This window comes from Pseudophryne corroboree, chromosome 3, assembly GCF_028390025.1.
Source record: "Pseudophryne corroboree isolate aPseCor3 chromosome 3, aPseCor3.hap2, whole genome shotgun sequence".
NCBI classification, from domain to species: domain Eukaryota; kingdom Metazoa; phylum Chordata; class Amphibia; order Anura; family Myobatrachidae; genus Pseudophryne; species Pseudophryne corroboree.
The window spans coordinates 160,699,886-160,771,974 of record NC_086446.1 but is presented as its reverse complement, the minus strand read 5'-3'; the positions used below and the strand labels follow the sequence as shown (position 1 = coordinate 160,771,974).

Below are 72,089 nucleotides of genomic sequence, written 5' to 3'. Positions count from 1 at the left end.
AACTGGGTATAGTTATCACAAGTTGTACGGTGTGATTGGTGTGGATTCCAAATCCTTTCCTTGTAGTGTCAGCTCTTCCGGGCACAGTTTCCCTAACTGAGGTCTGGAGGAGGGGCATAGAGGGAGGAGCCAGTGCACACCAGATAGTACCTAATCTTTCTTTTAGAGTGCCCAGTCTCCTGCGGAGCCCGTCTATTCCCCATGGTCCTTACGGAGTACCCAGCATCCACTACGGACTACGAGAAATAGAATTACCGGTGAGTAAATTCTTATTTTACCCTGCACAGAAACAAAATAACACACCCAAATCTAATGGGCCCTACACACTGGTAGATCTCACTGCACGATATGAACATTCTCGTTCATTAATGAACGAGAAACTTCACTCCCCCTGTCAACTCCCTACCGCCGCCGTGTCACCCGTCGGCCGTATCCGCCTTCGGGCAGCTCGGTGGCGGATCGCCTAGTGTGTAGGGCCCATAACTCTCTCTGCACATTATATCTGCCCCACCTGCAGTGCACATGGTTTTGCCCAACTGCTAACACATTTGCTGCTGCGATCAACTCTGAATTACCTCCTATATGTGGTAAGTGGTAAAACCCCAGAAAACTGAATTTCTAGAGGTTTGACTGCATTTTTAACTTTGGAATATCCCATCCTAAATCTTTTGTGCCACTCAAACACACATGCACATGACATACAATGTACCCCGCAAACCTAATTTAGCATAAGGAAAGATTCGGAGGGTGTTTTGTTCAATTCAACTAAAAATTTTAACATGGTGCTCAAATTTTGAACTGAACAGTTTTTACGACGCACAGGAAAAACAACTTCTAATTGTGTGTGACAGCAAACTAACTGTGCGAGTGGGGTGAAACTTGCACAACCGTTTTGGGATAGGTCCAAGGAGTAATGTTCCCCCACTCCCTTTTATCTTGTGCAGTATGGTTAATTTTTTACAGGGATAGTCTTGTTATTTAATAGCCAAGCCAAGAGGTTAGGAAAGTTCATTTCAGTTACTGACTGAGTCAACAGAAAAAGTTCTCCACACCTCAGCTAGCAGGACAAAACTTAGAAGGGAATTCAAATGTAGAATTACATTGCTCTGCCGTATATAAAATATGCTGGTCACTGAGGTAACATAGTAACATAGTAACATAGTTTATGAGGTTGAAAAAAGACCATTAGTCCATTGAGTTCAATCTATTAGTAATCTCCTACTCTGTATTATTTTCATGACTAGTTTTAACTGTTTGATAAAGTCGGCCGTTGTGTTGTATTCCCTCATTTTATTATAACTATAGTACATGATCTATCTTCCATAACCCTGTATATCCTTATCCATTAGGAATTTATCTAGGCCATTCTTAAAAGTATTGACCGAGTCTGCCATTACTACTTTCTCAGGCAAGGAATTCCAAACTCGTATTGTCCTTAATGTGAAAAAACCTTTCCGCCTCTGTGTGCGGAATCTCCTCTCCTCTAACCTAAGTGGGTGTCCACGTGTCTTCTGTGTTGATCTTACCAAAAACAGATCCCCCGCAAGCTTTGTGTATTGTCCCCTTAAATATTTATAAATGTTGATCATGTCTCTTCTTAGCCTTGCAAGTCTTTCCTGGTATTCCAGCGTCTCCATCCGCTTAATTAGTTTGGTCTCTGAACCTTTTCTAGTTCCAGTATATCCTTTTTGTAGTAAGGTGCCCAAAATTGTGCGCAGTATTCCATATGGGGCCTCACTAGGGCTTTATATAATGGGAGTATAACACTCTCATCCCTTGCATCAATACCCCTTATTATACGTACTAGTACCCTGTTAGCATTTTTTGCTGCAATCCTACATTGGGTGCTGCTGCTAAGTTTGTTATCTATGTGAACACCTAAGTCTTTTCCAGTACAGAGTCCCCTAACACCACCCCATTTAGTATGTAGGTGTTATTTTTGTTCTTGCTACCAAGGTGTATTACCTTGCACTTGTTTGTATTGAAACTCATTTTCCATTTTGCTGCCCATGACTCCAGTTTGAATAAATCGTTCTGGAGAGACTCAGCATCTCCCTCTGAATTTATAACCTTACATAGTTTGGTATCGTCTGCAAAAATTTACACCATCCTCTCTAGACCTTCTGCTAGATCGTTAATGAAAATGTTAAAGCGGTCCGAGAACAGACACTTGTGGCACTCCACTTAGAACTTCAGTCCAATTTGAAAAAGTTCCATTTACCACAAAGCGCTGCTCTCTATTATCTAACTAATTTCTAACCCAAGTGCATATTGTGCTCCCTAGCCCCACTTTTTGTAACTTATAGAAAAGTCTCATGTGTGGTACTGTGTCAAAAGCCTTAGCAAAGTCTAAAAAGATTACATCCACCCAGTGACCTGCGGTGAGGTCAGAGGCTGGGGAGGCACAAATGGTGGAGGCTCTCAGTTCCAGGAACCTGTCTCACCACCTACACAATTTAACTCTTATGTCCCTGCACTACATCCATGCAAACACAGGGAGAACATACATACAGTAACAGCCAGGTCACAGCCATCACCCTAGTGTTGTGAGTAAACTGGTGCAGTGAGATGCCCCCCCCCCCCCCCCCCCCCTTGCCTCCTCACCTGCAGAAACACAGCTGGCCTGGTGCAGCAGGTTACACAGGGCAATACAATCATCAGTGATATTGTCAGCAGCACCTGGGGAGGGAGAGAACTCAATACAGATGTCACACACACATAGTAACATAGTAACATAGTAACATAGTATCTGAGGTTGAAAAAAGACAATTGTCCATCGAGTTCAACCTATTTGTGGTCTCCTATGCATGATGATTTGACAAAAATCTCTGACTGATGCTGCTGTCAGCCGTTGCATTTTATCCCTATTTATAGTAACTATAATGCATGACTATGCACCATACCCCTGGATATCCTTATCCATTAGGAATTTATCTAACCCATTCTTAAAGGTGTTGACAGATTCCGCCATTACAACTCCCTCGGGCAGGGAATTCCAAACACATATTGTCCTTACCGTGAAAAAGCCTTTACGCCGTATTGTGCGGAATCTCCTCTCCTCTAACCTGAGCGAGTGTCCACGAGTCCTCTGTGTTGATCTAACCAAAAACAGGTCCCGCGCAAGCTCTGTGTATTGTCCCCTTATATATTTGTAGATGTTGATCATATCCCCTCTTAGTCTCTGCTTTTCCAATGTAAACATGCCTAGTCTTTCAAGCCTTTCCTTGTATTCCATCGTCTCCATGCCCTTAATTAGTTTGGTCGCCCTCCTCTGTACCTTTTCAAGCTCCAGGATATCCTTTTTGTAGTACGGTGCCCAGAATTGTACACAGTATTCAAGGTGTGGCCTCACTAGTGATTTATATAACGGGAGTATAATACTCTCGTCCCTAGCATCAATACCCCGTTTTATGCATGCTAATATCTTATTAGCCTTCTTTGCTGCAGTCCTACTTTGGGTACTACTGCTTAGCTTGCTATCTATGAGAACACCTAAGTCCTTTTCCAGTACAGAATCCCCTAATTTTACCCCATTTAGTAGGTAGGTGTAATTTTTGTTCTTGTTACCACAGTGCATTACCTTACACTTGTCTGTGTTGGAGCGCATTCTCCATTTGGCTGCCCATGCTTCTAATTTAACTAAGTCATTCTGAAGAGACTCGGCATCCTCCTCTGTATTTATAGCCTTACACAATTTGGTATCATCTGCAAAAATTGACACCATGCTCTCTAGACCTTCTGTTAGGTCGTTAATGAAAATATTGAACAATAGCGGTCCTAATACTGAGCCTTGCGGCACACCACTTAGCACTTCAGTCCAAGTTGAAAAAGATCCATTAACCACAACGCGCTGCTCCCTGTTATCTAACCAGTTTTTGACCCAAGTGCATATTGTGCTTCCTAGCCCTGATTCTTGTAGCTTGTAGATAAGTCTCATGTGTGGTACAGTATCGAACGCTTTGGCAAAGTCTAAAAAGATTACATCCACGTCTTTACCCTGATCTAGGTTTGCGCTTACTGTTTCATAAAAGCCAAGTAAGTTGGTTTGACAGGATCTGTCCTTCATAAACCCATGTTGATTCCTTTTAATGACCTTATTGACTTCAAGGAACTTCTGAGTACTATCTCTTAGAATACCTTCCAATACTTTCCCCACTATAGATGTAAGACTAACTGGTCTATAATTACCTGGTTCAGCTTTACTTCCCTTTTTGAATATAGGCACTACTTCCGCTATACGCCAGTCTTTGGGAACCATACCTGATATAACTGAATCCTTAAAGATCAAAGATAGCGGTTTTGCCAGTTCAGAGTGAATTTTTAGCTAGCAGGAATTTTAGTACCTCCCATTTCTCCGTAGTATTTTTTCCTAAAAACAAACCTTCCCATTCAATATCCCTGAAAAATACCCTCATCTTTTCAAAATTTGCTTTGCTAAAGTTTAGAGTCCTAGTTGAGCCAGTATAGGGCTGTTTATGGAAACTGATATTGAATGTGACCATATTGTGGTCGCTGTTTCCTATGGGTTCCCCTACTATAATACCTGATACCAAATCCCCATTGTTTGTTAATACCAGGTCTAAGATTGCACATACACACACACACACACACACACACACATACACACACACACACACACACACACACACACACACACACAGTCCTGTCCCCACAATCACTACAAATTACAAACACACACTGTCCTGTCCCCACACTCACTACAGATTACACACACACACACACACACACACACACACACACACAGTCCTGTCCCCACACTCACTACAGAATACACACACACACTCCTGTCCCCACACTCACTACAGATTACACACACACACTCCTGTCCCCACACTCACTACAGATTACACACACACACACACACACACACACACACACACACACACACACATATACACACACATACACATATACACACACACACTCCTGTCCCCACACTCACTACAGATTACACACACACACACACACACACACACACACACATATACACACACATACACATATACACACACACAGTCCTGTCCCCACACTCACTACAGATCACACACACACACAATCACACACACAGTCCTGTCCCCACACTCACTACAGATTACACACACACACTCCTGTCCCCACACTCACTACAGATTACACACACACACACAGTCCTGTCCCCACACTCACTACAGATCACACACACACGATCACACACACACACGATCACACACACACACACACACACACACACACACACACACACGCACACACACACACAGTCCTGTCCCCACACTCACTACAGATTACAAACACACACAGTCCTGTTCCCACACTCACTACAAATGCTACACACACACACACACAGTCCAGGTTCTGTCAGCTACTCACCCCAGTCACTGTGCACAGGTGGCTGCTGCTGGCACTGCGTGTCTCCATTTTCCTCCTACCCTGCCATGCTGCTCAGCTGCGGTGTCTGTCTTCCTTCACTTCCTGGATTGATTACATGACCAATACAAGCTGTCAATTAGAGCTCACACACCTGTGCGGCATGCCTCACATTTCTCTGTTCTATGCGGTCTGATTGGCCGCTGTGTAGCCCCGCCCATCTGTACAGGCAGTCTACAACAGTGTGAGAGATGAGGCTGAGCTGCAGTTGCCTCATCTCTGTCTCTTCCTGCAATTGAAGGAGCCCTGCAACTAAAGATGATTGTATAAATACAAAGAAGATGCTTATACTGTAAGTTATAAATATCTTTTGTGTTCTTCCAATCATTTTTATAGTGAGAACTCTGAGCATGACAGGTGAGGCACTGCCTCCCCTGCCTCCCCTGACTGCACGTCCCTGCATCCACCTCCTTACCCTGATCAAGGTTCGCACTAACTTTTTCTTGAAAGCCTAGTAAGTTTGTTTGACATGAGCTATCCTTCACAAATCCATGTTGGTTCCTAATAATAATCTTTCTCTGACGTCCTAGTGGATGCTGGGAACTCCGTAAGGACCATGGGGAATAGCGGCTCCGCAGGAGACTGGGCACAAAAAGAAAGCTTTAGGACTACCTGGTGTGTACTGGCTCCTCCCCCTATGACCCTCCTCCAAGCCTCAGTTAGATTTTTGTGCCCGACCGAGCAGGGTGCAATCTAGGGGGCTCTCCTGAGCTTGTTAGAAAAAAGTTAGTTTTAGGTTTTTTATTTTCAGTGAGACCTGCTGGCAACAGGCTCACTGCATCGAGGGACTAAGGGGAGAAGAAGCGAACCTGCCTGCTTGCAGCCAGCTTGGGCTTCTTAGGCTACTGGACACCATTAGCTCCAGAGGGATCGAACACAGGCCCAGCCTCGGAGTCCGGTCCCAGAGCCGCGCCGCCGGCCCCCTTACAGAGCCAGAAGCAAGAAGAGTCCGGAAAATCGGCGGCAGAAGACATCAGTCTTCATCAAGGTAGCGCACAGCACTGCAGCTGTGCGCCATTGCTCCTCATGCACACCTCACACTGCGGTCACTGATGGGTGCAGGGCGCTGGGGGGGGGGGCGCCCTGAGCAGCAATATTAACACCTTGGCTGGCAAAAATACATCACATATAGCCCCCAGGGCTATATGGATGTACATTAACCCCTGCCAGATTTTAAAAAAAAGCGGGAGAAAAGTCAGCCGAAAAGGGGGCGGAGCTATCTCTCTCAGCACACTGGCGCCATTTTCCCTCACAGCTCCGCTGGAAGGATGTCTCCCTGACTCTCCCCTGCAGTCCTGCACTACAGAAAAGGGTAACAAAGAGAGGGGGGGCACTAATTAGGCGCAGTATTACAGATAACAGCAGCTATAAGGGGAAACACTCTATATAGTGATATCCCTGTGTATATATAGCGCTCTGGTGTGTGCTGGCATACTCTCCCTCTGTCTCCCCAAAGGGCTAGTGGGGTCCTGTCCTCTATCAGAGCATTCCTGGTGTGTGTGCTGTGTGTCGGTACGGCTGTGTCGACATGTATGAAGAGGAAAATGATGTGGAGGCGGAGCAATTGCCTGTAGTGGAGATGTCACCCCCTAGGGGGTCGACACCTGAGTGGATGGGCTTATGGAAGGAATTACGTGAAAGTGTCAACTCTTTACATAAGAAGTTTGATGACATGGGACAGCCGGCTTCTCAGCTTGTGCCTGTCCAGGCGTCTCAAAGGCCATCAGGGGCTCTAAAACGCCCGCTACCTCAGATGGCAGATACAGATGTCGACACGGATACTGACTCCAGTGTCGACGACGAGGAGACAAATGTAACTTCCAGTAGGGCCACACGTTACATGATTGAGGCAATGGAAAATGTTTTATACATTTCTGATAATACCACAGGTACCACTAAAAAGGGTATTATGGCCCTCATTCCGAGTTGATCGGTCGCAAGGCGAATTTAGCAGAGTTACACACGCTAAGCTGCCGCCTACTGGGAGTGAATCTTAGCTTCTTAAAATTGCGACCGATGTATTCGCAATAATGCGATTACTAACTACTTAGCAGTTTCAGAGTAGCTCCAGACTTACTCTGCCTGTGCGATCATTTCAGTGCTTGTCGTTCCTGGTTGACGTCACAAACACACCCAGCGTTCGCCCAGGCACTCCCACCGTTTCTCCGGCCACTCCTGCGTTTTTTCCGGAAACGGTAGCGTTTTCAGCCACACGCCCCTGAAACGCCGTGTTTCCGCCCAGTAACACCCATTTCCTGTCAATCACATTACGTTCGCCGGAGCGAAGAAAAAGCCGTGAGTAAAAATACTTTCTTCATAGTAAAGTTACTTGGCGCAGTCGCAGTGCCAACATTGCGCATGCGTACTAAGCGGATTTTCACTGCGATGCGATGAAAAATACCGAGCGAACAACTCGGAATGAGGGCCTATGTTTGGTGAGAAAAAACTACCTGTAGTTTTTCCTGCATCTGAGGAATTAAATGAAGTGTGTGATTAAGCGTGGGTTTCTCCTGATAAAAAACAAAAAACAAATAATTCCTAGGAAGTTATTGGCAATGTACCCTTTCCCGCCAGAGGATAGGGCGCGTTGGGAAACTCCCCCTAGGGTAGATAAAGCGCTCACACGCTTGTCCAAACAGGTGGCACTACCGTCTCCGGATACGGCCGCCCTTAAGGATCCTGCTGACAGAAAGCAGGAGACTATCCTGAAGTGTATATATATAACACACTGGTGTTATACTGCGACCAGCAATCGCCTCAGCCTGGATGTGCAGTGCTGGGGTGGCTTGGTCAGACTCCCTGACAGACAATATTGATACCCTGGATAGGGACAGTATATTACTGTAGAGTATTTAAAAGATGCATTTTTATACATGCGTGATGCACAGAGGGATATTTGCCGACTGGCATCACGAGTAAGTGCTATGTCCATTTCCGCCAGAAGGGGGTTATGGACTCGGCAGTGGTCAGGTGATGCCGATTCTAAAAGGCATATGGAAGTATTGCCTTATAAAGGGGAGGAGTTATTTGGGGTCGGTCTGTTGGACCTGTTTTCCACGGCAACTGCTGGGAAATCCACGTTTTTACCCCAGGTCGCCTCTCAGCAAAAGAAGACATTGTATTATCATGCGCAGTCCTTTCGGCCCCATAAGGGCAAGCGGGCAAAAGGCTCCTCTTTTCTGCCCCGTGGCAGAGGGAGAGGAAAAAGGCTGCAGCACACAGCCAGTTCCCAGGAACAGAAGTCCTCCCCCGCTTCCGCAAAGTCCTCAGCATGACGCTGGGGCTCTACAGGCGGACTCAGGTACGGTGGGGGCCCGTCTCAAGAATTTCAGCGCACAGTGGGCTCGCTCACAAGTAGATCCCTGGATCCTTCAGGTAGTATCTCAGGGGTACAAATTGGAATTCGAGACGTCTCCCCCTCGCCGTTTCCTAAAGTCTGCCTTACCGACGACTCCTTCCGACAGGGAGGCGGTATTAGAAGCTATCCACAAGCTGTATTCCCAGCAGGTGATAATCAAGGTACCCCTCCTGCAACAAGGAAAGGGGTATTATTCCACAATGTTTGTGGTACCGAAGCCGGACGGCTCGGTGAGACCCATTTTAAATCTAAAGTCATTGAACACTTACATAAAGAAGTTCAAATTCAAGATGGAGTCACTCAGAGCGGTTATCTCGAGCCTGGAGGAAGGGGAATTATATGGTGTCTCTGGACATCAAGGATGCTTACCTGCATGTCCCAATTTACCCTTCTCACCAAGGGTACCTCAGGTTTGTGGTACAGAACTGCCACTATCAGTTCCAAACGCTGCCGTTTGGATTGTCCACAGCACCGCGGGTCTTTACCAAGGTAATGGCCGAAATGATGATACTCCTTCGAAGGAAGGGAGTTTTAATTATCCCGTACTTGGACAATCTCCTGATAAGGGTGAGATCCAGGGAACAGTTGGTAGTCGGGGTAGCACTATCTCAAGAAGTGTTACGACAGCACGGTTGGATTCTCAATATTCCAAAATCGCAGCTGATCCCGACGACACGTCTTCTGTTCCTAGGGATGATTCTGGACACAGTCCAGAAAAAGGTATTTCTCCCGGAGGAGAAAGCCAGGGAGTTATCCGATCTAGTCAGAAACCTCCTAAAACCAGGTCAAGTATCGGTGCATCAATGCACAAGGTTCCTGGGAAAAATGGTGGCTTCTTACGAAGCAATTCCATTTGGCAGATTCCACGCAAGAACTTTCCAGTGGGACCTGCTGGACAAATGGTCCGGATCGCATCTTCAGATGCATCAGAGGATAACCCTGTCACCAAGGACAAGGGTGTCTCTCCTGTGGTGGTTGCAGAGTGCCCATCTTTTAGAGGGCCGCAGATTCGGCATTCAGGACTGGGTCCTGGTGACCACGGATGCCAGCCTTCGAGGCTGGGGAGCAGTCACAAAGGGAAGAAATTTCCAGGGAGTGTGGTCAAACCTGGAGACCTCACTTCACATAAATATCCTGGAGCTAAGGGCCATTTACAATGCCCTAAGCCAAGCGAGACCTCTGCTTCAGGACCAGCCGGTGTTGATCCAGTCGGACAACATCACGGCGGTCGCCCACGTAAACAGACAGGGCGGCACAAGAAGCAGGAGGGCAATGGCAGAAGCTGCAAGGATTCTCCGATGGGCGGAAAATCATGTGATAGCACTGTCAGCAGTGTTTATTCCGGGAGTGGACAACTGGGAAGCAGACTTCCTCAGCAGACACGACCTCCACCCGGGAGAGTGGGGACTTCACCAGGAGGTTTTCCACATGATTGTAAGCCGTTGGGAAAAACCAAAGGTGGACATGATGGCGTCCCGCCTCAACAAAAAACTAAAAAGTTATTGCGCCAGGTCAAGGGACCCTCAGGCGATAGCTGTGGACGCCCTGGTAACGCCGTGGGTGTACCAGTCGGTTTATGTGTTCCCTCCTCTGCCGCTCATACCCAAGGTACTGAGAATTATAAGACGGAGAGGAGTAAGAACTATACTCGTGGCTCCGGATTGGCCAAGAAGGACTTGGTACTCGGAACTTCAAGAGATGCTCACAGAGGACCCGTGGCCTCTACCTCTAAGAAGGGACCTGCTCCAGCAGGGACCCTGTCTGTTCCAAGACTTACCGCGGCTGCGTTTGACGGCATGGCGGTTGAACGCCGGATCCTGAAGGAAAAAGGCATTCCAGAAGAAGTCATCCCTACTTTGATAAAAGCCAGAAAGGATGTAACCGCAAAGCATTATCACCGCATTTGGCAAAAATATGTTGCGTGGTGCGAGGCCAGGAAGGCCCCGACGGAGGAATTTCAACTGGGTCGATTCCTGCATTTCCTGCAAACAGGAGTGTCTATGGGCCTCAAATTGGGATCCATTAAGGTTCAGATTTCGGCCCTGTCGATTTTCTTCCAGAAAGAACTGGCTTCAGTTCCTGAAGTTCAGACGTTTGTCAAGGGGGTGCTGCATATACAGCCTCCTTTTGTGCCTCCAGTGGCACCTTGGGATCTCAATGTAGTTTTGGGGTTCCTAAAATCACATTGGTTTGAACCACTTAAATCTGTGGATTTAAAATATCTCACGTGGAAAGTGGTCATGCTGTTGGCCCTGGCTTCGGCCAGGCGCGTGTCGGAATTGGCGGCTTTATCCTGTAAAGCCCTTATCTGATTTTCCATTCGGACAGGGCGGAATTGAGGACTCGTCCTCAGTTTCTCCCTAAGGTGGTGTCAGCGTTTCACCTGAACCAGCCTATTGTGGTGCCTGCGGCTACTAGGGACTTGGAGGACTCCAAGTTGCTAGACGTTGTCAGGGCCCTGAAAATATATATTTCCAGGACGGCTGGAGTCAGAAAATCTGACTCGCTGTTTATCCTGTACGCACCCAACAAGCTGGGTGCTCCTGCTTCTAAGCAGACTATTGCTCGCTGGATTTGTAATACAATTCAGCTTGCGCATTCTGTGGCAGGCCTGCCACAGCCAAAATCTGTAAAAACCCACTCCACAAGGAAGGTGGGCTCATCCTGGGCGGCTGCCCGAGGGGTCTCGGCTTTACAACTTTGCCGAGCTGCTACTTGGTCAGGGTCAAATACCTTTGTAAAATTTTGCAAATTTGACACTCTGGCTGAGGAGGACCTTGAGTTTTCTCATTCGGTGCTGCAGAGTCATCCGCACTCTCCCGCCCGTTTGGGAGCTTTGGTATAATCCCCATGGTCCTTACGGAGTTCCCAGCATCCACTAGGACGTCAGAGAAAATAAGAATTTACTTACCGATAATTCTATTTCTCGTAGTCCGTATCCCATCCCAAGTGCGGATTGTCTGCAATACTTGTACATAGTTATTGTTAACTAATCGGGTTCTTGTTGTGAGCCATCTATTCAGAGGCTCCTCTGTTATCATGCTGTTAACTGGGTTTTGTATCACAAGCTGTACGGTGTGATTGGTGTGGCTGGTATGAGTCTTACCCGGGATTCAAAAATCCTTCCTTATTGTGTACGCTCGTCCGGGCACAGTATCCTAACTGAGGCTTGGAGGAGGGTCATAGGGGGAGGAGCCAGTGCACACCAGGTAGTCCTAAAGCTTTCTTTTTGTGCCCAGTCTCCTGCGGAGCCGCTATTCCCCATGGTCCTTACGGAGTTCCCAGCATCCACTACGGACTACGAGAAATAGAATTATCGGTAAGTAAATTCTTCTTTTTTGGCTTCAAGGATGTCTGTACGCTGTCCCTTAGAATACTTTCTAGCAGTTTCCCCACTATAGATATAAGACTAACTCGTCTATAATTGACTGGTTCAGCTTTACATCCCTTTTTGAAGATTGGCACTACTTCTGCTATAAGCCAGTCTTTGGGAATCATACCTGATGAAAGTGAATCATTGAAGATTACAAATAGAGGTCTTGCTAATATGGAGTGTAGTTCCATGAGAACCCTTGGGTGAATACCATCTGGACCAGGTGACTTTTTAATCTTAGTTTTTTTTAATCGATCACAGACTTCCTCCTCACTTAAAAAAGCAGTTTTCAGTGGGACATTATCCTTATTGAGGTTGGGTGTAAGTTCATGCATCTCATGCATTTGGTCCTCTATTGTAAATACTCGTTTAATTTGCCTGCTATGTTGTTATCGTTTTTGATTAAGACTCCCAATTTGTCCTTTAAAGCGCCTATACTCTCCTTCTTTAATCTTTTGCTGTTGATATATTTAAAAAAAAAATTTGGGGTTTGATTTACTTTCCTTTGCTACTAGCTTTTCAGTTTATACTTTAGCCGCTCTTATTTCTTTTTTGCATATTTTGTTGCAAACCTTTTAGTACTGGAATGACTCCGCCTTCCCATCTGATTTGTATTTATTGAATGCTTGCCTTTTTTTGCCCATTAGTTCCTTGAAATTTTTGTTAAGCCACATTGGTTTGGAGTTTTTAATCCTTTGTTTGCTGCCCATGGGAATAAATTTACGAGTAATCTCACCGAGCAGGAATTTTAACACCTCCCATTTCTCTGTAGTGTTTTTTCCCCTGAAACAAAAGTTCTCAGTGTCCCTTAAAGCTTCCCTCATCATGTCAAAGTTGGCTTTGCTAAAATTCAGAGTCCTAGTTGAACCTATATAGGACTGCTTATGAAAATTTATATTGAATGTGACCATATTGTGGTCGCTGTTTCCTATGGGCTCCCCTACCATAATATTTGATATCAAATCCCTATTGTTTGTCAACAACAGGTCTAAGATTGCTTTATACCTAGTTGGCTCCTCGATTAGTTGAAGTAAGTAGTTATTATTTAGTGTGTTTAAAAACAAATTACCCCTAGCAGTATCACATGAATTGTTTGGCCAATTTATCTCCGGATAGTTGAAATCCCCCATCACTATTACGTTACCTACTCCGGCTGCTTTATCAATTTGCTTCAGCCACATTTCCTCATCGGACACATTAATACCAGGGGGCTTGTAGCATAGCCCCAATACTATCTTTTTCTTTCCCTTTCCCCCGCATGTAATTTCAACCCATAGCATCTCAACAGTGTTTGCAGTTTCCTCATGACTATCTTCCCATATATCAGGTTTTAAAAACGGCTTTACATAAAGATAAACCCCTCCACCCCATTTGTTTGATTTATCTCTCCTGAACAGCGTATAACCCTCCATATTAACTGACCAATCATGAGATTCATCCACCAGGTTTCAGTAATGCCTATAATATCGTACTGCGACAAGGACTTCTAGTTCCCCCTTTTTACCTGTTAGGCTTCTAGCGTTTACATACATACAAGTAAGATAAGTATTTACCCTTGCACAAGTGACAACATTTTCTATATGCAGTAACGATGATCCATAATTGTCACCAGTCAGTGTTTTGGCAATACCCTTGGTAATACCCTCATTAGTACCCATGTTAATGGCCGTGAAGTCTGCGCTTTCTCTCCCCCATTCTCGACCCCCATTTGGTTCGCTACCAAAATCCTTACTATTCTCGCTGCATGACCCATAGTTTCTTACTAAACCCTCCCCCCAGGCACCTAGTTTAAAATCTCCTCCAAACTTCTAACCATCCTTCCCCCCAGCACTGCTGCCCTCTCCTCATTCAGGTGCAATCCATCATGACAAAAAAGATGGCGCCTGACTGAGAAGTCCACCCGGTGTTCCAAGAACACAAACCCCTCTTTCCTGCACAAATCCCTAAACAACACATTTACCTCCCTAATCTCCCTCTGCCTCCCTGGGCTAGCGCGTGGCATGGGTAATATTTCTGAGAATATTACCTTAGATGTCCTTACCTTAAGTTTCTTGCCTAAGTCCCTTTAGTCTTTCTTAAGGACATCCCACCTTGTTGGTGCCAACATGCACCAAAACCGCCGGGTCATCCCCAGCCCCACCCAACAATCTATCTACCCAGTCCGCGATGTGCGCACCCGAGCAACCGGGAGACAACAGACTGTACGGCAATCACAGTCCCGGTAGCAGACTGTCCTATCTTTCTTCTTGATAATAGAGTCCCCTACCACCAGAATCTGACTAGGTACCTCACTATCTTTTATCCCAACTGCGCCAGAGCGACCGCTCTTCTGGTTGCTAGAGGGAACGGTCTCCTCCGCAACCGTCATTTCATCACTACCATCCATCAAATCCTCATCCAATCGGGTGAATATGTTGGGGTTTGGTAATTCAGAGATGTCGAGCCTCCCCCTCTTTTTCTTCCTTCTAACTGTGACCCAGCTAGCTGCCTGGTCATCCTCGTCTGCTGGTAACTCCTCCTGCAACTCCTCCACCATTCTATCTAAGCCTTGCTCAAGATTGTGAATCTCCCTCAGATGCTTAACGGTTTGCTCTAGATCAGTTACCTGGGATTCCAGGGCAGCCGTTCACACACACCTCGTGCAGATGTATTCACACTGGGAGGGTTGCTCCAGGTGCGCATGCATCTAACACGACATGCACTGAGTGAAATCCCCAATCACAGCTCCACCCATATTGTTTGTAAGGTCTAAAGGTGGGTACACACTGGTAGATATATCTGCAGATTAATTGATCTGCAGATATATCTATGGACGGATCAGGCAGTTTGCTGTGCATACACACTGCCAGATCCGTCGGGGACTGACGTCATGAACTGGGCAAGCGTGTACATACGCCCGCCCAGTTCAGCTGTCAATCACCGCTGGCCGCTGCAGCATGTGTATGGGTGGCTGGCTGGTCGCCCGTACACACACAGCGTTGCGCCAATATATCAGTAGATATATTGGCCATTGGCTGTGCTGCAGGGCCGACGGAGTTCACAGACATATCGCCCGTACACACTGGCTGACGGACCCGCGATATATCGGCCGTTCAATAGAACAGCCGATATATTGGCCAATGTCTACCCACCTTAAGTCCCTGTTACCTTCAGAAGAAAAAAAGAAAAAGCAGATCAATCTATGCAATGCAATACAGTGCTATAGCCTAGATGTGACGAGAAACAATATACAACAATAGGACAGTAATTGATAATACAAAATAATCAAGGACAAGGGGAGATAAAGAAGGACAGAGAGAACAGGAGAGAGAGAAAAAAAACACTCACTTAAACAATAATTTAGTTAGGCTTATACTTATTTATCCTTGTGCCCCCCTGATCCTTCTCTTTTATGCAGCAGTAGTCCCCGGCTCCTCCAGTGGCAGCAGCAGCAATGGCAGCAGTCTCCGGCTCCCTCCGTCCGCTCCTCTGGTCACTGCAGCAGCAATCTCCGGCCTCCTTGTGCAGCTCCTACTGGAAGCAGGCTCTGACCCCTCAGGCAGGCTGTAGCGGCAGCTATTCGCGGCTGTCACGATCCGGGTATCTGGACGCCATTATTGTCTCCTAAGGCTGTCCCAGCGTCCTAGGCCCGGTTCCCAGCTGTGATGCAAGCATTCATACGTCATATCTCATCTCTACTGTTCCGTGGATATTGTTCCTCAATGCCCGGGCGACTGGCATTGCGTCACCTGCCGGCGGGGCCTCGGGCATCATCTCCATATTCCTAATGCATACAGGGTATGTGGCACTCTTTACCTACTGCAGCCGCGGCCGTCCATGCTGAAGGTTGAGACGCAAGCCGGCGTTCTCTATGGTCACCGCCGCCATTACAGAGGAATCTCCATGTGGTGAATACAAACAGCTATCCCTCCACAGGCCGGTATGGGCGCAGCCATCTTGGTTCCAGTCACATGATCCTGACCTCCAATCCATAGCTCTGCTGAGATCTGCATAATTAAGTCATCCAATCCCTTTACACCTAAGGGTATAAAGGGACTGAGCCTGCACCAGGAAATCGTCAGTGCTTTGGTTGTCAAACCTTGTTTCCAGTCTCTCTCTCTCCTGTGGTTATTTTGTTCCAGGTTTCCAGCTCCTGTCTCCAGTTACCACTAAGAGAACCGCACCAGCTTACCACCTTGCGGTGCAGCCTGACTCTGCAGTCTTCCATGACTACTCCAGCTTCCAGCTACAGATCCATCTGCTTCCAGCGGTCAGCTTCCAGCAGTGTTCAGCCTTCTTAAAGTGCCGGTGCTTCTCCAGCGGATACCTACATACCAGCGGTATCCGCAAACCATCGGTACCTGCATTCCATCATTTCCTATATCCTCGCTCCCTAGCTTCATTCAACTACCTGGCTGGTTCCATCCAGCATCCACTCCGTGTTATCTACCTGGCTGGTTCCATCCACTCCATGTTTTCAACACCTGGCTGGTTCCATCCAGCATCCACAGCAGTCTTCTCAGCTACAGCGTTACCAGCTTCAAGTGCTACATCTGCTGGTGTGTTCCTCGGCTACTCTCACTACTACGGACGGGTCTGGTAAGGACATTCCATCACTGGGACATTAAGAACTGTACCTTATCCTACCAGTACCCTGTGGCTCTTGCCAAGCTTGTAATGATCCAGGAACTGTTTTATTTTATCTACTGCATATCTTTATTCATTTACCACTGCTGTGAATACGGAGTTCTGTTAATAAACTTTTATTGACTTTTAAATCCTGGTTGTCATGGTCACGCCTTCGGGCAATCTTCCTACACCTTACTTACATGTCTAGGGGTCTGATTAAACCTCCCAAGTATAGTTTTACCTCAGCACCTACAACTGAGGCTTCCTCCCGTCAGCTCAGGTCCTCAGTTGTGACAGTAAGCACTGACCATATGAATCCAGCCGGAGACCAGGATCAAGCGGCCAGGTCGATGCAAGAACTGGCATCCAGACTCGAACATCAGGAGGCTGCACAAGGCCACGTCATCCTCTGTCTCCAGGATCTCTCTACTCAGCTGGATGGGATCCAAACGACCCTCCGTGGATCAGACGCGTCCACCACAGTGACACCAGCCGTAACCCCACCCACCTTACCCATTTCTGCTCCACGTCTTCATCTTCCAACGCCAGCAAAATTTGATAGATCACCAAGATCTTGCAGGGGATTTCTTAATCAATGTGAAATTCATTTCGAGTTACAACCTGGCAGTTTCCCTAGTGATCGCACTAAAATTGCCTATATTATTTCTCTCCTCAGTGGCTCAGCCCTTGATTGGGCATCACCTTTATGGGAGAAATCCGATACCCTGTTGTCCTCATATACTAACTTTGTAACGACATTCAGGCGCATCTTCGACGAGCCAGGCCGTGTAACTTCAGCTTCTTCTGAGATTCTCCGTTTACGCCAAGGAATGCGTACTGTGGGACAGTATCTAATACAGTTCAAGATCCTGGCATCCGAACTGGTATGGATCGACGAAGCCCTGTATGCTGCATTCTGGCATGGCTTATCAGAACGCATCAAGGACGAATTAGCTACCAGAGACTTGCCCTCTAAGTTGGATGAGCTAATATCCCTATGCACGAAAGTTGATCTACGGTTTAGAGAAAGAGCAACTGAGCGGGGAAGGTCTTCTACTCCAAAATCTTCTGCTCCTCCTCCTCGTCAACCGTCTCCATCCAAAGATGAGCCCATGCAAATTGGTCGTTCCCGTCTATCTCCAGCTGAGCGTCGAAGACGTCTTTCTGAGTCCCTTTGTCTTTACTGTGCAGCTCCGTCTCATGCAATCAGTGCCTGTCCCAAACGTCCGGGAAACTTCAAGTCCTAGCTCGCCAAGGAGAGGGCCGGCTAGGAGTAATGCTCTCCTCTCCATCTCCTCATGATTGTAATCTCCCAGTCTCGCTTCAAATTGCTCAACGTTATAGGAACGTCATTGTCCTCCTAGATTCCGGAGCAGCTGGGCATTTCATAACTGAAGCATATGTTAAGCGGTGGTCCCTACCCACTGAGAGACTTTCCTCGTCAATTTCTTTAACTGCCGTGGATGGCAGTAAGATTTTTGACGCAGTTATTTCTTTAAGAACTCTACCAGTTCGTTTGAGAGTAGGAGTTCTTCATTCAGAATTTATTTCCTTTCTAGTGATTCCAAGAGCCACACATCCAGTGGTTTTGGGCCTTCCATGGCTTCGTCTCCATAACCCATCAATTGACTGGATGACTACGCAAATACTGGCATGGGGTCCTTCCTGTACTGAGACCTGTCTGTCCAAAGTGCTTCCTGTTTGTTCTTCCTCCTCCAGGTCGTCTGACGTTCCACCTCATACGCATCAAGACTACACGGACGTGTTCAGTAAAGCTTCTGCTGATATCCTTCCTCCTCATAGAGAATGGGACTGTCCAATCGATCTCATTCCAGGGAAGGTTCCACCTCGAGGCCGAACTTATCCGTTGTCTTTACCAGAGACGCATTCCATGGAAGAATATATTAAGGAGAATCTGGCGAAGGGTTTCATCCGACCTTCTTCTTCCCCAGCTGGCGCAGGTTTTTTCTTCGTTAAGAAGAAAGACGGTGGCCTGCGGCCATGCATCGACTACAGAGGCTTGAACAACATTACCGTCAAGAACCGATATCCTTTACCCTTGATTACAGAACTCTTCGATAGAGTTAGTGGAGCAACCATCTTCACGAAATTGGATTTGAGGGGTGCCTACAACCTCATCCGGATCCGAGAGGGTGACGAATGGAAGACCGCCTTTAACACCCGTGATGGACATTATGAGTACCTCGTCATGCCTTTCGGATTAAGTAATGATCCAGCTGTCTTCCAGCATTTCGTGAACGAGATCTTCAGAGACATCTTATATCGTCATGTCGTTGTTTATCTAGATGATATTCTGATCTTTGCTAATAATCTAGAGGAACATCGTTTCTGGGTAAAGGAAGTTCTGTCCCGTCTCCGTGTCAATCATCTCTATTGCAAATTAGAGAAGTGTGTTTTTGAAGTCAAGTACATTCCGTTTCTAGGCTACATTGTGTCCGGTTCCGGACTAGAAATGGATCCTGAGAAACTACAAGCAATCCAGAATTGGCCGATACCTGTAACCCTCAAAGGGGTCCAGAGGTTTTTAGGATTCGCCAATTACTACAGAAAGTTTATACGAGACTTTTCCACCATTGTGGCGCCTATCACTGCGTTGACCAAGAAGGGTACTAATCCGTCCAAGTGGTCTGAAGAAGCTATGCAAGCTTTTCATCTATTAAAGCAACGATTCATCTCTGCTCCGGTTTTGAAACAGCCCGACATCAACTCTCCTTTCATTCTTGAGGTGGATGCCTCTTCCGTTGGAGTAGGGGCGGTGTTATCCCAGAGAGCTAAAGATGGTCATCTACATCCTTGCAGCTTCTTCTCCCGGAAGTTCTCCCCAGCTGAGCGCAACTATGCCATTGGCGATCAGGAGTTGCTGGCAATCAAACTCGCTCTGGAGGAGTGGAGATACCTGCTGGAGGGAGCTTCTCATTCGGTCACTATACTTACCGATCACAAGAATCTTTTATATTTGAAAGGCGCACAATGTCTTAATCCTCGTCAGGCCAGATGGGCACTTTTCTTTTCCAGGTTTGACTTTAAACTCCAGTTCTGTCCGGGCTCTCAGAATCGCAAGGCCAATGCCCTTTCCCGCTCTTGGGAGCAAGAAAATGAGTCGGAGTCTTCTGACAAGCATCCTATTATCAATCCGTTGGCATTCTCCACGGTAAGGATGGACTCTACGCCCCCACCAGGGAAAAGTTTTGTGAAGCCGGTGTTAAGGAAGAAGCTCATGCATTGGGCACATGCTTCCCGCTTTGCCGGACATACAGGCATTCAGAAAACCCTCGAGTTTATCTCTAGGTCTTATTGGTGGCCAACTCTGAAGAAGGACGTTATGGAGTTTATTGCATCTTGCCCAAAGTGTGCTCAACACAAAGTATCCCGCCAGTCGCCTGCGGGGCAACTGGTTCCATTATCTGTTCCCCGTCGACCGTGGACCCATTTGTCGATGGACTTTGTTACAGACCTGCCTGTGTGCAACAAGTTTAATACCATCTGGGTAGTGGTTGACCGGTTTACCAAGATGGCACATTTCATTCCTCTCACCGGTCTTCCGTCAGCTTCCAAGTTGGCTCAAGTATTCATTCAAGAGATCTTCTGACTACACGGTCTTCCCGAGGAGATCATCTCTGATAGAGGAGTACAATGTGTAGCCAAATTCTGGCGAAGTTTGTGTCAAGTTCTCCAAGTCAAATTAAAGTTTTCTACAGCTTACCATCCTCAGACCAATGGTCAAACTGAGAGGGTGAATCAGGACTTGGAGGCCTTCCTCCGCAACTATGTGTCCTCCTCGCAAGATGACTGGGTTCAACTCCTTCCCTGGGCTGAGTTCAGCCATAACAATCAATATCATTCCTCATCTTCTTCAACACCATTCTTCATCAACTATGGATTCCACCCTAAAGTCCCGGAATTCCAACCGCTTCCAGTAACTTCTGTACCAGCAGTGGATATCACCTTACGCCAGTTTTCAAAGAACTGGAAAAATGTGCGAGAGGCTCTGCTCAAAGCATCGTCTAGATACAAGAAGTTTGCAGATAAGAAGCGTAGGGCAGTTCCTGCTCTCAAAGTGGGTGATCGTGTGTGGTTGTCTATGAAGAATTTGAGGTTGAGAGTTCCCAGCATGAAGTTTGTGCCTCGTTACATCGGTCCTTTTCAAATTGAACAAGTCATCAATCCTGTTGCTTACAAACTCCAGTTACCCCCATTCTTGAAAATTCCTAGGACATTCCATGTTTCCCTTCTGAAACCGCTGATTCTGAATCGATTCCATTCTGCACTACCTTCAGCTCCTAAAGTCCAGACTCAACGGGGAGTTGAGTACGAAGTTTCCAAGATTCTGGATTCACGTTTCCGCTATGGTCAGTTACAATATCTCACTGACTGGAAGGGCTATGGTCCTGAAGAACGCTCTTGGACCAATGCTTCAGATGTCCATGCTCCTGCCTTGGTCCGGAATTTCCACTCTAAATTTCCTCAGAAGCCTAAGAAGTGTCCTGGGGCCACTCCTAAAGGGGGGGGTGCTGTCACGATCCGGGTATCTGGACTCCATTATTTACCTTTCAGGTGTCTCCTAAGGCTGTCCCAGCGTCCTAGGCCCGGTTCCCAGCTGTGATGCAAGCATTCATACGTCATATCTCATCTCTACTGTTCCGTGGATATTGTTCCTCAATGCCCGGGCGACTGGCATGGCGTCACCTGCCGGCGGGGCCTCGGGCATTATCTCCATATTCCTAATGCATACAGGGTATGTGGCACTCTTTACCTACTGCAGCCGCGGCCGTCCATGCTGAAGGTTGAGACGCAAGCCGGCGTTCTCTATGGTCACCGCCGCCATTACAGAGGAATCTCCATGTGGTGAATACAAACAGCTATCCCTCCACAGGCCGGTATGGGCGCAGCCATCTTGGTTCCAGTCACATGATCCTGACCTCCAATCCATAGCTCTGCTGAGATCTGCATACTTAAGTCATCCAATCCCTTTACACCTAAGGGTATAAAGGGACTGAGCCTGCACCAGGAAATCGTCAGTGCTTTGGTTGTCAAACCTTGTTTCCAGTCTCTCTCTCTCTCTCCTGTGGTTATTTTGTTCCAGGTTTCCAGCTCCTGTCTCCAGTTACCACTAAGAGATCCGCACCAGCTTACCACCTTGCGGTGCAGCCTGACTCTGCAGTCTTCCATGACTACTCCAGCTTTCAGCTACAGATCCATCTGCTTCAAGCGGTCAGCTTCCAGCAGTGTTCAGCCTTCTTAAAGTGCCGGTGCTTCTCCAGCGGATACCTACATACCAGCGGTATCCGCAAACCATCGGTACCTGCATACCATCATTTCCTATATCCTCGCTCCCTAGCTTCATTCAACTACCTGGCTGGTTCCATCCAGCATCCACTCCGTGTTATCTACCTGGCTGGTTCCATCCAGCATCCATCACTGTGACATTAAGAACTGTAACTTATCCTACCAGTACCCTGTGGCTCTTGCCAAGCTTGTAGTGATCCAGGAACTGTTTTATTTTATCTACTGCATATCTTTATTCATTTACCACTGCTGTGAATACGGAGTTCTGTTAATAAACTTTTATTGACTTTTAAATCCTGGTTGTCATGGTCACGCCTTCGGGCAATCTTCCTACACCTTACTTGCATGTCTAGGGGTCTGATTAAACCTCCCAAGTTTAGTTTTACCTCAGCCCCTACAACTGAGGCTTCCTCCCGTCAGCTCAGGTCCTCAGTTGTGACAGCGGCTTGGTCACAGCAGCGTCACTGGGCAACACCTGGTACACACCCACACACAAAAATGCAGCCCCACACACAAAAACAAAACAGACAGCCCAACACACAGAAAATCTCAGCCCCTCCCACACACACACACAAAAACTCAGCCCCTCACACACACACTCACACAAAATCACAGCCTCTCACACACACACACACACACACAATCACCGCTCCTCACACACACACGCACAAAATCACAGCCCCTCACTCGCAAGGTCGCAGCCCCCACACTCACCAAAACAAAAAGGCAGCCCCTCGCACAAACTTTTCACAAAGAGCGAGAGCGGGAGCAGCAGAGGCAGCTGTTACTCTTGCTGCACACTCCACTCAGCTCTGGACCCCTCACCGGCGCTTGCTCTCCCTCCCTCCAGTACCTGATCGGGTCCCCCTCTCCAGCACCGGCACCTTTGCACACCTCCACAAACCCCCTCTCCTGTGTTCGACCACTTTCGCTTCCGGTTCGCAGCTGTGAACTGGTTGCAGTTCGTAGCTGTGAACTGGTTCCGTTTCGTAGCTGTGAACTGGTTCCGGTTCACAGCGTCAGGTGTACCTAAAAACATACAAAATGGAACAGCTAATGTGTAGGTATATGTTTGAAGACAAGTGCATGTTTTTCACTTAGGTTTCAAATTCATAATAACTATATATATATATATATATATATATATATATATATATATATGCGCACACAGTGAGATGTGACGGCATGTCACACATGCGAACACCTCTGCCTGATTGACAGGCAGAGGCATTCGCGACGCCGTGGTTTATGGGCGTTGAAGTCCCATTGGAGGGTGCCGGACAATGCAGGTGTGTCCAGGCCGTTTGCGGGGTGGGCTGCGGTGGCTGCGTGACATGCAGCCGCTGTGACTTGAAACATGGAGGGTAGCCGTCTGCCTCCGCAGCTAGGCTGCTCAAGCAAAGGGCTACCCTTATCATGTGTTCACATGATAGTGGGGGGGAAGGGCCCGGCATGCTGGGCGGACTTGCCCTGTGCTAGGTGTGTCCCCCTGCGATTTTTTTTTCACAACTACAACCCATGCTGAATTAGGCCCTATATACGGTTGTGCTGGTCTGTCCACCTATAGGAGGAGATTTATCATAAATCACAATTACATTGCGTTTATGAAGTGAAAAATTAGATTAAATTCGCATTGCAATTTATATCTAAATTGCAGGAATGTACAGTGGCGCACGCAGAGGGGGTTTCTGAGTACCCAGAAACCCCCCCTGCACTGAATCATTTCCAACCCCTGCGCCGATTCATTGCCGCCAATATCGCACAGTTTAGACATATGCCACCAGGTACGGATCGAGATGCGGAGCTGCGTGGCACGCATGTCCAGGGCGCCCCTGCACGCCGGAAGTGCCCAGCGCCGCAGTCCCATACCCCTCTCCCTCCTAAATTTGAGCTGCGCACCACAGCGGGTAGTCAGGAGACAGGGTGAAGAAGCTGCCCGGCGCTGAGTGTGTTAGCAAGAGTTGCCGGGCTGCTTCTTTCTCTACAAGGTGTTTCGTGCTCCGCTCCCCCTCCCCTCCTGTAAATGTCTCACGCTGCTGCGGCTCCCGTTGACTTACAGTATGTGTGAGCCCTGTAGAAAACTGAAAGACTGTCCAGCTGACGGAGGTACAGTAACGTGCTAGGATAGGACACTTTGCTGCCTGTTGCTGATCTCATATCAGCTTCTCCTGTAACATGTAACTCTCTTTTTTTTGTTACTGCCCATGTCAGACTCTGCACTTTTCTCCTCTGTGTCAGCCTTCTGCTTTTATCCTCTCCTCTGTGCCAGCCTCTACCCTTCTGCTGTGCCAGCCTCTCTGCCCTTCTGCTGTGCCAGCCTCTATTCCCTTCTGCTATGCCAGCATCTTTGCCCTTCTGCTGTGCCAGCCTTTCTGCCCTTGCCCTGTCTGCACCAGCCTCTCTGCCCTTGTCGTGTCTGCGCCAGCCTCTCTGCCCTTGTCCTGTCTGCGCCAGCCTCTCTTTCTATCTTTGCCATCCACTCTGCCCTTTAACTATGCCCCTCGTCTACTCTTTCCATGTCAGTGTCTCCCCCTTTCCTCCCTCTATGCCATTTTCTCTCCATCTGTCTCCTGTTTGTGTATGTCTGTTCCTTTCTTTACCCCTCTTTATGCATTTATTTTATATGTACAGCTGTATTTCTGTCTTTCTCTCTTTGCCTCCCTTCAATTGTGTTTGTGTATCTGTGCATTGAGGCCCTCGTTCCGTGTGATCACCTAGACGCCTCCTATGGGGGAGTCTATTTTTGCATAGCAAGGCTGCTATCGATTGTGCAGCCCTGCTATGCAAAAAAGTTTTGTGCAGAACTAGACTAGGGTAAGACTTACTTACCCTGTGTGATCAATTCAGCGTTGCAGGTCCCGGAATTGATGTCAGACATCCGCCCTCCAAACACCTCGACACGCCTGCATTCAGATCTCCACGCCCCGAAAACGGTGAATTGACACCTGGATCTGCCTTCCTCCTGTCAATCTTCTTGCCACCGCTTTCTTCATTGGAGGCGTAGCTGGCCATCGCCAGCCGTCGCCAGGCAACGACGTTCACAATGTGGTCGCCGCGCATGCGCAGGTCTGACCCGACCGCACGGCTGCAAAGAAGCGCAGCGTGTGATCGGGTCGGAATGACCTCCTGTGTGTCTGCCATCTTTTTCTCCCCCTTTGTAATTCTGTATATCTTCATTTACCTCTCTTTTTATATCTGCCCATCTGTATATATACAATATATACTGTCAAAGTCAAAAATATTACATAGAGAGAACATACAAACTGCACACATTTAAGTCGCTATACTTGCAAATATGCGCAGCGAGCACAGCAATATATGGTAACACACGCATTTACACGGACATGACACAGAGATGGATTCGACACTTATTTCATACAGTACATAATTATAATAATATCAAGCACCAGACATCATGGAGATTTAAAATTAGCTAATGAATTAATGTCATGAATGTGTATTATTTGAACAGAACCAGATACGCCCGTCATGTTTAATATTGAAACAAGCAGATTGATGTGTAGATTAATTTGATACTTGTTGTGAAGTTGTGGGACATTGCAGCGGATAGATATGATTATATGTATAAAAGCTAAGATCACTTTGTTAGAACAATGAATGATCAAGCCAACCCTTTTGGCAGTTTTCAGGGCTGAACCTGATCAGCATATACAAAGCAAGAGAGACCCCTCCCCCAGGAACTAGTCACAGGAAAGTAGTTCCTGGCTAGAGAGGAGGTCAGTGTTCAGTTGCTTGTGGCCTCAGAGAACAGATGTAATGTAGCTACACTCAGAACAAAGCTCTCAGAAGCATGGCTGGATCATCACCAGGCACCTTACAAAGGCTAAGTATCATAATCTCAATATCTCATGGCTGATTGGCATAGAATAGTTTTAAATATGTGTTTGAGGTAGAGTAGTTGTGAAGTGATTGGTATAGAGTGGTTGGTTTGGAGATGCAAATGGCTTAAGGTTAATGAGGCTTGCGCAGCTGTGTGATTGTTGGGTGTTTGTGATAATACTCTATGAAATCTGTAATGAATTGGAACAGTAGACAATCTGTAGCATAGCATTCCTGGTATACATTTATGGTTGGTGATTTATAACAGATTATAGTAGTTTTACATGATGCATCTTGCTGAAGGTTTGAAGTTAAAGCATACTTCCTTTTGTTACTGTAGTCATGTGCTTGTAGCAATGGCAGGCTGGGATGTGTGGTTACATTGTGATCTGGTGATTCATATAACATGGACTGTAGGCAATAAACGAAGTTTGTTTGGAATGTGAAATTGAATAAGATGGTTCTAGGAAGTTGGATTGGAATGTGGAATAAGATTAGTTGGTTTGTAAGAAATGGCTGCTGCTGGGTGTTTTCCCCTCTCCCTTTCAACCATGTGTTACAGTCTTTGGAATCATGGGAGGTTATTCCCAAAATGGAGTCTAGCTTCTATCCCATGCGGTATTCAGCATTGACTAACTGCACAGCGATTGTCTCTCACATGTGTGGGTTTATCTGCAACCATATTGTCTCTTATTTAATGTTATAAGCCATTCTCTCTCTCCTTCCCCTTTTAAAAGTAATTGTGTCTTTATTGTATTTTATGTGTAGTAACTTGGTTAGATATTCTATGTTATTTTGGTAGTGTATAGCTTGTATTGTATTATTCTTTTTGAACGTTCATTCTCTCACTAAAGGCGTTAGAACCTTAGACCGGTATTTGATTGATTATTATAAATGCATAAAGGTTCTCAGAGCGTCATAGTCGCTCATACAGCTTTTAAGCTAACAAGGTTACACTGCATTACATCTACACATTGTCACTGCACAAATGTTTACAGTATAAGTACATTCCTTAAGGTATAGTTAAGGGAGTACCCTTGCGGTACTTTTTGCGCCAATTGCGTACTGTGTTCTTTAACCTTTAACGTGTTTTTAATAGGACAAATATATTCAGCTTTGTCAAGTGAGGGCTCCTCCGGTCTTCACATATCTGCACTAGGTAACTTTAGCAGACATTATCGATCAGCAAAAGGCGGGAAGGTGCTATCCCTCGCAGTGCTGACCAGATAAGCGCCTGCTTCACTTGGTAAGGAGTGCTGAGGGAATTCGGGAACTAGAAGGTAAGAACAGTACGTTATTGTCTTTGAAAATCTGTTTTTTTATTTCTATTTTGTGCCTAACTACACACGCAGATTGGATGGTTTATCTGTTTAAGTAGGTTTAAAAGTACATTTAAAAGTTGCTGCATAGCCTTGATATAGTTTTTTTTTTAAAAACTCAGGCCTAGAATAACTTTAGGAGTTTGAATGATGACTTTCTTTGTGACAAGAAGCAGCATGTTCTGTCCACCATTTTGTGTGGCCCTCATGGAGGTGAAAGGGGGAGGAGCAGCGGCCATTTTGGGAAGGTCAAATTTTTTTTTCTCCCCTAAGCGGCTGATTTTCAGTTGACTCAGGAAATAATCAGCCATCCATTGTCAAAAAGAAATCATCATTTAATGAGTTTTTTTTTAATGCATTTATTTAATCTATATCATGGTCAATCATGAGTGGTTCAGATAGAGGTTGATATAAGTTAATAGTGGAATGAGTATTTGATTTAAGAACGATACACAGATAAAACAAAGTTTTGTTTTTTTTTGGTTTCCTTACCACCCTACTATGCTTGGTGCAGGATGGCCATTGAAATGCAAATGAACCTGTGTGACTGGTTTTGTTCCCTAGCAGTGTTGAAATAAATCGCCTTTACAGAGTTACTGTAGTTAAAAAGCAATTCATATGCAAATTAGAAGCACTGAATAAGGTCAAAATATATATATGCATGTGCTTACATCAATATATGTTATTAGATTAATTTAGAATTGCATGTTCATTTGTGTAATCTTCACATCTCACTTTCCTGGTTGCCATTTCATAATTGATAACGTGCTGAGAAAGATTTGTTGCTATTGGTACTTAAAGAGTAAAAATGATACATTAAGGGGTAATTTGTAAAACACACACACAGCTTTGCCTGAGATACTTGTGTGGTGCTCGGTAGATGATTACAGTTAAAGATCATCTACATTGATAAACGTGCTAATTGTATTTTTGTGGCCAGCGTACACGTGTCTCTAACAAAAGGGTCGACGCAACGGAGCGTCTGGGTACGCCCACCGAAACTCAAATCGCACAATAGCATTGTTTTAGTGGGGGCGGTATAGTATAGCCACGCGATAATAGCACACATTTGTTCAGTTTCCAAAATTTAGTTTAAATACCTTACTTTACTGTAATGCCTCAGGGGAGAGCTATCAGATTACGGGAAATTATTTTTCTGATCAGAAAACTACAGAATGATAGTGGGTTGAAAACGGTATGAGTGTATTGAACTCCTCTTGGTGAAGTCTTGGTGAAATCTTGGTGAAGTAAATCTTGGTGAATCACGGTCTAGGTGAATACGTGATGAGCACGGTCTAGGTGAAAACGTGCGTGCACGGTCTTGGTGAAAACGTGCGACGGAGTGTGATAAAGTTTTCGTGGTATTACGCTCCGGCTGTTTTGGAGCACAGTAGGGAGACTCCAATGATCCTACCATTTATGGGCAACAAGTGTCTATAAGTGGTACGATTGGACCGCACGGTTGTATGTGTGACCAATAACGCAACGTGATATGAGGTCGTTGCCCTCATACAACACGTAGGGAGCACATGCAAGCGTGATTTGTGTAAAGTAAGACATTTTCGCTGGTAGGGCCTGCAACGATTACGTGGGTCTGCTAAAAAGGGGCGGATTCGTTGTACTCGGAGTAGAAGAAGCTGGTGGGAGAGCTTGGGTAACTTCCACCGTAGACTTCTGTGTTTGGTGCATTTTAGGAAGTTTTTCTGTGTTAAAAAGGTCCACAATGGAAGCCAAGTGCACAACACAGGGACGTTTAGCAGTCAGAGTTCAGGCTGCAGAGGCTTGCAGACCCCGAGGGTCTGCTCGGTTAGTAATGTGGGGAAGATATGGTCCCCACACTGAGACCTTTTGTGATGAATGGACACGAATGACTGTGGGGGATAAAGCACCATTTCCTGGGATAGGTAGTTTTGACTCAGAGGTATTGCATAATTTAAGGCGAAGGATCTGTCTCATAAAATCCGGGAAGCAACGGATCAGACATTATGATTGTTTACAGTTATGGCAACAGGAAAGTGAAATGCAAAGAAATTTAACTTACATATCTGACCCTCATCTTGGGAAGAGAGACATGGCAATGGAGAGGATTATGGTTGCAGAGAAATGGCACAATGTTGTACGATAAAAATGCACTTAGTAACTGTATTAAGAATGAAAGTAACAAATGTAATAATGTTTATAAAAATGAAAGTGTAAAAATCACAAATGTTAACCTGTGCAAGTCGCACCCCATGTTAAACTTCCCTCAGGAATACAAGCAAGAAAGTGAGCCCAGCCCGATGTCGGCACCCCTTCCAGCAGCCATCACACAAGACATCCAGGTGGACGCGACCAAATCGGTAAAGGCAATAATCAAACCCCCTAACGGAGGGTCAGGTGAGGTCGTGTCCACAGGTACGTACAATGTTTTATATCACGCGCAAACAAATGTACCCCATATTGTAAGACCAACACAAGGTGATGTAATTGAATTTAGTCCTGTCAGGGTGATCACAGTCCCCAATGGGAAGACTGACGATCAGGGAATCATTCCCGTCAAGGACAGTGCAATGCGCCATCCCTGGTCCCGGACAGAATTGAGATCAATCATGTCTGATTTCCCAGATCCTAGGAAAGATCTAAGTGTATGATCAAAGATTCACAGAAGGTATATCAACTCCCTAGACAACGACATAATCATGGTATCCAAGGAATCAGGGAGGTACAGGGAAAGCGGTTGATGGTGATGAGCATCCAAGCGTTTGAGGAGGCATCAAATCAACCAAGACCCCACTTCACTGACACTTGGAGGAAGCCCAGGGTTTGTGATCTGTGCAAAAGAGAAGGGCATTATGCCAGTAACTGCAACAGCCCACATAAAGTCAGACCCCCTAGACATGAATATGAGCATGAATATGACACACCAAATTATAAAAGGTGATCATTAGGACTGATGGTAAGCCTGAGGTAACAGTTAATAAATTGGGAGGTCATTCCCTGAAGACACAGGAATGACCGGGTGAAACGTTGTAAATGTATCTGTGAAATGTTTCTTTTCTCTCCCCATCTCTGACGATTATTGATAGGACTCAAACATTGCATATCTGCTTGGTCTTTGCAGAAGTCTACCAAACCCCAGCATGACCTATCCGCATCAATGTATCCTGGCCAGATACAGAGGGTGGAGTATGGAGGTGCTGGTGGGAGGGACTGCGCAAGGAAACCATTGGACATGTAGATATGACAGCCTGATGATCTGACAATATTTTAAAGTGTTTGAAAAATGTTTTTTTTTCCTGTTGTTTATTGTTGATTTATGTAATATATATGCATATGAATTGTTCTCTCTTTCTTTGTTTTTTTTTGTTTTCTCTCTTCTCACTCATGTTTTCATGTTTTAAAGATGGTATGTCACACATCAGTTAGACAAATGGTAATGCAAGATTTTTGCTCCTTACAGAGAGATCGCTGATTTGGAAGGAATATTGCATCACCAGAATGTTCGTTTGGAAGACTGAGAGACAGCACCTTTGAGATGACAGCAGAACAAGAAGAACAACAAGACTAGAGAACTTATTATCGTAACAAGTTTCTCTCCCCCTCAAACTGTTTTCCTGTACCCCCATTACAAATTTCTCCTTTTCTCCTCCTGTAAGATGGACTTGCCTCAAGAGACTGTGATATGGATTTTCATGTTGACCCTGATGTTGACCAGAGCAGTCTGTTTCGGTGAGAGTACCAGTGAGGTTGAGAAAGGATCCAGAATGGGTTTCTGATGACTGAGACGGAGGCGTAAATTTCCAATAGCAACCCAATCACCAAGCAAAGGCGAGTACCGGAAATGATCTAGCAGCCATGTTATTTGTAAACATTGTGAAGGATTGTTAGCTGAAAAAAAAAAAAAAGAACTGTATCTGTAGACTCTGTGACAGTGTAGTAGAGGATGGGTGCATCAAGAAATGTCAGTCCAGTTTTAATATCCACATGGACCGGCATCCATTGAGTGACTATCACTCCTTAGTGGGTAAAGTGTGAAATCAGACAGATTGTTGGGTATGCTCTCAAGTACCTCAAGGCCACAGCAAGCTAGGACTAGTACCATTTCTTTTTAACGATAGGGGAGGTACTTAAGCTAAGTGGTGGGAGGCCGGTGGACAGGAGGTTTAATATCTCCAGCCCTCCTAGTTTGAAGCTCCACCAATATCATGTGGATAGACCCCTAGTATGTTTTAACATTTCCAATCCCCGAAAGCCGGGAAATTGGGAAGTGTCATGGAATAACAAAACCATGACCTTTTCATACAGAGCCGATAGAATGCCTACAGATACAGAGCTCATACGCCACATAGCCGATAGTGGAAAATATTTCCGATATAGGTATACCCTAAGAAGTAGGACCATGAGAGTTGGAGAAGTATCACCAGGATACAGTGCACAGATCGTACAAACTGATAGGTGTACCAAACAGATGGAAGAATTAGGGTTAGGAGAGTTCACATGGAAAATGTGTAATATGGTTATGTCCTACTCTGTCCCATATGTTCTCCCCGATGATGCATATTTCATATGCGGGAGGAAGGCGTATAAGTGGCTTGCCCCAAACTCTGAAGGATTGTGTTATATTGGAAAAGTACTGCCTGAGGTAATGACTGTATCACATGCCAAAATGAAAGATATTCACCGTGGTGCCCAAGCTCCTTATACTCACACTCATTACGAGCACGTAGTTAAACGGCACCTGATAGAAAGAACAGAGCATCCGGCCTCTGACATGATCCATGAATCCACCGGGATTCAGGTCCTAATCGCGTTAGATTTCACTCGCACCGCTAGAGGAGTGCTGAACTATAGATATATCTCTGCGCTTGCAAATTTGTTAGACAATATCACAGAAATGTATGATGACACGTTTAGGTATACTGGAAGAGAACTTCAAGCTTATAAAACAGAACTGGTTCAGCATAGAATGGTTCTTAATTATCTCACGGCAGTGACAGGTGGATATTGTGTCACACTGGCAACGCAGTACGGCGTGAAATGCTGCACATATATTACGAATAGCACCGAGGACCCGGTCGAGGTCATAGACCAAAAGATGGACGACATTCTCCAATTAAAGTGGGAATTTCGCAGGAGACACAATCTCACCCTTGCTGCTGTGGGTAATGAGCTGACTGGTTGGGTGTCATGGTTGAACCCGCGAAATTGGTTCTCTGGTTTAGGAGAATGGGCTCAAGGAGTCATAATGGATGTTGGGAAGTTTCTTCTATGTATCTTAGGTGTTGTCATATCCATTGGCTTGATATTTAGATGCGGTCAGGCTTTAATGAAGTGCAAACGTAGTACCAGGGTAAGGAGTGAGGAAACTGTAATTCCAATGGATTTGATTTATGACCCAACGGTAGAGACAATGATGTGATGAAAATGCGATTATACGGTCCGTTTCTTTCACCTGTTTTTTTCCGTTTTCTCCAAGGTAAAAAGACCCACTTGGACGAGGAATTTGACGAGCTTGTATACAGACAACTGATGGATTAAAGAAGAAGTTTTGACAACCTTATACACAGATAATTGATGAACTATGCCATAGACCCCCAGTTTCCCTAGAAATTTTAAAATTACGCTAGCCCAACACTTTTGTAAGTCTATGGACATTGACAAAGCTTTTGCTCGCACTTTTTGACAAAAGCCCAAAGAAGACTGCATTCAACAGACACCGAACAAGACTTCAACCGACAAATGTTCATTAACCTGACATAGAATACCACTGCATTTACCATAATTGTTTCTTATATCCATCTCTACAACCTTCAGGTAATGACACACATAGTCGATAGGGAATACAGGCACAGATATCAGCAATCACATATTTCCCCATTCATGTATCATCAACTAAAATGTGCTCCCCCATTTTGTTGCAACCAAAGCCGAAAAGAGCTCGGTAAAGTTTGACAGCCCATCCACAGACCCTTAATACGGGATAAGAAGGAATTCAAATGTATACTTCGCAATACCTCAAAGCTTGATTTAAAACACGTACGGCACGATGATACATGACCCCCCAAACATGGATTCATACACACATGCTTCTGCTATCTCACTAGGTCATACCCTTTTCCCACCTTCTTCTCTCCTCCCTTACCCAATCATAGAAATGTATTTACATATGACATATATTTTTCTCTTTTTGAAATGTTTTAGGAAGTGGCAGTTATTGGTGACTGCCAAAGGGTGGACTGTCAAAGTCAAAAATATTACATAGAGAGAACATACAAACTGCACACATTTAAGTTGCTATACTTGCAAATATGCGCAGCGAGCACAGCAATATATGGTAACACACGCATTTACACGGACATGACACAGAGATGGATTCGACACTTATTTCATACAGTACATAATTATAATAATATCAAGCACCAGACATCATGGAGATTTAAAATTAGCTAATGAATTAATGTCATGAATGTGTATTATTTGAACAGAACCAGATACGCCCGCCATGTTTAATATTGAAACAAGCAGATTGATGTGTAGATTAATTTGATACTTGTTGTGAAGTTGTGGGACATTGCAGCGGATAGATATGATTATATGTATAAAAGCTAAGATCACTTTGTTAGAACAATGAATGATCAAGCCAACCCTTTTGGCAGTTTTCAGGGCTGAACCTGATCAGCATATACAAAGCAAGAGAGACCCCTCCCCCAGGAACTAGTCACAGGAAAGTAGTTCCTGGCTAGAGAGGAGGTCAGTGTTCAGTTGCTTGTGGCCTCAGAGAACAGATGTAATGTAGCTACACTCAGAACAAAGCTCTCAGAAGCATGGCTGGATCATCACCAGGCACCTTACAAAGGCTAAGTATCATAATCTCAATATCTCATGGCTGATTGGCATAGAATAGTTTTAAATATGTGTTTGAGGTAGAGTAGTTGTGAAGTGATTGGTATAGAGTGGTTGGTTTGGAGATGCAAATGGCTTAAGGTTAATGAGGCTTGCGCAGCTGTGTGATTGTTGGGTGTTTGTGATAATACTCTATGAAATCTGTAATGAATTGGAACAGTAGACAATCTGTAGCATAGCATTCCTGGTATACATTTATGGTTGGTGATTTATAACAGATTATAGTAGTTTTACATGATGCATCTTGCTGAAGGTTTGAAGTTAAAGCATACTTCCTTTTGTTACTGTAGTCATGTGCTTGTAGCAATGGCAGGCTGGGATGTGTGGTTACATTGTGATCTGGTGATTCATATAACATGGACTGTAGGCAATAAACGAAGTTTGTTTGGAATGTGAAATTGAATAAGATGGTTCTAGGAAGTTGGATTGGAATGTGGAATAAGATTAGTTGGTTTGTAAGAAATGGCTGCTGCTGGGTGTTTTCCCCTCCCCCTTTCAACCATGTGTTACAGTCTTTGGAATCATGGGAGGTTATTCCCAAAATGGAGTCTAGCTTCTATCCCATGCGGTATTCAGCATTGACTAACTGCACAGCGATTGTCTCTCACATGTGTGGGTTTATCTGCAACCATATTGTCTCTTATTTAATGTTATAAGCCATTCTCTCTCTCCTTCCCCTTTTAAAAGTAATTGTGTCTTTATTGTATTTTATGTGTAGTAACTTGGTTAGATATTCTATGTTATTTTGGTAGTGTATAGCTTGTATTGTATTATTCTTTTTGAACGTTCATTCTCTCACTAAAGGCGTTAGAACCTTGGACCGGTATTTGATTGATTATTATAAATGCATAAAGGTTCTCAGAGCGTCATAGTCGCTCATACAGCTTTTAAGCTAACAAGGTTACACTGCATTACATCTACACATTGTCACTGCACAAATGTTTACAGTATAAGTACATTCCTTAAGGTATAGTTAAGGGAGTACCCTTGCGGTACTTTTTGCGCCAATTGCGTACTGTGTTCTTTAACCTTTAACGTGTTTTTAATAGGACAAATATATTCAGCTTTGTCAATATATATATATATATATATATATACATACACACACCCACACACCCACACTCCTAAAAAAAAACGCTTGGAAACCCCTCTTTAAAAATCCTGCGTTTGCCCCTGATGTATCATTACTCACATACCTGGACAGAGCTTGGGAAATAGCCCTGTCCAGGCGAATCCGTTTCACTGAACTTTCCCTCTGCTTATCGCAAATGTAGTTGAATTCTACTGAGCATGTGCAGCTGTGACTGAAGACACTCGGAGCGGACAGAGGGATCCCACGCTGTATGGCTCTCCTGTTTGTTTAACATTCTGGCAAACGCAGCAGCAATGCTGCTTACAAACCTACACACCCGTGCTTTTTTTTTTTTTTTTAAATCTTGTGAGGTGACACGTATAGTTTATCACTCTTGGGACGGAGCTGGACTGCTTTTTACACAGTAAAAGAAGCATAATCGCATCTGCAGTGTTGAGAAAACAGCCATAACGCCATTCCAAGCTGGCGATATTATCACCAGGTACTTCTATGATATTTTCGCACAATTTGAGGTTAGTAAATTCAATCAGACCACATTTCCCATTATAATTATGGGAAATGCGATCTACTTACTAAAGATGTGTAATATTAAGGGCTTAGAGGAGAATTTTGAGAATTCTCCTCCAATTGCCCTTTAGTACATCCCTTTTCACATTTTTTTAGCAAGAATAACGCTAATAAACAGGCCCCAAAGGCCCCATCATGACGTCACGATGCAAACGCGTCATTACACAAAACTCCACCCCCGAGCGGAGTACTAATGACAGGGTGGAGGTGGAGCCAGGACACAGCAATGGGCGGGTGGGCTGGAATGCGAACGGGCGGGAGGAGGAGGAGGAGGGAGATGCTGGCGGGCGGTGTAAATACCCCAAAGAGCACTACATAGCCCTGGCAACTAGCATTACACAGCCCTGGCAACTGGCATTACACAGCCCTGGCAATGATCATGACACCCGTCCCAGAGCATGAAACCTCTAGCAACCAGCATGGATCCCAGAGCATAAAACCCCTGGCAACCAACATGGATCCCAGAGTATGAAACCCCTGGCAACCAGCATGGCACCCAGTGCGTGAAACCCTTGGCAATGAGTGGATAATGTAAAAGTAATTAGAAGCTTTACTGTAGGGCATGATGTATCAAGGGCATTGCGGTGATGCAGGGGGCATTATTGTGTGGGGCTTAATATGGTGGAATTTTTTTTTCCCCCTGTGTTGGCTGTGACCTGTTGGTGGAGGGTCAAAAGCTGGGGTGTAAGTTAGTCTTTTCAGGTGAGACCACACCCATTTTCGCAAGGTAATGCCATTTTTCGCAAGGCCACGTTCCCTTGATGGAAATATATATATTTTTTATATCTATGAGGGGAGCGCATTTTTTTATGTCAATGAAAGGGGGTGGCGCATTTTTAACTCTCGCACTGGGAGCCAAATTGGCTAGAAACAGCCCTGATATATATCCATATATATAAAAGAATACCAAGGTGACCTTCACAATGTAGAAGATAAATGCTGTAAATGGCGATACTCATTAAACTCCACAACGTGGTTATTAAAGCTGTGCGATTTAATCCAGCATGATGACTTACATGTTTTGGGGCAAGTGTTCCATCCTCAGGGCCATGAGGACGGGGCACTTGCCCCGAAACATGTCGGTCATTATGCTGGATTAAATCGCACAGCTTTCATAACCACGTTGTTGAGTCTGATGAGTGCTGCCGTTTATAGCATGTATTTTATTTATATATATATATATATGTCTATATATATATATATATATATATATTATTGTGGCAGAAGAGGTACTTTGCCACCTGGAAACAACTTAAGGGAATTAATGTGGTTTGTACCACTGATAGAGTGGCTGGTGGAAGCCACTCACAGGGTTCCGGGGGTGAATGGGAAGTGCAGACGGACCGTGTTCCCATCCATTGGGCCCAGACCAGGTCTTATGGGCTTTTCAGCCCAGGAAGCTGCTTCTTCAGCCAGCACCTGACAGCTGGGTTTAAAGAAGAGTCTTTTCAACAAGTCAAGGCTCCTGACGGCAGTTAGTGCCCAGGCGATAGGCCGGCTAGGGACAGTGGGATCCGGAAGACTGGGGCACTGGTGTCAGGATGCCGGGACCTGAAGGGTTCCATATTAAGTGAAAGGGAGTGAGACAGGACCTAACCTCCCTGTTTGCTTTGCTGAAGTTGTCTTTGAACAAGCCTGGAGTCTGTCGCAGGTGGCAACACTACTGTTACAATATATATATATATATATATATATATATATATATATATATAAAATCCACAGGTGGCACTCACGATTAATGATAATGTAAGACACTGGAAGCTGTAGCTTATACTGTAGCTAAGTTTCAGCTCTTTATTGAGCTTTTTTGAAGCACAAAACATATAGAACACAGGAAGCTATTTATCTGCAATCCCCACCACCAAACACCAATCAGCATCAATTATGTATATATCAGGACAATTAAGCACCTGCTCGCAAAACTTAATTATAAAGAGACCTTACACGGATATAAAACAAATGTAAAAACAAAATAGCCATACATCCATAGAATATTGTTACAATATGCAATAACAATGTAGAAAAATACAAATGTAACAAGTACGCCAGTCACAACTATAGTTGAATGTATAAGATTCACATAATGCAATATAAAACAATAATCTGATAAATGCAGCATAACCACTGAATAACTGTACAATAATACACAAATATTACTTATAAGAAAAGTACAAAGGAATGCAGCAGAATAAAAAAAACATCTAAAGAAAGCAATGTAAGCCTAGTGACTCATTTAACACAGAGGGGCCAAGGCATCCAGGCGTTCGATCCAACTTGCTTCAAGCATCAATAATTGCTTGGACCTGTCTCCTCCCCGTGTCAGCACTGGTACATGATCTATAATGCAATAACGCAGACTAGAAAGCTTATGTTTAGAGAGAGCGAAGTGGCGAGCCACAGGGTGTTCACTTGTTCCTTCTGCAATGGCTACCCCGATAGCAGAATGGTGTTGTGTCATCCTGACTTTAAATGTGCAATCAGTTTTACCTACATACATTTTAGAACACGGACAGGTAATAGTATACACCACAAATTTACTAGAGCAAGTCAAATGATGTTTGATGCTGTACTTGGTCCCTGCATAAGGATAAAAAAAAGTAGAACCTGTTTGTAAGAAGCTACAGGTGGTGCAATTAGGGCATCTAAAACAACCATTTTTACCATATGTGTAATATCGTTATGCACCACATAGTCTTTCAAGTTTCTTCCCCTATGATAACAGGTCATTAAGCTGGTATCATGCAGAGGTACTAATTCACGATCAGAAAAAACAATAGGCCATCATTTTTTTTTTTCAACTCATGTTGGATTCTGTTACTCAAATGGTTAAAACGGTTCACCCATATGTGCCGTTACATTTATTCACAGGGGATAACAATTGTTCTACTGGCAGTATTAATGCCTTCTGTTTAGCCCTATCCAAACAAGCAGCGGAATAACCTCTTGCAATAAACTGCTGATACATAATATCAACTTGATTAATACCTTCCTCTCTAACACTAGAAATTCTCAAAGCACGTAGGAATTGTGAGTAAGGAAGGGCATCTTTTAAAGGATCTGGATGCACACTTGAAGCCATCAGAAGATTATTCCTATCAGGAGGTTTACGAAACAAGGAAGTTAACAATTTACCTCCACTCTTAGTAATGGTGACATCGAGAAAGTTAACCATCTTGCTGTCTATGGCGTATGTGAATTTAACAGGGCTCTCAGAATTGTTATGTTAATCCGTGAGTTCATAAAATGAAACTGCATCACCCCTCCATAGAATTAACAAGTCACCTGTAAAATGCTAGGATCTTTTGCACTATTAGAGGATCCGAAAAGAACACATTCTGTTCAACAGTAAACATGAAAGCGTTAGCGAATGATGGGGCCACATTCGACCCCATCGCGCACCTAGATAGTTGGAGGTATAAACCGCCATCATGGTAAAAATAATTGCATATGAGCACCAATTCCAAGAGAGCTAGACATTTTTTTTTTAATTTGGGGCCATTGTAAAGTGCATTATTGGTTAACAATTTTGTAGCAAATAAACCCATTGCATGTGGAATACATGTATATAAATGACATACATCCACTGAATAAAGTAAGCAATCATCAGGAACATCTGACATTTTGGATAAAGATACAAACTAGTAGTGTCTTTTAGAAATGTAGGTCGGGCCTGGACACAGGGTTGCATAAAAGCATCAAGGCACATGGAGATGGGTTCAACTTTGAAAATTGTGTTTTTTACTGCGCACCGTGGTAACTATATGTATCGAGGAGTGCTGCTAATATGGAACAAGTATGTCCGTCTTGTTTGTTAACTAATAAATAATGTGGCTATATAGCGCTCAACCCCTTTATTTGCACTATCTGTTGTCAAGGATATTACAATAAAGGTGTAGTAAACCTGAATAAACTGCTAGATGACAAATAGTGTTTGTTGTAAGTAACAGAGTGTTCTGATATGATGCAGTGGGAACACTTGCACACAGCCTGACAATATAGTGAAAAAGAATTATGCAGTAAACGGAAATGTATTAACCAATTAGTTTTTATTGAGGAGACACAGTGCTCCTAACTAATTGGCTGTTATTAGTAACTTTCTAACTGTGTGGGAATCTTAATTATGTCCGTGCAAAAATGTCCAAATTGTTGTGAGATGTCTCTCACTGCGGGAAAATAAACAAAAATGGTGTGGGAATGGGTTAGATGGAAAACCGTGGTTATTGCTGACCTTAATTGAGTTCAATTATCAATGTCAATTCTGATGAGGAACAGTGGATTAATATAAATGTGAACCCGTTTTTGTTGCTAATAATAATAAGTCCAGTAGCGTCAATAACAATGAATGGTGGGGGATATATGTTCTGGGGGTACGGCGTCCCGTTCCCGCAGGTGCATATACTTACCCTTCTTCTTTTGAACTGTCTGAAGCCACCGCTGAACAACACGTCTCCGTTGCTCCCCGTCCCGGGCTCAGGTGGATGCTGTCACTCTGTGTGCAAGCCTGCACACTTATGTCTGGATCATCCGGGACCACCGATGGCTGCAGCACTTCCGGGTACCGGCAACTTGGTAGATTGCTCAACTTCACAGGTCTGTGGAGGAGACTAGGGTTGTGGTGCAGGAGATGTTGTCAGCTTCTCTTCTCAGATAAACTTTGTGATGCAGTGTCCTCCTGAGATGGGTTGGTATAGTGACCCACGGCCTGCTATTATAGGGCACCCCGGTGGTTTCTTTAAATCTTTGTGCACCTTAGGTAGTGCGTACAGTAGTGGCTTAATGGGAAATTCCACCAATAGTGCCTTTTTGACAGAACTAGAAATAATCCCCTGTGTATAGGCTGACCCAATAAATGTATCCAATCATTTCTTAAAAGACAAAGTGGGATTCTGTGTTAATATTTTATAAACACTAGAGTCACTCATCTGTCTATCAATTTCCAAACGATAGTCATCGACATTGAGAATCTATATAACCCCCTTTATTCACTTGCCTAATGACAATGTCCTCATAAGAGGCAAGATCTTTCAATGCCTTCCTTTCACCTGAGATTAGGTTCCAATATTGGGGTTTACCACATAAAAGGGTTGCCCACAACATTCTCAATCAACAAACGAGTAAATGTTTTAATAGAGACATTGTAATTTACAGGATCAAAGGAGGAGTTCGGTTACAGGGCCTGCAGCTGTGGAGGAATGTCAGAGTTCACTTTGTTGTTCACCTTGTCAGCAGAAAACTCTTTAATTTTGAGGCTTCTATTGAGCTTAAACAATTCAGTTTTCCAATCCATACTACTAAAAGGCACAGTAGGGACAAATGAGAGTCCTCTAGTCAGTAAAGAGGCTTCATCTGGTGACACATCTTGATAAATTAAAGATTATGTTCTCCGAGGTACCGGAGGCTTTGCATATTTGGCCCTTTATCTGCCTCTTGCATTGCCCCCCTCTCCTTGTAACTTTGCGTTTGTGCCTGATTTTTGGACGTGTGTACGTACCCCTAGAGCAGACTTTTTCAACCAGTGTGCCGTGGCACACTAGTGTGCCGCGACCAGTTGCTAGGTGTGCCGCGGAGCCAGAGCAGCTTCCTGCACCTTCAGAGTGAACTGTTGGCCCGGACTCTTCTTGGAGGATCAGTCGTGCTCCGCCCCGTGACGTATGCCTTGAAGACGCGGCGGTGTTATATCATAGGTCACGGCCGCCGCGTCTCACCATCCAGTCAACCCACCCACCTGTATACACATCTTTCAGTTCCCGCCTGCATACACAGCTTTCCTTGCCCACCCACTTTCACACCTGCCCGACCGCCAGCTGCTCAGTATTCGCAGCACTCCACTATGAACAACCCCCGCCACTGAGGGACAGGGAGGAGGACAGCTGACCAGTAGGGGCCAATATTTGGGGGTTTTCTTCTCCTATGGGGAACAATAGGATTTATGTGGGGAGAATAAGGATTTATGGGGGGAACAATGTGAATAATTCATGTGGGGAGCAATAGCATTTATATAGGGAGCAATATGATTTATGTGGGGAGCAATGTGATTGTTTTTTCTGTGTAGGCCAATGTATGTGTGGATTTTTTTTTACTATGAGGGCCAATGTGTGTTTTTTGTTTTTTTCTGTGGGGAACTGGTGGTGTGCCTTGGCAATTTTAAAATATTGTTCGGTGTGCCGTGAGTAAATAAAGGTTGAAAATCACTGCCCTAGAGGGTTGGAACCGGAGGTGTCAGGTCCTGCTGCTCCATATGTTTCACTCTCACTGCCAGTTGTTCCGGTGTCATCTGAGAAATCTGTTCTAGCTCTCCTCAAGGTTGTTCTATGTCCGTTTGAAGAGATGCTTCTTACCAAGGAGAAGATTAAATTGTTTGACGCTGTACATTTACCAGCTCTTATTGATGATAAACAGGGGGATTGGATTGCTAAAAGCAATTACCAGTTGAAGACTTATAAAAGTGACTTAATGAAGTTTAAAAAAGAAAAAAGTGGCCATGGACTATGAACACCAACGGGTGTATTGTTACAACCATATTAATTGATATTCCAGTGGCACGGATTTTAGCAATTGCTCTATATATTAAACAACACTTTGTGGTGGAGAAATTTATAAACCTGGATTAACCCTTGCAGCATCATGCTCGGGATAGATAGAGGTCTGTCAATGGCACCTGCCACATGTAAGACTCTCCACTATCTGAGCTCTTCATTATCATATTGATATACCAATTATATTTCTTAATGTTTATGGTGAGAATATGTGATTTATAATTGTTTGAAGCTACAACATTTTATTGCTATATTTTTATCAGTGTATTGATTCATACATGTTTTGATGAATAAATAAGTGATAACTGTTATCGCCACAGCCTATTTATTACCCTACCAGAGCGCTAGGTATTTTCTTTGTAGTTTTCTGTTTTGGACTAGCTATCCCACACAGCTGCTTAGTGTTAGTAATTGAAAGGATCTCTATTTCAGCATCTGGGAAATGTCTAGTTTTTTCTCTATCTGCATATGAAATAATACGTTACAGTGTTTTCCTGGAATGAATCAGCAGAGTCTGCTTGTACATCTTATTCACACTGTGATGCAAATAAATGCACAAAACTGATGCCCGGCATTAATAATCGCACTCATGGCTAGGCGTAACCAGAAGGGCTGTTTAACATAACTGCAGCAAGGATGTAGGAGGACACATCTGTACCATAGTTGCCGACATCCTGGCTGCTGTCTGCAAGAGAGAGCAGCCAGGTAGGCTCAGCAGGGGGGCGGGGTGGAGCTACAATGCGGAGAGGAGGCAGAATGGGGGCGTGGTTACTGTGATCGTGTCATTGTATCCAATGCTCTGTAATGCTGTATAATGCTGATATTACTGCCATTATACTGCAGAGGGCGTGGCAAAATGCTGGAAAGACTTAAATTTCAAGAAAAGAAAATATTATTTTGCCACTATTAATAAAAAGTGCGAAAGTCATCCATCTGACACCTTTTTAGTACTTTCCTTAGGACTGCTAACAGCCTTCTATATGTTCTGGCTATCTCAGTTACCCCTTTTTTGGGGTAAAGGTTAGTTTCCCCACTTTTTTTTTTTATCCAGGTCTCATTTTGTAGAAAAGTCTGGCAACCTCATTGCAAGTACTGTAAATTAGATTTCTAACTGGATCTCAAATTTCTCCGGTGCATGTATCCCTGCAATGTAAGCGAATTTCATGAAACTGGCTTTTCGCAAAAACTTGCACCTAATTGAATTGACCCCAAATATGTTTAGATTTTCTGAATCCATTCTCACCTCATCTCCTACAATAAATCCTTTCCCCTCCTTATTTGAACGAAGTAGACTTTCAAAATGACCAGGATCATAGGTCAGAGCCTTAATGTAATCATCTTTTCCATCTTCCTAAAGAAGATAATGAGAGCAAGAATTAAATATGTGGCACATCCATTGTTTGGTTATTACCAGCCTGGCCATACTCACATAGTTCTGATAGATCAGACATCCGTATTTCACCCTGAGATCTTCCACCCCATCGTTTACCATGTCTATGAGTGTTGCTTCTTGTGGATTTTTCCCATAAAGACCTACAAGACAGTCAGATTTAAATTTGGTGGACAATAAAAAGAGATCCAGGACCTCATTCAGAGTTGGACGCAAATGCAAGTGGTAGCTTTTTTAGGCCACAACTTACTTTTCTATTTTCGTGCACATTCACTTATTTTTCCAGGCACTTGCAACTTTTTAAACAAGGGGGTTTAGAAAGCATGTAGACTGTGAAATTATAGTAAAGGCATGTTTACGTGGAGTGTGGCTAATGTGGCCACCCAAAAAATGTTTATGAACCTGTTTAAAGGGATAGGACCTGCAGTTACTGAAACCGAGGATACCCATATATTTAGTTTGGATTTTAACAAAGTTAAAATTTTATATTTGAGTCTTGTTAATTTTGCATTTCACCAGCCATCTCCAAGTGACCTGGGTACTTATATACACTATCCTGCCATTTACTGTATTATGTGTATTAGTTGTGGACCATGTTTGTTCTTACAGTGAAGTCACACCTCCTGTCGTATTCCTGGTGCATCTGTTCCTGGGGGGTCATTCCGAGTTGTTCGCTCGCAAGCTGCTTTTAGCAGCTTTGCACACGCTAAGCCGCCGCCTACTGGGAGTGAATCTTAGCTTATCAAAATTGCGAACGAAAGATTAGCAGAATTGCGAATAGATACTTCTTAGCAGTTTCTGAGTAGCTCCACACTTACTCGGCATCTGCGATCAGTTCAGTCAGTTTCGTTCCTGGTTTGATGTCACAAACACACCCAGCGTTCACCCAGACACTCCTCCGTTTCTCCAGTCACTCCCACGTTTTTCCCAGAAACGGTAGCGTTTTTTCGCACACACCCATAAAACGGCCAATTTCCGCCCAGAAACACCCACTTCCTGTCAATCACATTACGATCACCAGAATGAAGAAAAAACCTCGTAATGCCGTGAGTAAAATACCTAACTGCATAGCAAATTTACTTGGCGCAGTCGCACTGCGGACATTGCGCATGCGCGTTAGCGACTAATCGCTCCGTTGCGAGAAAAAAATAACGAGCGAACAACTCGGAATGACTCCCCTGGTACAGTACTTCAAAGGAGGGAGATGCATTTGCAACCCAGGGGCGGATCCAGAACAAAATGACATGGGGGGGGTGGTTTTGCATGCACTCCACAAAAAGTGGATGTGACTACATAACAAGGGGTGTGGCCTCAAAGGGAATGCCGTATCCACGGATGATGCCTCGTAGAGACAGAGGGTGACAGGAGAGAGATGTTGATGTGGAGATAGTGAAGCAAGGGAGAGGCAGAAAGTGAGGCAGTGGGTGATGGGAAGAGATAGCAGGAGACAGAGAGGCAGTTGGTGACAGGGAGAGGTAGATGGTGACAGGAGAGGGTGACAGGGAGAGGCAGTGGATGATCCCAAGGAGAGGCAGAAGATGACAGGGAGAAGGTAACAGGAGAGTCAGTAAGTGATAGGGAGAGGGTGATAGGAGAGAGAGGGTGATGGGGAAATAGTGATGCAGGGGAGAAGCAGAGGGTGAGGCAGTGGGTGATGTGGTAAGACAGTTTGAGACAGAGAGGCAGAGGGTGACAGGGAGAGATAGAGGGTGACAGGGAAAGGCAGTGGATGATGACAGGGAGACGGAGAGAGTGACAGGGAGAGGCAGTTGGTGACTGCAGGTAGACTGTGAAAGGCAGTGGGTGATGGGGAGAGGCAGAAGTGATATATAGGGGGCACTGGGCTGGATGGGAAGGGGCAGTGAGATGGTGGTTGGAGGGGGGTAACACTAGGCTGGAAAAGGTGATATACTGGGCTCAATGTGGGGCATACTTGCCTACCTGACCCTGAGCTAGTTTATTGATATGAAAGGTGTTTCACCACAGGTGATGGCAATCATACATTACCAGGAAAGTCCAGGAACAGAGCATTTCTCCCTCATGGAGAGGGTCAGGTAGGCAAGTATGATGTGGGGACACTATGTCTGGACTGGTTGGGGAGGTTCTTGCTGAGGGAGTCAGTGACATGGTGAGAGACAGGGCCAGATTAACAATGGGGCGGATAGAGCTACAGCTCCAGGCCTCCACATAAAAATAGTACCATGATGCTGGCAGCAGGATGCTGAGCAGGTGCACTTATAATCATAAATCAAAGTATTAAAATGCTTTTTGTAGTTTTCTCACAAAATGATCCAAGTTTTCTATGTTTATTTATTTAGGGAGACATTAGGGCACATAGTGTATAGGGAGTACATGCTCCATGTGGCTCTGGCCACATTCACACAGCACTGGTCACAGCTCCTCTCCTTCTCAGTATAGGCCCTTGAAGATTTTCAGCTCCAGGCCCATGTTGCCCTTAATCCGGCCCTGCTGGGAGACACTGGGCTGGATGGGAGGGACACTTTGTGAATGGCGGCACTGGGCAGGATGGGAAGGGGGCAGTGAGATAGGGATTGGAAGGAAGAACACTTGGCTGAATGAGGAGGAATCATTGTGACAACTGGCTGGGGGTTGTTGGTGGGGGGGGGGGGGCAGTGAGATGTACGCAGTGGGTTGGTTGGGGAGAGAAAGTGGGAGACAGTGGGTTGGCAGAATGGGAGACACTGGGATTGGGGGGGTCATTAATGGTAGGTGACAATGGGCAATAGAAGGGCAGACACTGGATGGGAGCACTGACCTGCTGCTGTTCAATTTAGGCCTGACCCTGCACACTGGCTGCAGATGCCTGCTGACACAGCAGACTCCTCAGAAGCAGTTCAGCTCTAGCTTCTGCTGCTGGGATTTATCTCTTCTGGTGTTTTAGAGGTGGCTGCCTTTCCCTGGTGCTGTAGTGCGGTGCGGGCACGTTCGGCGACAGGAGAAGAGACTAGTGCATCCTAGGGATGGCCATCGACCATAGAGGGTGACAGGCCAATCCGGATCAAGCCCAGCCCATGAATCAGACTGCAGGAGATGGGGCTGGGTTGATCATTCATAGTTGCACATCCTGGTGGCTAGCATGGTGCAGTGTTCACTGCATTACAAATAAAATAAAAATGATCATAAACAACAGGAGGCACGTGCCTTTATGCCCCCCCTGAATCTGCCTATATTGCTACCTGCAGTATTCAGAGTTGCATCTCACATCTGTGGCCAGATCAGAATAGATGGCAAAATGCGTTGGATTTTTGTCTGGTTGAATTTAACGTCCAACTGCGACTAAGGTCCCTAGTAAGCACCAAGTAGTCCATGGAGAAAGAATGTCATACCATGATTTCTGCCAAGATAGCGCAAGATTGAATTTGACTGATACAGCGTGAAATTCATATTTTTGAATCCCGGAAGTTGGCCAAACACATGTAAAGTGAAATAAGTAATAAATTAAATACATTAGAAACAAGTTTACTGAATTAGTAGACAAAAATGCACTTTACAGATCATATATAGGAAGTTTTCATCCAATCCCATTTTTAGAATACATGCAGGAAACATCTGTAAAACTATAAATCACAGATCCATATGTCAGTGGTTGTCTGGGTACGGAGTTGAGTTTTTTGTAATCTTACCCGCTTCTTTTTTCAGGTTCCCTTTCATCCAGGTATCAAATGTCACTACCTCCTCCTTCTAGTCCAAGTCCTGGTCCGCATGGCTTCACAGCCACCTGAGAAAACAATTACCATCAAGTAGTACGTGAAAACCTGGAAAAGTTTATGCCTTAGACTAGCGGATATGGCCTCAACTGCTGAATTAGATTAGGACAACTCACTTTCATTTTTAAGTTTCCTCTATGGATGGTTTAATTAATTTATATGATCAGAAGAAAAAAAACACACAAAAAAAACGTCCCCTCGCTATTCACTCATGTCCAGTGGTGTATTTCTCACTATACATTTGCCTAGGGGTGGCAGAGCAGACTGTAGCCCCCCACCCCCCACGTGCGACCTGTCGCATCTTAGCAGCTGCCCCTTTTTATTTTTACCTGGAGAGGAGAAGGAGGATGACATGGGAGCAATGTGAGCATGTGCAGTATGTGGTGGCCAGCAGTGAGTTGTGATCGGGTAGTGAGCTGGGGGGGGGGAGGCAGTAAGGTGCGATGGGGGAAGTGTGAGCTGTGGGGACAGTGAGGTGTGATTAGAGCTGTGTGAGTTGTGGAAGGGAGGAGGGCAGTGAGCTATGGAGGGAATTGGCAAGGAGAGATTTATGAAAGGGGTAATGAGAAGGCTATGGAGGGGCAATTGGAGAGATAAAGAAAGAGGTAACAGTAATTTTTTTTTGGACAGGGGAACAGCCTATAATGTTGTGTCTAGAGGTGGCCTGACCCCTAAATTCGACTATGTTCATGCCTGTCGTAGTGTGCAGAGTCCAGGTGGGCTTGTTAGTTCCAATACTGAAGCCAGCATACCAGGCCTGAGGGGATAAATATCAGGTTCCTGCAAGACTAAAGGGCCCTACAGACTTGCCGATATGTGCGGCTGATATGAACAATCTCGAGAATTTGTTCATATCGTTCAGTGTGTAGGCACCTACAATGAACAATGCGCGGCCCCGCAGTCGTTCATCGTTGGTTCCGGCTCGTTTATGTCTGCAAGCCAATATAGACAATATTGTCGATATTAGCATGCAGGGCTATGGAGCTGGGTGACACCAGGGAGTGAAGAAACTTCACTCCCCCTGTCAACCCCCCACTGCCACCCCCTGCGCCAGACGTATTGGCTGTCAGGTACCTCGGCAGCGAATTGGCAAATGTGTAGGGGGCATAACACAATCTCAGCACAACAGACCAGTAAGAAGCACTGACAGAAAGGGAGGACAGTGCAGATGCAAATGTCTTTACTCAGTGCCAGTGAGCTATTAACATTGGCATATTAATAATGGGTGCATGGTGTGCTGTGCACACGGTCAAGGGTTCCCACACAGCACACCCTGCTTCCATGTTTAATTACTTACTTCTCCGGAGTCTCGTATTGGCAATGCAGCATAAATCATAGGGAAAATGTTGCAGTAAACTACCGATTATTTGGGTAGTCCACAGTGGTGCAAGTAGAAAAAATGTCTTATAGGTACTATGTGTGTGCGCGCCAAAAATATGGGTGTGGCCAAATGCCACATGGGGCGTGACCAATGAAAATGATGGTGTGATACACATATGGGGGGGCCAGATACACATATGACCCCAATAGTGCCAGATACACATATGCCCCCACAGTGTCAGATATGCCCCCACAGTGTCAGATATGACCCCAACAGTGCCAAATATGCTTCTACAGTGCCAGATACACAAATGCCCCACAGTGCCAGATGCACAAACAGTACATTAAGTCCCTTTTTGAAAATAGGCACTACTTCCGCTATACGCCAGTCTTTGGGAACCATACCTGATATAATTGAATCCTTAAAGATCAAAAATAGCGGTTTTGCAAGTTGAGAGTGAAGCTCCATTAGAACCCTTGAGTGAATTCCATCGGGCCCCGGTGATTTATTAATCTTTAAATGTTTTAATCGGTCACAGACTACCTCCTCCAGTGGCGGAACTAGCGAGCGGTGGGCCCAGGTGCGGCAAAATGCTTTGGGCTCCCCCATCCCATCCAAGTCCACCCCCTCACCCCTGGAGAGGATCTGGTGAGGGGGACCTGCTCAGGGCCAGAGAAATGGATACCTAGCAACAGTGCCGTAACTAGACATTTTAGCACTGTGTGCAAGAAACGGCATCAGAGCACCACCCCTGCATGCAAAACAGGGGCATTGCGCGGCGTAGGCGCGCGCAAAAATACATAGTGGCGTGGCTTCGTGGGGAACGGGTGTGGACACAAAATAATACCAATTCATAAGACGGTGCACAGTAATGTCCATTATTCAAATTACGCCGCACAGTAGCACCACTACACCAGGTAGAGACCCTTTTACACCTTACAGTGGACAGATTCCTCTTATTACACATTACGGCAGACAGCGTCCCCTTTTTACACATAACGGCAGACAGCGTGCCCTTGTTACACATAGCGGCAGACAGCGTACACTTTTTACACATAACGGCAGACAGCGTCCCCCTTTTTACACATTACGGCAGACAGCGTCCCCTTTTTACACATTACGGCAGACAGCGTACACTTTTTACACATAACGACAGACAGCGTCCCCCTTTTTACACATAACGGCAGACAGCGTGCCCTTGTTACACATAGCGGCAGACAGCGTACACTTTTTACACATAACGGCAGACAGCGTCCCCCTTTTTACACATTACGGCAGACAGCGTCCCCTTTTTACACATTACGGCAGACAGCGTACACTTTTTACACATAACGACAGACAGCGTCCCCTTTTTACACATTACGGCAGACAGCGTGCCCTTGTTACACATTACGACAGACAACGTCCCCCTTTTTACACATTACGGCAGGCAGATTCCCCCTTTTACACATTGCGGCAGGCAGATTCCCCCTTTTTACACATAGCGGCAGGCAGATTACCCATTTTTACACATTGCGGCAGGCAGATTCCCCATTTTTACACATTGCGGCAGGCAGTCCCAACAAAGACAGAAAGAAAGACAGAAAGTAAGAAAAAAAGAAAGAGAAAGAAAGAAGAATTATACTTACCCTCTCCGCTGGCTCAGGCTCCTCGGTGCAGCTTGACGATTCCCGGGCAGTAGAGAAGGAGGAGGAGGGAGGTGGAGGAGGGAGCCGCAGCAGCGCTGTGTTATTGGTGGAGGAGCTGCTACTGCTGTCCCTCTGCTTCACTATAGGCTGTTCTCGGAAGACAGCCTATAGTGAAGCAGAGGGGCAGCAGCAGCAGCAGCGCCTCAACCAGTAACAAAGCGCTGCTGCGGCTCCCTCCTCCACCTCCCTCCTCCTCCTTCCCCCGTGCCGCTGCGCTCCTCTCCTCTCCGGGCGGCTGTGCGCTGCGGGCAGCGGTTGCCCGCAGCACGCAGCGGCATGTAATGAGTCAGTTTGACTCATTACATGCTTTGGGCCCCTGGACAGAGGCGGGCCCAAATGTGCAACGCACTGGTTGCACTGGCGGTAGTTCCGCCTCTGACCTCCTCACTTAAATAAGTACCTATCAGAGGGATATTCTCATTATTGAGATTGTGTGTCAGTCCCTGAATTGGGTCCTCTCTAGTAAATACTGTTGAAAAAAACTCATTTAGTGTGTCCGCTATGTCATACTGGCGCCCAAGATGGCTGCCTCTCCTTTTGTATGCTCCTGATCTTCTCCATAAAACAGCTTAAATTCACCACAACTGACCTATGAATCATCATAAATATCCAAGGACTTACCTTTAACTTGTACTACTCTACGCGGACATCTCATCAAAACCAACGGATTGCATTCCTGCGCTGAGATACACACTGGATTGAATCCTGGACTGAATCCTCTGCATACCTCCACTGAGAAATCCTTCAGTTAGCAGCTGCTGTACTCTGCATTGGACATTACCCAGATAAGGTACTGTGGATTACAACCTATCTTTGGCTACATCCTGCCCCTCACTTAGACATCATCCACCTCTGTTCTCTGAGCAACAAATAACTGACTTATTGCATTAATCTACTAATATCAGTATATTCAGGCTCTGAATTGCTGAAGGCTCACTGTTTCAACTCAGGATCCATTTCCCAGGACATGTTATCATCACTACCCCCCACACAAGAAATCTACATCAAAGGCCTCTCACACTGAGACTTTTCACACCTACACAGTAGGAACTGGCTTCTAACACCTTTCCAAAGTCTGCCTATCCTAGGATAATTGACTAAATCAGCAGTTATTTTATTTATCACTTGCTTCAAATATACCCAATAGGTTATAGCAATAACTTTGTTCATAAACCCATTATAATTTTGGATCACATACCGAATTGGGGGAAAACAAAACACAAAAAGGAAAAAAAAAAAACCACTGCTTTCTCTCCCTCTCTCATCATCATCATCATATGCAGCTTAAACTTATAGTAATCTGTCATTGATGTCCAAATGTATACGTATTGCTCCAGCTTCATTCTTTCACTCCGCCCACCACGTTCTGCAGTTCCTATCACACCATCACAGGCTTCTATTCTCCAATCCCTTGGCATTTTAAAAAGAAAACACAGGCGCATTCGTGGGAAGCGAGCAGGCCGGAAATGTATTTCCCCCGGTAACCATCTATGTCCTTTGCCCACCTGCTCACCCCCATACTCAAAGAACAATCAAATAGAAGTGATACCCAAAAGACGGCCCTATGTTTGGAAGGACAAAACAGTCAACTCTTGCTTTGTGACCCCCATACCCAGAGCTCCTGCAATTAACATAAAGAAAACGGAAGGCCCTCTGGTATGCCCAATCAGGTCAGTTCTTTGTAATGCCAGATCTATAAGAAACAAGACTGCAACAATTGCTGACCTTATTGAATCTGCAGATCTAGCCTGTATTACAGAGACCTGGCTAGATGAAAATGCAGCACCTATATTGGAGGCTGCAGTACCAACAAACTACTCGGTCATCCACAACCCAAGACTGGACCGCAGGGGTGGCGGGGTGGCTATCTGCTTAAAAAAGAACTTAAACTTAGGGTCCACCCTATTGAAATTACTCGCTCATTCGAGTGCATTGCTGCCCGGAGTTCGACAGGATTAGGTTTCAGAGTACTTCTCATTTACCGTCCACCTGGAGAAGGAAAGATATTTCTACAAGAAATTGCAGACACTGTTGCTGGCCTGGTTCTGGAACATCAAAGATGGCTCATCCTCGGGGATTTCAATGCATGGGTGGATGATGAGCTCTCACGCCTTGGCCAAGACCTCCTGTGCACAATGAATGGTCTGGGCTTCACACAGGTCATTCCCTCTGCCACACATAAAAGTGGTCATACTCTTGATCTTGTCTTTCAGATTGGATTAGAAGTCACTGACCTAAAAATAAACCCAGTCATCTGGTCAGACCACTACTCCCTCTGGTTCTCAGTTGCAACCCCTCAAATAAGATCTCTGCCCGTGGAGTTGACCAGGTATCGTCCAAGGAGGGGTATGACTCCCCAGGCTCTTGCAGCAAATCTGGATCTCTCTGCTATACTGGGTGCCTGTGAAGATCCCTGTTCCCTAGTCCGTTATTATAATAGGGATGTTATGGCTGCAATTGATATTATCGCCCCTGTGCGTATAAGACCTCGCAAACCACAACGTCAAGCTCCATGGTTCGACAACAGTGTTAGTGAGCTCAAGAAAATGGGGCGTAGACTGGAAAGACGATGGAGGAAGACTAACCTAGTGGATGACAAAATAAAACGAATAAAGCATAACGAAGAATATCAATCGACAATCACTCGTAAGAAATCACAGTTCCTGTCAAATGAGATCACAGCAGCAAACAATAGGCCAGCTCAACTTTTCCGCACAGTGGAGATGCTTTGCAAGCCAGCATGCCTGCAGACTGATGAGACCCTTTCCCAGGCAAGATGCAACGAGTTTGCAAACTTCTTTGCAGATAAAATATCCACCATCCGGGCTGGAATCTCCACAGTGCCATCAAAGGAGTGCCAAACTACAAAGCCTGCCAATATAAGCTACCTGCCTTCATGGACCAGCTTTGACCCAGTGGATGTAAAGGACACTGCTGAAATTGCTCGGATTTTGCGTCCCACCACCTGTGGTCTGGACCCAGCCTCAACAAAGCTTCTAATAGGTTGTATGGATATAATTGGTCCTGTCTTTGCAAAAATTGTTCAATGCTCTTTGCAGACAGGCATTTTTCCTGGACCCCTAAAGGAAGCAATTGTTAGACCGCTTCTTAAAAAACCTAATTTAGATCCCGACTGCATGACCAACTACAGACCGGTATCAAACCTTCCTTTCCTAGGAAAGGTTATTGAGAAAGTGGTGGCAAATCAACTGGAAACCCGCCTGACAACCCATGATATTTATGATCCATTTCAATCAGGATTCAGGAGAAGACATAGCACTGAAACAGCCCTGGTGTGTGTGTTAAATGATCTTCTGATGGCAAAAGACAGAGGTGACTGTTCAATATTAATCCTTCTGGATCTCTCGGCAGCATTTGATACCGTGGACCATGGGCTTCTGATTGAGCGACTGATACATTTCTGTGGTTTGGATGGCACAGTCCTAAGCTGGTTCAAATCATTTCTCACAGGCAGGTCACAGAGAGTATCATCTGGATTATACTCATCACCACCAGTGCCATTGCCATGTGGTGTCCCACAAGGTTCTATACTATCCCCCATGCTTTTTGCAGTATACATGCTCCCACTGGGCGAAATAATCAGGCGCCATGGCCTGGTCTACCACTGCTATGCAGATGATACACAATTGTACTTGTCCTTTGCTCCGGGCACTGATAACCCAATAGCAACCCTAAATGGCTGTCTAGCTGAACTACAGGAGTGGATGAGCGCCAGCTGGCTACGACTGAACCCGGATAAAACAGAGGTCCTTATAATACGACCGCAACATCAAAGGACAGGACTGCAGCATAGCCAACCAACTGGACTTACACTCGGGGATCCAGAATTACAGACCAGTGATCGTGTGCGGAATCTTGGCGTTGTCCTGGATGGTGGCTTGACACTTAAACATCAGATATCAGCCACAATCAAATCCTCATTCTTTCACCTGAGGAACATAGCCAGAATCAAGCACTTAATTCCCTCAGATGATCTGCCAAAAGTCATTCATGCATTTGTATCATCTCGATTAGACTACTGTAATGCCCTCTACCTTGGTCTACCAGCAAAAGAATTGCAACGCTTACAGCTGGTGCAAAACACAGCTGCCAGGCTGTTAACCAACCAGCCCCGTTCTAGCCACATAACACCCATCCTCTACTCCCTTCACTGGCTGCCTGTAAGATGGCGAATCATCTTCAAGATTGGCTTACTGAGTTTCAAAGCATTACATGACCAAGGCCCAAGGTACCTGAAACAGCTTCTGACCCCATACTGCCCCACTCGATTACTGCGATCTGTAGATGAAGGACTTTTAGCTGTACCTAGAATCTACCGTAATTCATCTGGGGGTCGAGCTTTTAGTCATGCGGCTCCGACTCTATGGAACTCACTTCCCCGCACAGTGCGAGAGGCCCCAACTATAGAATCCTTCAAAAGTAGACTCAAGACTTTCCTGTTTACTCAAGCATTTCCATAATGTCCCTTTTAGCATCTTCATGCTTCTGTATTTTATGAAAATGTACTTCATTATTTTCTGTATTATATTATGCTATATATCTGTTAAGCGCCTTGAGTCCTATTGGAGAAAGAGCGCTATATAAATAAAATTATTATTATTATTATTATTATTATTATTATCATTTTTGATGAATACTCCCAACTTGTCTTTTACAGGGCATATACTCTCCTTCTTTAATCTCTTGCTATTAATGCATTTAAAGAATTTTTGGGGATTTGATTTGCTTTCCTTAGCTACTAGTTTTTCTGTTTCTACTTTAGCCGCTCTTATTTCTTTTTTGCATATTTTGTTACATTCCTTATATTGCTGAAATGATTCCGCATTCCCATCAGATTTGTATTTTTTAAATGCTCGGCTTTTCTTGCCCATAAGTTCCTTTATTTTTTTTATTAAGCTACATTGGTTTATTATTTTTAATCCTTATTTTGCTGATCGTAGGAATAATTTTGAGAGCATTTTTAGCTAGTAGTGATTTTAATACATCCCATTTCTCTGTAGTATATTTTCCTAGAAACAAACCTTCCCAATCAATATCCCTTAAAGTTTCCCTCATCATTTCAAAGTTGGCTTTGCTAAAGTTTAGAGTCCTAGTTGAGCCAGTATAGAACTGTTTATGAAAACTTATATTGAATGTGACCTTATTGTGGTCGCTGTTTCCTATGGGCTCCCCCACTATAATATCTGATACCAATTCCCCATTGTTTGTTAATACCAGGTCTAAGATTGCATTGTACCTAGTTGGTTCCTCAATTAGTTGAACTAAGTAGTTATTATTAAGTGTGTTTAAAAACATATTGCCCCTAGCAGTATCACATGAATCGTTTTTTCCAGTTTATCTCTGGATAGTTAAAATCTCCCATCACTACTATGTCACCTACTCCTGCTGCTCTTTCAAATTGCTTCAGTAACAATTCCTCGTCAGATACAATAATACCAGGCGGCCTGTAGCATACCCCCAATACTAACTTTTTTATTCCCTTTTCGCCGCATGCAATTTCTACCCATAGCGTCTCGACAGTGTCTACAGTCCCCTCCTGCAAATCCTCCCGTATATCAGGTTTTAAAAATGGTTTTACATAAAGACACACTCCTCCACCCCTTTTAATTAGTCTGTCTCTCCTAAACAGCGTATAGCCTTCTAGATTGACTGTCCAATCATGAGATTCGTCCCACCAAGTTTCAGTAATGCCTATAATATCATACTGTTTGCTTGCTGCAAGTATTTCTAGTTTGCCCTTTTTACCAGTAAGGCTTCTAGCGTTCACATACATACAACATAGATAAGTATTTCCCCTTGCATTAGAGACATCTTTCACCTTATGTAGCAACGATGACCTGTAATCGTTATTAGTTAGTGCTTTGGTAAAACCTCTTTTAGTACCCATGTTAATACCTTTACCGGCTGCTCTTACCCTCCCCCCAACTTCTCCCCCATATCGTTTACTACCGCCATCCCCACTATTCTCACTGCACGCCCTGTAGTTTCTAGCTAAACCCTCCCCCCAGGCTCCTAGTTTAAAGTCTCCTCCAACCTTCTAACCATCCTTCCCCCCAGCACCGCTACCCCTTCCTCATTCAGGTGCAATCCATCATGACAAAAAAGATGGCGTCTGACTGAGAAGTCCGCCCAGTGTTCCAGGAACACAAACCTCTCTTTCCTGCACCAATCCCTAAGCCACACATTTACTTACCTAATCTCCCTCTGCCTCCCTGGACTAGCGCGTGGCACGGGTAATATTTCAGAGAATATTACCCTAGATGTCCTTGCCTTAAGTTTCTTGCCTAATTCCCTATAGTCTTTCTTAAGGACATCCCAATTTCCGCTGACTTTGTCATTGGTGCCAACATGCACCAAGACCATGTGCTGCACCCGAGCACCCGGGAGACAACAGACTGTACGGCGATCACGGTCCCGGTAGCAGATTGCCCTATCTGCATACCTGATGATAGAATCCCCTACCACCACAATCTGACTAAGTACCTCACTATCTTTTGTCCCAACTGTGCCAGAGGGGCTGCTCCTTTGGATGCTAGAGGGAACCGTCCCCTTCGGCACGTCATTTCCTCACTATCATCCTCCGAATCCTCGTCCAGTCGTGCAAATTTATTCGGGTTTGATAGTCCGGAGATGTCGAGCCTCCTCCTCTTTTTCTTCCTTCTAACTGTGACCCAGCTGGCTCCCTGATTTTCCTCTTCTACCAGTGACCCTTCCCACAGCTCCTCCACCGTTCTATCTAATTCTTGCTTGAGATTGTGTCGCATAACTGTTTGCTCTAGATCCGTTACCTGGGCTTCCAAGGCAACCGTTCGCACACATCTCATGCAGATGTAATCACACTGGGACGGTAGCTTCAGGTGTGCGTACATCTTGCACGACATGCACTGAGTGAGGTCCCCAATCACAGCCCCACCCATAGTGTTTGTAAGGTCTAACTCCCTGTTACTCTCAACAGAAAAGAAGCAAAAAAGAATAAAGAAGAAGCAAAACAATCTGGGAGAAAACACTCACTTATACAATAATTAAGTTGGGCTTATACTGTCCTTGAGCCTTCGCTTTTATGCAGCTGTAGTCCCCAGTTCCTCCAGTGGCAGCAGCTGTAATGGCAGCAGTCTCCGTCCCCTTCTGTCCTCTCCTCTGATGACTGCAGCAGCCGACTTCCTCGTCCCCTTGTGCAGCTCAGTAGAGGGTTCTGACACCACAGGCTGGTTGTGGTGAAATACAATATGCAGCAGTGTCCCCGAAGATTTCTAGTACACACACAAAAACACAGAAACAAAACAGAACAGACACCCTACACAACAAAAAACTATGCGCCTCACACACTCTCAGAACTCACCCCCTTTCTCACACACTAGTTGCAACCCCTCACACACACACAGTAATCTCAGCCCCTTAGTCACACACTACTCTCTGTCACTCTCTCACACACAATTCTCAGCCCCTCAGTCACACACTACAATCTGTCCCTCACTCACACAAGATTAAACGCCCTTGATGTCCTTTTTTCTTTTTACTTATTACACTGAGAGCGTCAGCAGCAGCTGTTAGACTTGCTGAGCTCTGCTCTGACCCCCCTGCTGTGCTCCGCTCTGACCGGCTCCCGCAATCCAGCGCCCAATACCTCTGTCCTCTATCACGATCTGGCACCCCTTGATCCGGCACCCCCTCTTGCCCGATCTGGCAGCTTTTGTCACACATGCGCTCGTACGCGTGCCTGAGCCCCGCACTGTCACTTCCGGTTCACGGGCCGTGTATCAGCGTTTCCTTCAGCGTGTCAGCGTCTCCTTCAAGTATATTACATTAAAACCAAATACTGCACCAAAAGCCCATTACATATAATAAATCATGCTGCAAAGGCTGACCTGGTACAAGCAGCTCCACACTGCCACTTCAACATAAGGTATAAATTATACATAAAAACGTACATATTAATGAACAAGACAAACACAACATACAAATACACAAATATACAACTATGCGTGAAAAAAAACACATGCAAAGGGCTGGATCAATGGGTGTTCCATAGAAGACGACCCCAACAGACTCGAATCCCCCAAACAGAAAAATAACAAAAAAGATCACAAAAAGATATTTAAAGGATTCTGTTCATTTAATCCCTTTGGTGATAGTGTCCCAAGAAAATAGATCCAGTATGCTTCACGCTTCAATAGGAGTGTACCCCTATCTCCCCCACGTTGCAATGGCGGAATCCAGTCAATAAACATACACCGTAGTGTGGACAATTGATGTTTCATTTGCAAAAAATTTAATACAACAGGGTTGTCCGTCTTGCCACTTGCATAAGCCAGATGTCAGAAAAATATCACTATGCACACTGCCATATTTGCACCTCATGCGAGCTCCCGCTGCGCGTGCAAGAGCTCTCCCGTGCGTGCGCATACTCACCTTCGCGTGCACCCGCAGGCGCACGATATGCGGATTTACGGTAGAGTTTGTATGCGTCTAGCGGGCGACTCAATCGTTACATATTTTAACCATATAAGGTATTTTGTAGATCATGGTCCCTTTGATAGATTCTGAAAGTTTAGTTAATGTAGCATGTTCATGGACAGAGAGATCCCTCTTTGTCTGATACAAAGGGTCAGACAAGGATTATACAGTGGTGTTTAGTATCCATCGGAAGAGTATTTAATTAGCAATATTCCGGTGTTGGTTTGAAGCGGATTAATCGCTCGTGCGAATAGTTATGGACATAAGAAGTTTATGTCCATTTACTATTTTTTGCACTTACTTATCCATGCGGCGGGAAACCTAGTTTCCCACCCACCTGAGCAGTTGGAAGTAGACACAGCCCACCTGTATGAACCAACTTATGACCTTTTGTTTTAGTGCAAAGACGAATTCCTGTGTCCAATGAACAATGAGATTGTAGGGACCATTGAATTGTATTGTGTGTGGGGCATAAATAGACAAGCCGATCACATCCAGCTCTCACTCTTCAACGGTTCTCATTGCTGATAATCGGGAGCTGGATGTCCAGAGGCGCATGCGATCGTTCCCCTTTGTGCGTAAGTTTTCTCCGCAATCATATTGTCTTTCTTGTTATTCTGAGCCATGTCTCTCTCTCTCTCTTCTCTTTCTCTCTCGTTACTTTTATATAGTTATTGTACTGATATTGTATTTCATGTGTAGTTATCTGGTTAGGTAGTCTATGTTATATTGGTAGTGTATGACTTGTATTGTATTATTCTTTTGAACGTTCATTCATTTCCTTAAAAGGCGTTAGACCCTTAGACCGGTATTGTGTGTTTATTGCAGTGGGTAATAGGAGCGTCTCTATCGCTCAAACAGCTTTAGTGTAAACCAGTCTACACTGTGTTGCATTTTCACCTTATCACTACAAAAGGGTTTACAGTATAAGAATATCATTTCTGTGTGTTACATTCAAGGCCTACTGATTGTTATCTTGTGAGCGTCTGCGCCGCTCGTGATCTCCTCGTAGTCTCGAGCGTCCGCTACGCTGATAGCGTAGCATTACGGTAGTCGCTCACCTATAGTGTGCCCGATACCAACAGCGTATTCTCGCGAGCGTTTGTGTCGCTCGAGCGGCTCACTCCCGATACAGCGTCCGCTACGCTAAGAGCGTACCCTTACGGTACCTCGTGCGCCGGTTGCGTACAGTGTTTCTTAACCTCTGTATAGTGTGTTAAATAGGATAAATATTTGGCTTTATCTAGTCGGCAGCCTATAGCGTGCCTGCCTGTGATCCCTTGGCCGTAAGCGAACGTGACGCTCGAGCGTCCCGACTACGGCTAAGCGATTGTTACGCAACGTGCGTACCCTTACGGTATACCATACGTAAATAGCGTACTGTGTTCTTAGACCTCTTAAAGGGTTTTAAGTAAGATAAATATTTAGCTTTATCAATTGGCGGCTCGTCCGTCCTTCACATATCTCTGCTAGGTAATTCCAGCAGACATTATCCATCAGCAAAGGGCGGGAGATCATATTCCTCGCAGTGCTGTCTGGATAAGCGTCTGCTTCGCTTAGTAAAGGGTGCTGAGGGAATCCGGAACCGGAGGTAAGAACAACACGCTAGTGTCCTTTAAAACTGTTTATTTCTATCTTGCGTACGCACACACGCATATCTGCATTTCTTTTCATTCGTGTATTTTCATATATCACTCTCCTGTTTGCCATTTTATAATTGATAAACGTGCTAAGAGAGATTTGTCACTAGTTCATAGTTAAAGTGTAAAAGTAATACATTAAGAGATAAATTGCAAAGCACACACGCAGCTCTGCCTAAAGATACAAGGAGAGATTGGTGTGGTGTTCGGTAGATGATCGAGGATCATCTACATTGATAAACGTGTTAGTTGTGTTACGGTGGATATCTGCATTGCGTACACGTGTCTCTAACAAAAGGCTGAGACTCGCGCACGCAACTCAAAGGCCGACGCACGCAGCGTATATTACGCAACGGAGCGTCTGGGTACGCCCACGTAACTCAAATCACACGATAAGTGTCACTGTAACAGGCGAAAAGGTGGCAACGCGATAAATAGCGCAAATCTATTTCAGTGTCCGAAATTTAAGCTAATAGATCCTTCTCCAATTTACAACACATCTGGTCTAAAGGAAAGAAATTTCTGCGCAGAAATAGAAATAGAAACAAAAGTGTACATGTGGTGAGTGAGTGTTTGCATATATAAGTTTTTACAATTTTGGGGATTGAACCACAGAAATCATCGAGTTCTTGTGAAATTACATACGTGTAAGTGACATGCACGGTGGCTAGGGAGGCATCCCTTGTTAAACATATAAAGAGCATTAGAGTGTAGCAGACCAGGAGGTCATTCTGTAACAGACCAGGAGGTCGCATAACAGACCAGGAGGTCCAGGTACAGCAGACAAGGAAGTCCGCTATAGAGTCAAGTAGCCCAACACCAAGAAGGGTTGGAGCGGAACCCATATAGGCCATAAAGCTCAGGCTGAAGGAATTCGCAGCTGCTGAATGTCGATTCCACTGGTCGCTCCGTACATAAGATTAGTTGCTTATGTACTGAACGATTGTACCGCACGTAATTGTGTGCATTAGTTAGTAACTTGACCTAGTACCATTTGTGTACAAAAAGGGTCATAAACGCTATTTGTACATTCTGACGTGATTTGTGTAATTTTTTATTTTCTAAAGGGAAGTTCGCTGGTCACTCAGGAATTATCCAACAACCCCACAGTTACTGGAAAGGGTTAATGCTCTGCGGATCACACTCACATGTTCCAGTAAACAAAGGTTCATAGGGGCCCTGGGTCGAGTACGCCAGCACTATATCAGTGTGTGGGCGTATTGGTCGGCGTGGGCGAGTGAGTGGGGTACTCGGTAAACCACCACCGTCAACCTATCTTTGAATATTTTGGTTTTTTGTAAGGGTTCGCTGAAGACCCTGATATAAAGGTCAGAGGTAGAGCAAGCAACACCTGCAAATTATGGGGGCCAGTTGTTCAGGAAGGGGGCGATCAACCTCGGTTCGGGTTGATTCTATAAACCGACCAATCGGGTCGGCAAGGTACGTAATGTGTGAAAAATACGGCTCACACACAGAAGTTTTATGTGATGAATGGGAGAGAATGACTGTATATGACGGGGAGAAGTTCCCAAGAGTAGGCAGCTTTAGCACAGATGTGTTACTGAATCTAAGGAGAAGGATAAGTCTCATTAAATCAGCAAAGAGACGAGTTAAACATTTTGATTGTTTACAGTTATGGCAACAGGAAAGTGAATTGCAAAGAGAGTTAACTAACATATCTGACTCTTATCTTGGGAGGAGAGACATGGCAATGGAGAGAATTATGGTTGCGGAGAAAGGCACAATGTTGAACAATAAAAACGCTCTTAGCAACTGTAGTATAGATGATAAGAATAAGTGTAATAAACATAACAATGATAATTGTAATACTGTTAAATGTACAACTATTAACCTATGCAAGTTGCACCCCATGTTAAACTTCCCTCAGGAATACAAACAAGAAAGTGAGCCCAGCCCGATGTCGGCACCTCTTCCAGCAGCCATCACACAAGACATCCAGGTGGACGCGACCAAATCGGTAAAGGCAATAATCAAACCCCCTAACGGAGGGTCAGGTGAGGTCGTGTCCACAGGTACGTACAATGTTTTATATCACGCACAAACAAATGTACCCCATATTGTAAGACCAAAACAAGGTGATGTAATTGAGTTTAGTCCTGTCAGGGTGATCACAGTCCCCGATGGGAAGACTGACGATCAGGGAATCCTTCCCGTCAAGGACAGTGCAATGCGCTGTCCCTGGTCCCGGATGGAATTGAGATCAATTATGTCTGAATTTCCTGATCCCAGGAAAAATCTAGTAGCATGTCAAAGGTTTGTTAAAGAACTAGGAAACTCCACAGAACCCACCAACAAAGAGTGGCGGACAGTGCTGAGGGCATGTTTGCCCTCCAGTGTTGACCCTGCGAAATTTATTGCTGATTGTAAATTAGACACGGAGGTACCTTGTACGGAGGAACACAATCAGGAATGTATTAAGCAGATCAACCGACAGTTAGAAGTATATTTCCCAGCCATTGTCGAGTGGAACAAAATCTTCTCCATAAGACAAAACAAAGGGGAAAGTACTTCTAATTATTTCCACCGGGCATTGCAGGACATGACTAGGTATACGGGTATAGAAAACATCGAAACAAGTGCACCGCACAGAGAAGTAGCAGTATCTGTGCTAATGGATGGTTTAAAGGAAGTGTTGAGAGCAAGGATACAGATCACCAATCCATACTGGAGAGATAAATCAGTAACTGCATTAAGGGACTCTGCTGTTGGGCATGAGCAAACCAGCATCAAGCAAGGGGAAACAAAGAAGCCTCAGATCCCTGTGGTTAAGTCAAAGGTGACAAGGTGTTATAACTGCCAGAAGGAAGGTCATTTTGCAAGAGATTGTAGACCAAGAAGTAGACCAAATTCACATAAACCCCCTAGACAAAGATATGAGCAGGGTTATGACACACCAAATTATAAACAGGGATCATATAGGAAGAATTTTGAGCCACACCCATAATATGTAGTCAGGAAAGGTGATCATTAGGACTGATGGTAAGCCTGAGGTAACAGTTAATAAATTGGGAGGTCATTCCCTGAAGACACAGGAATGACCGGGTGAAACGTTGTAAATGTATCTGTGAAATGTTTCTTTTTCTCTCCCCATCTCTGACGACTATTGGTAGGACTCAAACATTGCATATCTACTTGGTCTTTGCAGAAGTCTACCAAACCCCAGCATGACCTATCCGCATCAATGTATCCTGGCCAGATACAGAGGGTGGAGTATAGAGGTGCTGGTGGGAGGGACTGCGCAAGGAAACCATTGGACATGTAGATATGACAGCCTGATGATCTGACAATGTTTTAAAATGTTTGAAAGAAAATGTTTTTTTTTCCCTGTTGTTGTTTATTGTTGGTTTATGTAATATATATTTTTATGAATTGTTCTCTCTCTTTTGTTTTTTTTTTGTTTTCTCTCTTCTCACTCATGTTTTCATGTTTTAAAGATGGTATGTCACCCATCAGTTAGACAAATGGTAATGCAAGATTTATGCTCCTTACAGAGAGATCGCTGATTTGGAAAGAATATTGCATCACTGGAATGTTCGTTTGGAAGACTGAGAGACAGCACCTTTGAGATGATAGCAGAACAAGAAGAACGACAAGACTAGAGAACTAATTATCGTAACAAGTTTCTCTCCCCCTCAAACTGTTTTTTTTGTACCCCCATTACAAATTTCTTCTTTTCTCCTCCTGTAAGATGGACTTGCCTCAAGAGACTGTGATCCGGATTTTCCTGTTGACCATGATGTTGACCAGAGCAGTCTGTTCCGGCGAGAGTACCATGGAGGTCGAGAGAGGTTCTGGAATGGGTTCTGATGACAGAGATGGAGGCGTAGTTTTCCAAGAACAACATAATCAACAAGCAAAGGCGAGTATCAGAAAACGATCCGATAATATAGACCATAGAAGGAATTGTGAAGGATTGTTAGCTGAAGAAAACTGTATCTGTAGGCTCTGTGACAATGTAGTTGAGGATGGGTGTATCAAGAAATGTCAGTCCAGTTTTAATATCCACATGGGCCGGCATCCATTGAGTGACTATCACACCTTAGTGGGTAATGTGTTAAATCAGACAGATTGTTGGGTATGCTCTCAAGTACCTCAAGGCCATAGTAAATCAAGCTTAGTACCATTTCCTATAACGATAGGGGAGGTACTTGAGCTAAGTGGTGGGAGGCCGGTGGACAGGAGGTTTAATATCTCCAGTCCTCCTAGTTTGAAGCTCCACCAATATCATGTGGATAGATCCCTAATATGTTTTAACATTTCCAATCCCCGAAAGCCGGGAAATTGGGAAGTGTCATGGAGTAACCAAACCATGACCTTTTCATATAGAGCAGATAGAATGCCGACAGATACAGAGCTTATACGCCACATAGCCGGTAGTGGAAAATATTTCCGATATAGGTATACCCTAGGAAGTATGAGAGTTGGAGAGGTATCACCAGGATACTGTGCACATATCGTACAAACTGGTACGTGTACTAGACAGATGGGAGAATTAGGGTTAGGAGATTTCACATGGAAGATGTGTAATATGGTTATGTCCTACTCCGTCCCATATGTTCTCCCCGATGATGCATATTTCATATGCGGGAGGAAGGCGTATAAGTGGCTTGCCCCAAACTCTGAAGGATTGTGTTATATTGGAAAAGTACTGCCTGAGGTAATGACTGTATCACATGCCAAAATGAAAGATATACACCGTGTTGCCCAAGCTCATTATACTCACACTCATTACGAGCACGTAGTTAAACGGCACCTGATAGAAAGAACAGAGCATCCGGCCTCTGACATGATCCATGAATCCACCGGGATTCAGTTTCTACTTGCGTTAGACATCACTCGCACCGCCAGAGGAGTGTTGAATTATAAATACATATCTGCGCTCGCAAATTTGTTAGACAATATCACAGAAATGTATGATGACACTTTTAGGTATACTGGAAGAGAGCTTCAAGCTTATAAAACAGAACTGGTTCAGCATAGAATGATTCTCAATTATCTCACGGCAGTGACAGGCGGATATTGTGTCACACTGGCAACGCAGTACGGCGTGAAATGCTGCACATATATAACGAATAGTACCGAGGACCCGGTCGAGGTCATAGACCAAAAGATGGACGATATTCTCCAATTAAAGTGGGAATTTCGCAGGAGACACAATCTCACCCTTGCTGCTGTGGGTAATGAGCTGACTGGTTGGGTGTCATGGTTGAACCCGCGAAATTGGTTCTCTGGTTTAGGAGAATGGGCTCAAGGAGTCATAATGGATGTAGGGAAGTTTCTCCTATGTATCTTAGGTGTTGTCATAACGATTGGCTTGATATTTAGATGCGGTCAGGCTTTAACGAAGTGTAAACGAAGTACTAGGGTGATGAGTTTAAGGAGTGAGGAAACTGTAATTCTAATGGATTTGATTTATGACCCAACGGTAGAGACAATGATGTGATGAAAATGCGATTATACGGTCCGTTTCTTTCACCTGTTTTTCCGTTTTCTCCAAGGTAAAAAGACCCACTTGGACGAGGAATTTGATGATCCTGTATACAGACAACTGATGGATTAAAGAAGAAGTTTTGACAACCTTATACACAGATATTTGATGAACTATGCCAAAGACCCCCAGTTTCCCTAGAAATTTTAAAATTACGCTAGCCCAACACTTTTTGTAAGTCTATGGACATTGACAAAGCTTTTGCTCACACCTATTGGCAAAAGCCCAAAGAAGACTGCATTCAACAGACACCAGACAAGACTTCAACCAACAAATGTTCATTAACCTGACATAGAATACCACTGCATTTACCATAATTGTGTCTTATCTTCATCTCTACAACCTTCAGGTAAAGCACACACATAGGCGATAGGGAATACCGGCACAGATATCAGCATTCACATATTCCCCCATTCATGTATCATCAACTAAAATGTGCTCCCCCATTTTGTTGCAACCAAAAGCCGAAGAGAGCTCGGTAAAGTTTGACAGCCCATCCACAGACCCGTACCACGGGATAAGAAGGAATTCGAATGTATACTTCGCAATACCTCGAAGCTTGATTTAAAACACGTACGGCACGATGATACATGACCCCCCAAACATGGATTCATACACACATGCTTCTGCTATCTCACTAGGTCATACCCTTTTCCTACCTTCTCCTCTACCCCCCTACCCAATCATGGAAATGTATTTACCCTTGACATATATTTTTCTCGTTTTGAAATGTTTTAGGAAGTGGCAGTTATTGTTGACTGCCAAAGGGTGGACTGTCAAAGTCAGAAAAATATCACTATGCACACTGCCATATTTGCACCTCATGCGAGCTCCCGCTGCGCGTGCAAGAGCTCTCCCGTGCGTGCGCATACTCGCCTTCGCGTGCACCCGCAGGCGCACGATATGCGGATTTACGGTAGAGTTTGTATGCGTCTAGCGGGCGACTCAATCGTTACATATTTTAACCATATAAGGTATTTTGTAGATCATGGTCCCTTTGATAGATTCTGAAAGTTTAGTTAATGTAGCATGTTCATGGACAGAGAGATCCCTCTTTGTCTGATACAAAGGGTCAGACAAGGATTATACAGTGGTGTTTAGTATCCATCGGAAGAGTATTTAATTAGCAATATTCCGGTGTTGGTTTGAAGCGGATTAATCGCTCGTGCGAATAGTTATGGACATAAGAAGTTTATGTCCATTTACTATTATTTGCACTTACTTATCCATGCGGCGGGAAACCTAGTTTCCCACCCACCTGAGCAGTTGGAAGTAGACACAGCCCACCTGTATGAACCAACTTATGACCTTTTGTTTTAGTGCGAAGACGAATTCCTGTGTCCAATGAACAATGAGATTGTAGGGACCATTGAATTGTATTGTGTGTGGGGCATAAATAGACAAGCCGATCACATCCAGCTCTCACTCTTCAACGGTTCTCATTGCTGATAATCGGGAGCTGGATGTCCAGAGGCGCATGCGATCGTTCCCCTTTGTGCGTAAGTTTTCTCCGCAATCATATTGTCTTTCTTGTTATTCTGAGCCATGTCTCTCTCTCTCTCTTCTCTTTCTCTCTCGTTACTCTTATATAGTTATTGTACTGATATTGTATTTCATGTGTAGTTATCTGGTTAGGTAGTCTATGTTATATTGGTAGTGTATGACTTGTATTGTATTATTCTTTTGAACGTTCATTCATTTCCTTAAAAGGCGTTAGACCCTTAGACCGGTATTGTGTGTTTATTGCAGTGGGTAATAGGAGCGTCTCTATCGCTCAAACAGCTTTAGTGTAAACCAGCTTACACTGTGTTGCATTTTCACCTTATCACTACAAAAGGGTTTACAGTATAAGAATATCATTTCTGTGTGTTACATTCAAGGCCTACTGATTGTTATCTTGTGAGCGTCTGCGCCGCTCGTGATCTCCTCGTAGTCTCGAGCGTCCGCTACGCTGATAGCGAAGCATTACGGTAGTCGCTCACCTATAGTGTGCCCGATACCAACAGCGTATTCTCGCGAGCGTTTGTGTCGCTCGAGCGGCTCGCTCCCGATACAGCGTCCGCTACGCTAAGAGCGTACCCTTACGGTACCTCGTGCGCCGGTTGCGTACAGTGTTTCTTAACCTCTGTATAGTGTGTTAAATAGGATAAATATTTGGCTTTATCTAGTCGGCAGCCTATAGCGTGCCTGCCTGTGATCCCTTGGCCGTAAGCGAACGTGACGCTCGAGCGTCTCGACTACAGCTAAGCGATTGTTACGCAACGTGCGTACCCTTACGGTATACCATACGTAAATAGCGTACTGTGTTCTTAGACCTCTTAAAGGGTTTTAAGTAAGATAAATATTTAGCTTTATCACAGATGAATAGAAGAACGGTGCTGATTCATTCGTTCTCTAAAATGTCCTAATCGTCTTGCCGACGTATAGTTTACCACAAGGGCATGTCGGGTAATAAACGACATGGTCCAGAAGACAGGTCAGGTGATGTTGCAATTGAATTTTTGTTCCATATAGGGGATGGCAGAAATATTGACCACTTATCATCGATCTACAGGTCGTACACTAAAGGCACTTAAAGCATCCATTGCGTTTATTAAGCCACATAGTGCTTGAGGGGCTTTCAGGACCCATAGTTGGTCTCAACAACATATCTTTTAGACTTCTCCCACGCCTTATGTTCAAGAGGGAAGGTTTCTTTTGAGCCTTCTTAAACCTGGGATCTGTGCTTATAATTGACCAGTTGTTCTTAATCGACTTATCCACAATATTTAATTTAGTGGTACAACTTGTCTTTAAGATTAGGCGATTCAATCCTGCATTTTGTTTAGTCATATGAGGTGGATTATTATACAGCTTCCGTGCCTTCTGTAGACATCTGCTCACATCACTGTTCTTATAACCCCGTTCCAGGAACTGCATTCTGGATTCATCTAATTGGTGCTCAGCCCTCTCAGCACTGGAGTTGTTTTGCAAAACTCTTAAAAATTGGGAGACAGGCAAATTCAATTTTAATTTATCAGGATGGTGACTGGAAGCCCATAGTAATGTGTTGCGGTCCGTGGGTTTCCAGAACAACGTGTACTCCAACGTTGGTGAATTGTTAAAAATTGTAACATCCAAAACATTAATGGACAAACTGCTCACTGTAGCAGTAAACTTTATGGGACTATCGAGTCTTTTGAGGTCATCAGCCATTGAATTAAATGATTCAGTTGAACCTCTCCATATCAGGAAGAGGTCATCTATAAATCTCTTATACCATATCAAATGCTCAGCATATCTGGGAATAATATACTCATTTTCATATTTGGCCAAATTAAATTAGCGAACCCCGGGGCCAGATCAGACCCCATCATGGGCCCCGTGAGCTGCATAAAGTATTCATCCTGATACTGGAAATGATTATAGGTTAACACCAGCCTTATCAACTCCAGTATAAACTCAATGGGCAGCCCCACATATGGTCCTGAAATTAAAGCATCACGTACCGCTGCACTCTCATCCTCGTGTGGGATAATGGTATAGAGTGAACTCACATCCATAGTTGCCAACAGGCAATCGGCGGGCATATCCCACAGGAAATCACCTGTGTCACGGATATAGCTCTCCCCATCGCCTGTACACAGGGTTGAAGATAGTGATCCACAAAGCGAGCCAAAGGCTGCATTAATGAACCACGGGCCGAGATAATAGGCTTCCCCGGCGGATCTGTTGTTGATTTATGCACTTTAGGGATGGTGTAAATCACCGGGCAAACGGGAAATTTCACACTCAAAAAATCTAAAGTTTCTTCATTAATCCATGCATTTTGTAGGGCTACTTTTTTTAATCCATGGAATGGGATTAAATTCAACACGGGAGTATGTATTCACATCACCCAGTTGTGCTATAATTTCATGATCATATTTGACGAAGTCCTGAAGGACCACCGCCCCGCACTTATCAGCATTTTTAATTACCAGTGAGGTGTTGTTCCTAAGGTCTCTTAGTGCCATCCATTCCTCACTTGATAAATTAGAATATTGTGTTTTTACATCATTGTCGGCACATGATACCTCAGACCTCAGAATCAATTAACCTCAAAAACGTCTTAAGACTAGCATTATTGGATATAGGATCAAATGTACTCGGATTTTTAAATCTCTTGGACGAATCAAATGATGCCATCTCGCGGGGAACTGTGTTCATCGGTTTATTGTCAAAAAATTCACGTAGTCTAAGCTGTCTCCCCATCTTGTAATGCTCAATAGTCCAGTGAAAAGGTTTGAACTTGTTCGTGGGAACAAAGGATAAACCCATAACAAGTAATGATGTTTCTGCCTGAGATAATGGGTAACTAGATAGATTGAATATCAGGCCCTTTCTCCCCCTGGCACAGGTTTTTGTACCCCCTTCATCCTCCCCCTCTGCAGGTGGGGCCGCCTACAGCTGCACTGCCTTTCTTGGATCTGGTGTCTGGGCCTAAAAAAGATCCAGAGAAGGAGGCCCCAGAGGGAGGCAAAGAATCAGCACATTCAGAATCTGAAGAGGAAAATGAGTATGGATTATTATAATTACGACCCTGGCCTCTGGCTCTAAAGAAGCGGCCCCGTCGTGGGCGAGTGTTGGGGTCATCACCAGACAGCCACCTGTAAACCGAGTGGCGTTGGTAATCAACCTCCGCAGTCTCCCAAATGATAATAGATCAGTTCTATATTTCTCAATATGCTGATTAATCTTATCTAGCCAATCTTCAGATTTATCCGCACGTAGAGCCGTCAATTGATCTTTTTCAAACTGGTCAAAATCAGACTTTATTTCTTCAACTCAACACCCACTTCCTCGACAACGAGTACTAATAAGTCTAAAGAGCACTTATTTAGTACTCCACACCATTTCACACAAAAGGAAGGATTCCTTCTGCCAATGGTTGATGTGTTATTAATCCCGAAACCCCTGGGGATTCTTTTTTTTCGGTAATATTCGGACAAAAACTGCCCGTGCAGAGTGAGGTCAATGTCCCTTTTCTTCAATCTATTTAATTTATGATATAAATCAACAGGGGTTCGTGCAGGCAACTCAACAAATTCTGTTTGGTCAAATAATACCTTCTTAATCTCATCATCAGTCAATCTGACCAAAATATTCTCAGCCTCACTGAGCGAGTTCTCATCAAAAATCCCAGCAGGACTGGTCATCATATACTTAGCAATAACACAAGGAAAACCACTAAGACCTAGTACTAAGCACACTCAGAGATCCTGCAAAAAAAATGTGTTAATATAGCATATTTAAAAAATATGACAAAAACTGACTCCTAAAAAGTCCTCTATCAAAAATTATTTCAGGAGAAAAAATTCAGGACAAGAAAAATGAATGAAACTTATTAGCCGGCTGCTGAAAAAAATACTCAAAGTTCATATACCATTATAGTCACTATCCTTCAAGATATCCATATGAATTACTTGATCAGACTTGGGTGTCAACTTAGAGAGCCAATAATAGGATCCCTGTATATAATTCAGTATAGAAGTTGCACTCACAAGCAAACAAAAAATCCACATCAGCTGGGGTGTCAAATCCAGAGGATAATCTGTGTCGGCAGAGTCCCCAAATATATTCGTGTAGAAAAGGAAGCACTCATCAGACGTCTTAATAATGAAAGTAGTCTTAATCCAACCTCATATCAGTGATGACAGCATGTTCAGGGTCAACATTTCGGTCCCCTACAGGACCTTTGTCAATAGGTAAAAAGTAATTCAGCGCTGATAGCTAGTTAGATAAGTATTAAGAAATTTATTACTTAAGAACATACATCATTGATTCTTTATATAATAACATATATTTTACTGTTGCAACAGATGATAATAAAATAAAATAAAATAATTATGGTACCAAAAAATTAAAAGTTCCAAAAGTAGGGCCAAGATCAACACTGCTTATTTATGAAAAAAATTCTTGAAGTGCTGGGTATGAGCAAGATGCTGGGTGATAAGACTGGGACCCCCAAATCGCAAGACTTGCCGTTAAT

At 44.5% G+C, this 72,089-nt stretch overlaps 1 pseudogene; it reads right to left on the bottom strand.

Annotated features, from left to right (window-relative positions):
* Positions 1-40,959: 40,959 nt before the first annotated feature.
* Positions 40,960-68,522, bottom strand: LOC135057222 (glutathione S-transferase P 1-like; annotated as a pseudogene).
* Positions 68,523-72,089: the final 3,567 nt, after the last annotated feature.